The sequence below is a fragment of the Thalassophryne amazonica genome, chromosome 6 (genome assembly GCF_902500255.1).
Source record: "Thalassophryne amazonica chromosome 6, fThaAma1.1, whole genome shotgun sequence".
Classification (NCBI taxonomy): Eukaryota; Metazoa; Chordata; class Actinopteri; order Batrachoidiformes; family Batrachoididae; genus Thalassophryne; species Thalassophryne amazonica.
In genome coordinates, this window is record NC_047108.1 from 91532406 (window position 1) to 91588209 (window position 55804).

Genomic DNA, 55804 nt, shown 5'->3' on the forward strand with positions numbered 1-55804 from the left:
ATTGCCACAGAGATGGTTATAAATGACTGCATTTATATAGTGCTTTTCCATCTATATCAGAAGCTCAAAGCTCTTTACATTAATGCCTTGCATTCACCCATTTACACACACACTCACACACTGATGTCAGGGTGCTGCCATGCAAGGCTCTCACTATACACTGGGAGCAATATGGGGATTTAGGACCTTGCCCAGGGGCCCTTAGAGATTATTGACAGGGGTTTGATCAGAGTATCGTCTGGTCTCAAGCCCACTGCTTAACCCAGGGGTGGGCAATCATGTGCCATGAAGGGCCGAGACACAGCAGGTTTTCCTTGCTACCAATCATCTCAGCAGGTGATTTCACTGACAATCAGGTGTTTATGTTCAGGGGAGAAGCTCATCATCAGCAACCCAGCTGCTCAGGTGATTGGTTGAAAGGAAAACCTGCACTAGACCATCACCTCCCTGACTAAATTGCCCTTCTGGAAGGTTCTCCTCTCTCCACAAGACGAATGCTGGAGTTCTGACAGAGTGACCATTGGGATTTTGGTCACCTCCCTGACTAAGGCCTTCTCTCTCGATTCTCTCAGTTTACACGGGTGGCCAGCTCTAAGAAGAGTCCTGGTGGATCCAAACTTCTTCCATTTATGGATGATGAGGCCACTGTGCTCATTGGGACCTTCAAAGCAGCAGAAATGTTTCTATACCCTTCCCCAGATTGTGTCTCAAGACAATCCTGTCTTGGAGGTCTACAGACAATTCCTTTGACTTCATATTTGGTTTGTGCTCTGATATGCACTGTAAACTGTGAGGACCTTATAGTAGACCAGTTGTGTGCCTTTCCAAATCAGTCCAATCAACTGAATTTACCCCAGGTGGACTCCAATAGCTGTAGAAACATCTCAAGGGTGATCAGTGGAAGCCAGATGCACCTGAGCTCAATTTTGACGTTCATGTAAAAAGCTGTGAATATATATGTACATGTGAGTTCTTAGTTGTTTTATAACTTTGCAAAAAAAAAAAAACTTTTTTCACATTGTCATTATGGGGTATTGTGTGTTGAGGGGGGGAAAAATTAATTTCATCCATTTTGGAATGAGACTTTAACAGAACAAACTGTAGAAAAAGTGAAGTGCGGTTCATACTTGTCATATGCACTGTATTAGTGTTAACAAACAATTCAACATGTGTACCTAATAAAGTGGCCAGTGAGTATAGTGTGCTGCACGCTGTTCACCGTGTCATATATAAATGTAGTTTAAAAGTACTCACAAGATTAATTATTCAGTAATTTCTTCAGAGCAATTATTGCAAACTGCAGTAAAATAGGCAAATATACAGTTTGAAATAGATTTCAACCTACAACATTTATGTTGTTAATTTACACAATGGTGCTGGGCTGAAATTCTTGGCATGGTTACATCACATACAAGCACAAAATAAGAGCTGTGTATGTTGCTATTCAACAAAACTTTTAAAAAGTGGTAATTCTGTTTTAAATGTGGAGACATTTGATAAAATATTTTAAAATACCCATCGTTATTCATATATGGTTTTAATAATCATCAAACGTGTGGGGAAGGTGCTGTAAGAAAAACTGTAAGTCTCTTCTCTCTTATTCTGTATTCTAAAACCAAGTGCTGTTTGTTGTGGACGTTACAAAAAAAAGCTCCCGATTCAACATGAACAACATCAGAGAAAAGTAAGACAATCTGTCCTGTAATGCAACACAGCCATCCAGCCCAATATACCTCCCCTTTTTTAGCATTTTGATTTATATCCAATCCCCACCATCGTCTCACGTGACCTAACTGATCGAGCTTCTGTTTGCTCTGCAACCAAACAGGATCAAAGTTCAATTAAAGAAGTAGCCAGGTCTTCAAAACCAACTTAAGTTTAATTGGATTTTCGGCCTATTTAAAGTCTGTGTGCTGAGAGCAACTTTTAACACAGTCCATTTGTTCAACACCAAGAATTAAACAATGACCAAAGATTTGAACCGTTGCTCAAGCTGAGCAGTTTGCGCGTTTTAGAGAGGTGCTTGAGTCAAGCTGAGTTTGTAATGTTAAATTATATAATGATTGTGCAAGAGTATTTCTGCCTCATGCACAAGAGTCAACTAAATGCTGTAATTCATCTCATGCCAATTAAAAGATTAGTCAGGAAAAGCCTTTAGCTTGGGGCTCTAGTTTTAACTGACGTGCAGACTGTAAAAGCAGGTCTAAGTCTAACCTTGCCCTTGTGACTCATTGACCTTGGTGCCATATTAACTGATTGAATCCAACCTGACAGTGCATATAATGCACACCAAAGGTCTCTGAGGTGAAGCAGCAGCAAGGTGTTTTCTTTCACCATCATTAAATATTACAAACTTGCAGGACAACTGTTTGATATGTGCAGGCAGAGTGTACGTGTGTTGTGGAACATCTGGCTGTTGCGCTCTATGCAAGGCTCCACAGCACAGAACTTTAGGCCTGGTTTTTGGCCATGACAAATGCACATAATCTGTTCAGAGCTCTGTGTTGATTTTTTTCTGTACTGTATTTTGTTTTATACAATCTGTTACTGTAAAAAATGGCCTAAACTGTGCACCACCTGTCTAAATCTGGTCTGCTTGAGGTTTCTTCCTCAAAAAAAAAAAACAGAAGAGGGAGTTTTTCTTTACCACTGTCACCTATGTGCTTGCTCAGCTGGTTTGTAAGGTTAGACCTTACCCATGTGCAGGCTTGGGGAGTAACGGAATACATGCATTACGTAATTAGGATACAAAAAAAGGTAACTGTATTCCGCTACAGTTACAGAAAAAAAGACGTATTCAGATTTTATGATATTATCTGTATATAATTTTTTTTTTTTTTCTTTGAAACAAAACGTCCCTTCATGGAGAGCGACATGACGTCTCCTAACCGGGCAAAATATTGATGAACTACACGGATGTTAATGCATTTTCAATGGAGAGTCGCAACTGAACACACAAAATGCTCGCAAAATATGTGTTAAAATGCCATTTTGACCTCGATATCGAGCCAGTAAAATTAAATTATGTCAGGAAAGTATTCAACTTACTCTGACACACACATTCCCAAATATTAGTGTTGACAGTTACACGTTACTGCACTGTTCAAGTTGCCGAGCTGAGACATCCTGCTGCAGCTGCTGCTGTTCAACACAGCGCAGCTCCTAAAACCATTACAATACATTTATATATATTATATTTTTACACAATTATCCTTTATTGACCGAGTTTCATTCATGAAGTCAGTGGTGTGGTACACATCTCTCTGTGTGGGTCTGACTGTGAGTGGTACAGTGCAGGTCATTATAATCTCATTATTTTAAGGTGCAAATAAAAATAAACCCCCGTCTTGTCAAACAATTTTAATCCCTAATGACAAGTATTTTAACTAGACATTGGTCTAGCAGTGGAAAATCAACTAGACATAAGTGAAGAGTTAATGGTCCATGTCATCGGGTGACACAGGTACGGCAGGAAACATACGGCTGTACATCATTCAAATATCACGGACAAAGTGACAAGAAGAACCAAAACCACTTACTTATGGAAGGAAATATTGTCTCCCTTGTTCCTCCGTTTGTGGCTTTGCCAACATGCGCAGCTTTCCAGCATATTCCACCTGTTTCTTGAACTTCTATGCACGCAAATCACTAACTTGCCCAGAATTAAAATGGCGATCACACCTCCTTACTGACAGTATTTACTTAATGGTTTTCATTATGCTGTTGTTCTTATTTTGAAAGTTCAATAAGTGGACTGATATGTTAAACATGGTGCGAATTCTATGTGAAAGACTAAGGTAAGATAATTTTATGTTTATTGAACAAGTAGCAGACTTTTTTTGTTTTGTATTTGTTCTGCAAGCCACTTTTAATTATAAATTCATCCGCACACGCCTGAGTTTTCATTATCCTTCATTTGTTTGGCATTTTTTGTTGAAAATTTAGCAGGTGAACACTGGGTGTGTTTAAAACAATATTGTGGGTGCTCTTAATTCATATGTGAAGTAAAACAGAGCATGTTATGTAAAAGAAACAGTTTTATTTTTGCTTAATAAACTGTACTATGTGGTCAAGACTATTTCTATTTAGTTTCTTTTGTCTGTATTAGCATATTTGATATTGGAGTAATCCAGAAGTAATTGAAAGTAATCAAATTACATTACTTTAATATTATGGTACTTGGATTACGTTACTGACTACATTTTTCAACAGGTAACTAGTAACTGTATCGGAATACATTTTTAAAGTAACCTCCCAACCCTGCCCATGTGAAGCGCCTTTAGCTGATTTTGCTGTGATTTATCATGATGTAAATAAACTGAATTGGAATGGATCCTACGCTGAGAAACAACATGGGCAAGCCTTAACCCATGATAACCAGGCGAAGGATAGGGAAAACTGCTGCAAAGAAAAAGATGCGCTAGAGGAGGACAGCAAAAGTAATGTGGGCATATGCCCACAAGAAATGACCATAACGGACAGCCAGCCAGAATCACAGGAAATATACAGCTGTGAATACAGAGGGGTGTGAGGGAGATAATAAAAGTGATTAGAGCCCATAAACCTGTTCAATGCCTTCCCTGTGCCAGGGGGAGGTACATGCAAAGCAAACAGAAAACACCTGGCTGTTCTGTGTGTCAAAGGTGTGCAAACAAACGGGGTTACAGGAAAGGGAATGTGGGGAAGTACAAAGAAAAGGGTATTACCAGCAAAACCCAGTAACACATCGTGCCAGAGTGAGAACCTACAGGCTCATGACAACCATTAAGTAAAGCTTTCTGAATTTTTTGTTTGATTGCCACATTTGATTAATTCAAATTGATTAATTTGATTGTCTGCCCAACGTGCAATACATCTGCTAGAATCACAGATTGTACTGGTAGAGACAGTAATTGCTGTTTCTTCTGTAATCTTACTTGAGGAGTCTTTTACTGGAATGCTTCCCAGGAGAAACTCTAATTGTAGGCTCTACAAGTTTGAAATTCTACCAAATTATAGTCTGTACTCCAACATATCTTGTGTTCAGTGCTGATTCATCTAAGGCTGTAAATACATGAACGTGTCCTTTAAACATTACAGTTCATTCTCAGTGGCCATTTTGCTGTGTGTTTGCAGTACTTCTCTTACTTATTGTGTGCCAGGTGGAGGAAAGACATTCAAGAGCCTCCCTCCAGCGCAGGATGAGGGCAGCCAGACCTCATCAAATACAACCAAGAAGGAGGAGGATCTGCATGCAAGGTGTGTATGCAAATATATCTGCCGGACATGTTCACAGGACATCAAGCAGCTTTGCTGTTCAGGCTTTCAATCAAAGGAATCTGCATACTGACTGCGATTGGTTATTATTTTGGGAAAGAATTCATCTCTGCTCCTCAGAATTGTCGAGGGCTGTTCAGGGTGGTGCCTCTGAGAGGACGATGTGTAAAGTATCTGTTATATGTTTCACCTTATTCCAAAATGGAGTAAATTCATTCTTCTCTCAGAATTGTACTCACAACACCCCATAATGACAACATGGAAAATGTTTTTTTTTGTTTTTTTTTCAAATTACTGTGATTACATCACAGGACAACATCCTGTGAGGTAATCAGCCACACCCTATTTAAGATGGCTTTTCATTCATGGAAATTATTTGCTGATGATGGCCTTTGACCGAAACGTTGCTTGCTTGTTTGCTTGATTAAATTCACCCTTTGTGTTGTGTTGCAAGTGAGGCCAGTGTGCGAGAGTTTTTTTGTTTGTTTAGCAGCCTTTGTGCCTTCTCTTACACACCTGTCGTCAAGGGATGTGCGAAGTGATTTCTTTTTTTGTTTTTTTTTATTTTAGTAAATTAAAAAAAAAGTAAAAAAACAAATCTCATTTATATAAGCATTCACACTCAATATCCCAACCCAATGGTTGGAAGATGCTGGACTGATGATGAATTAGGAGCAGGTGTGGTTTTCAGTAAGACAGACTATTTTCGCAAGCGAAATCTACTGAGTCAGTGAAGTGAATCATTATTTTCTGATTGCTGAACAGCAGTTAGGTGATATTCCTATAGATGTTCATCACATTCGTTTGGGTCCAAGTGTAACTAGATTTCTGTTCTGTCAAAACCAAACCACTCCATAGCCTATGTCACTCTAATTTGAGACAGAACTTTTTGGAGACTGGAACTCAATTAAGAGTCAGTTCTTCATCTAAAACCATTTAATGCAGGAGGAAGTAGATCTCTATAAACAGAGGGCATAATGCTCAATGCCTGGGGGTTTTATGTCATTCAATTAGATATAATATAAATACAAATTTCTAAATCAAAGTTAACATCTAGGTCACAGGTCATTTTGAACTATGGACCCATGTTACCATATACAAGTATACTACGTTTGGGTCCACATTGATATTTCCTACAGTTGTGACATAGAAACAATTACAAAGCAAACAATTACAAAGCAATGATGTTCGGTTGGCTTAAACCTGAGATTTAAAGGTACTGACCCTGACCATCACATGCATTTTGACAACACTGATTTGCTTTCATCCGTCTGTTCTGGACATAACAAAAAGACACATGTACATACTCACTACAAGAAAGGAAAAATGGAGAAAAAAGAAACATAGACAATGGTAAACAATGTTGTCATGCTAATGCCTGGAACTGTATTTTATCCACAACAACACAAATTTTATGGTGGCTACTTGTTTTCCTCACAGGCTGACCCCGCTCTCCTCTTGTCGTCTATCACCAACAAGATGACAGTGATAGACAGTGCCAAACCACAGCCAGCCACGGTAAGTCTCGTTTCCTTTAATGTTCATTCCTCAACTTGTGTTTTTCACTTTTTCAGGACACGTCCTTAGGAGTGTCAGTGTGTGCATAGTGCAAGTTAGATGTCTGTGCCAAAAGAAGAATGTAACAATGCATCTTTGATTGCTGCACAAAAACATATAATCCATGCAGTCAGGTACCATACATCAGAGGTTATAAATTATGTGACTGGGTACAAATTTACATTATGAACATGTACAGAGGTTAGAGGGTTTGTATGGGATGATAATAGCACTTGTAGGCATAAACACAGTAAGGGTTTTGGCAATATGACATTTGACCTTCAACCAAATGGTTGACCGCGGGCTGATCTTGCCAGGGCTGTTCTGGAACATTTGATCCAACGACAACAATTTCAGGGCCAACCTTCAGTGACTTACTAAATTTGGTAGAAATCATCAAAAGTACCTAGGAGTTGTAGGCAAACAAACAGTGAGATACATATGACCTTGACCCAGTGATTGACTTTTGGCAAATCTGGTCCTGCTAGGCAATTACAGAACCCACCTCCATGTGCGTGCCACACCTGGTGCAAATTGGAGTGAAAATCTGAAATTGTGTCCTTTGAACCTAATGATTGACCTTTGGCAAACCTCACCTCACCTGGGCAATTTCACCCGGGTCAAATATATCTGTCAGCCAAGGTTGAAAATCACACTTTTGACCTTTAACCCAAATGGCAACCTTTACCAAAACAAACTTGAAGTTGACTGTTATACAATGAAAAAAATGGGGGAACAAACAGATAAATTAACCTATGACCCTTTTTATGTATTTATTTATTTATTTATTTATTTATTTGTCTTTTGCCAAAATAAACCCCTCAAAGGCAATTCTGGAGTCAAATTACAGAACCCAGAAAGTTTGGTGGAAATTGGCATGGCACCATGGAGGAGTAGTGGAACACACACACACACACACACACACACACACACACACACACACACACACACACACACACACACACACACACACACACACACACAAACAAACATTTCTCTAACTGTAGTATGTTTGTATGAGGAGTGTTATCATGTTAAAATACAAATTTACTTTGAATTTGTCACACAAATGTCAAAGACCAGGTCTTAATTATTTAAATGAATGACCTATTTTTCAAATCCTGACTCCAAATTATTGTGTTTAATCACAAGTCATTTTAGTGTTCTCTGAAGATGCTGAAAACACTGTGCTGAATGTTTACGATTATTAAATCCCTCCTCTGTTAGATGACTGAGGTCTCTCCCATCACGAGCACAAACATTGAAATCTACAACAGGTCACGTCACAGTATGGTAACAGGTCCTTGTAGGAACAGTTTGTCTTTTATTCACAACCTTTGTAAAGGTCATGGAAGTTCCCATGTAAAATGTCAAAAACAATAAAGAGAAACAGAAATGTACGAAATCAGAGACATAAGCCATGACTTTTTGTGATTATTTCACAAAATGGTCATATTGAAAAATTCTAACTCCTTGGTCACAAAACAAACTTCAAGGTCAACATGTCAAAAATCTGTTTAAAATGAAGGACTCCAGTTATAATTTGAGAGGAACATTATTATTTGATAAATTAAAGACTCAAACTACTGTAAAAAAAAAAAAATCACTGTGTTGCTGTAAAAGGTGTAAACATTTGCAACATCTGTCCTGAATATATTAAATTATGCAGTACTGTAGTTGGCTTTAATAGAGTTTATAAATAATAATATAATCTCTTGTTACAGTATGGACAATCAAGTTTATTGATTTGGTATTATTTCTTTTGGATTGTGCATTGTGCACTATTATTTATTTTGTTGTGATGAGAAAATTCTGTTCATTAATCTCAAATGTCTGTGCCTTGTTCCTGCTGGAGATGATGGTGTAAAGTCCAGTTTGTTTTTAGCTTCTTTTTTTGTTTGTTTGTTTTTTTACACTTTTTCAATTCAATTTTAATTTATTTTATTTATATAGCGCCCAAATCACAACAAAGCTGCCACAAGTAAGGTCTAACCTTACCAACCCCGAAAGGCAACAGTGGTGAGGAAAAACTGCCTCTGATGATTTGAAGAAGAAACCTCAAGCAGACCAGACTCAAAGTGGTGACCTTCTGCTACTGACACAGTTGACAATACAAATATAGAGGAAATTTTTCTCTTTTATTTCTATCTGCACCTGCATGAATAACTTATCAGTCCAATGCGTGAGTGACAATCTCTGCATTTGTTGCACGTGTACTGTGATGCCTGCTGAGGCTGCAGCTGTCGCTCCTTCCTCCTAGCTCGTTGCTCAGCAAGACTTTGGTTCCTCTCCTGCTCAGCCCTCTGTGCACCTGTTCTGGTAGTAAGGCGCCAGGCTGCACTGTCTTCTGCACACTGCTCCCACGTGTTGACACTGATGCTGCACATTTTCATGTCCTTCTTGCAGACATCCTTGATGCGCAACCAGCCAAACGAGTGCCCTCTGCCAGCTCACCGTACAGTAAATCTTTACCAGTTGCTTTGACCCGAAGCAACTGGTTTTGAGACTAGTTCTGAGGTGCCAGAAACCCGCCTTCGTCCCTTCGCCTGTCAGTAGATGCAATTCTGCCAGGCTTAGAAGCTAAGCCACACGAGCAGGCCAGGAGCTGGACTATTTGACATGCACGCCATATGGGAGCACTTTTTAGGTAGTGGGAGCTTGTCCCCATGACCACTCCTGGCTGTGTATATATATATATATATATATATATATATATATATATATATATATATATATATATATATATATATATATATATAGATATATATATATATATATATATACGAGGTCTGTTCGAAAAGTATCCAACTTTTTTTTTTCAAAAACCTGATGGATTTGAATCACGTGTGCTTGCGTGAGCCAACCTTGAACCTTCGTGCGCATGCATGAATTTTTTCACGCCTGTCGATTGCGTCAGTTGCTGGCAAGCAGCCTTTGTGTGAGGACGTGTGTAGTCTCTCATCGGATTTTCATTTCAAGTAAAAAGACGGAACGACTGGAGCAGCACCGCATCAATTTTGCCAGAAACTGAGAGACAGCCAGGTGGAAACCATTCGGAAGATTCAGACGGCTTTCGGTGGCTTTTCAGTCGTGTCAGAGGTGGGCATCATTTTTCTGAGTCCAGTATGTCCTGTGAGGCTTCAACACGAAGGCGCTTTTGCTCCGTCAGCAGCGGCACGAGTTTTGCTACAACTCTTTTCATGGCCAAATCTTCACAGTGGAATGTGCTGAAAAAGTGCTGATGTCCACCTCTTCCACAATTTCTCGGATAGTCACACGACGGTCCCACATCACCACAGTGTTCACTTTGGAAATGATCTGGTCATTTCAGCATACTGATGGCCGCCTGTAGCGTCGGGCATCTTTAAACTGGTTGTACCGCTCAATCTGTGTGACACCCAGAGCACTGTCACCGAAAGCCGTCTGAATCTTCCGAATGGTTTCCACCTGGCTGTCGCTCAGTTTCTGGCAAAATTTGATGCGGTGCTGCTCCAGTCGTTCCGTCATTTTCCTTGCAATGAAATCAGATGAGAGCACCTCACACGTCCTCACACGAATGCTGCTTACCAGCAAATGACGCAATCGACAGGCGTGAAAAAATCTACGCATGCGCACGAAGGTTCAAGGTTGGCTCACGCAAGCAGGCTTGATTCAAATACATCAGGTTTTGAAAAAAAAATAAGGTCCGATACTTTTCTAACAGACCTCGTGTGTATGTATATATATATATATATATATATATATATATATATATATACACACACACAAACACACACTGTCAACATATGTGTAGTTTTGATGTTACATGTATCTTTGAATACGTTTGTCAGGTTTTTTATTTTCCAGAACCTAGATCTGGTGGCTACCAAAGACATAGGTTCATGTCTTACTTGTAACACAGAGAAATGCTTCAAAGCAGCAGGACAATACCCAAACAATACATGAAGTTGGCAGTGTTTATTCGAGGATGCAGACATGACCTTCAAACCTAACTCTACACTGCCATTGCTGTGTTTCATTCTGCCCATTGACCCTGGTTTCATTGAACTCATGTACATCCCTACAGATGAGCAACAACATGGCCTGGGGCAGACAACAACTAACTGCGAGGGGCCAGGGAGGGCTGGGCAAGGTGAGTGATTAACACTTTTCAAGTCAAAATACAATTTAAACATTGAGTCCAACCAGATGTGGGTCTTGTGTCACATACTGTGCTGACTAGTATCTGTGAGCCACTGTGTTTTGTCAACATTATGCATAATGGTTACTCAAAACACAAGGCCTGGTTTCATAAAGCAGTCTAATTTTTTTAGTCTATTAAACTTAGTTGACTAAGGTCAGTTGCCCAACATTAGACGTCTAATCTGTGTTTCACATAGATGGCTGAACTTGTAGATTAGCCTTCTAATGTTAGTCAACGATATACACTGGCATAAGTGGCCTCGCGAGTGTCGTTGCCAAGAAACACCTCCAATGTGAGAGAGTTTTGTTTATTTCCCGGTTGGTCGTCTACTAGAAAAGATATGGACAGTCACAGCCAATGGGGTCCCAGGGGTAGGAAGAGCTGTGGGGTGTGACCCATAAATGGGAGAATGACTCTAGCAGATTCCAGGTAGCGTTGATAATGATCTCATCCCTCCTTTTATCCTATAATTAGAGTCAAAGTGATAAGGATCAAGGATGAAAAGCAGAATTGCCTCTTCATCTGGATCCACACAAATTGCCCTTGAAGTTGATGTGTTGGAAGCAGGAAAAAGATTTGAGTCACTATGACCAGGATCAACTTGTGTTGGCTAAGATGACTGGGCCAGACCATCTCCAAATCTGCAACTCTTGTGAGATGGTCCTGGTCTGTCGTGGTCCCTACCTACCAAAAGTGCTTCAAGGAAGGAAAAACGGTGAACTACACTCAACAAAAATATAAACGCAACACTTTTGGTTTTGCTCCCATTTTGTATGAGATGAACTCAAATATTAACTTTTTCCACATACACAATATCACCATTTCCCTCAAATATTGTTCACAAACCAGTCTAAATCTGTGATAGTGAGCACTTGTCCTTTGCTGAGATAATCCATCCCACCTCACAGGTGTGCCATATCAAGATGCTGATTAGACACCATGATTAGTGCACAGGTGTGCCTTAGACTGCCCACAATAAAAGGCCACTCTGAAGGTGCAGTTTTGTTTTATTGGGGGGGGATACCAGTCAGTATCTGGTGTGACCACCATTTGCCTCATGCAGTGCAACACATCTCCTTTGCATAGAGTTGATCAGGTTGTCAATTGTGGCCTGTGGAATGTTGGTCCACTCCTCTTCAATGGCTGTGCGAAGTTGCTGGATATTAGCAGGAACTGGTACACGCTGTCGTATACGCCGGTCCAGAGCATCCCAAACATGCTCAACGGGTGACATGTCCGGTGAGTATGCCGGCCATGCAAGAACTGGGACATTTTCAGCTTCCAAGAATTGTGTACAGATCCTTGCAACATGGGGCCGTGCATTATCCTGCTGCAACATGAAGTGATGTTCTTGGATGTATGGCACAACAATGGGCCTCAGGATCTCGTCACGGTATCTCTGTGCATTCAAAATGCCATCAATGAAATGCACCTGTGTTCTTCGTCCATAACAGACGCCTGCCCATACCATAACCCCACCGCCACCATGGGCCACTCGATCCACAACACTGACATCAGAAAACCGCTCACCCACACAACGCCACACACGCTGTCTGCCATCTGCCCTGAACAGTGTGAACCGGGATTCATCCGTGAAGAGAACACCTCTCCAACGTGCCAAACGCCAGCGAATGTGAGCATTTGCCCACTCAAGTCGGTTACGACGACGAACTGGAGTCAGGTCGAGACCCCGATGAGGACGACGAGCATGCAGATGAGCTTCCCTGAGACGGTTTCTGACAGTTTGTGCAGAAATTCTTTGGTTATGCAAACCGATTGTTCCAGCAGCTGTCCGAGTGGCTGGTCTCAGACAATCTTGGAGGTGAACATGCTGGATGTGGAGGTCCTGGGCTGGTGTGGTTACACGTGGTCTGCGGTTGTGAGGCTGGTTGGATGTACTGCCAAATTCTCTGAAACGCCTTTGGAGACGGCTTATGGTAGAGAAATGAACATTCAATACACGAGCAACAGCTCTGGTTGACATTCCTGCTGTCAGCATGCCAACTGCACGCTCCCTCAAATCTTGTGACATCTGTGGCATTGTGCTGTGTGATAAAACTGCACCTTTCAGAGTGGCCTTTTATTGTGGGCAGTCTAAGGCACACCTGTGCACTAATCATGGTGTCTAATCAGCATCTTGATATGGCACACCTGTGAGGTGGGATGGATTATCTCAGCAAAGGAGAAGTGCTGACTATCACAGATTTAGACTGGTTTGTGAACAATATTTGAGGGAAATGGTGATATTGTGTATGTGGAAAAAGTTTTAGATCTTTGAGTTCATCTCATACAAAACGGGAGCAAAACCAAAAGTGTTGCGTTTATATTTTTGTTGAGTATAGAAACACAGTCATGGGCGCCTAAAGCTTGGTGATACCCCTTAGGGCGCAGTGGCTGGCTAATGTGGTCCAATTCAAGGTCTTGTTGCCAGACACCACAACACACCTTCAGATGTCTTATACATCGTCTTTGCCTCAATGGGCCTCAATTGGTGGTGCAAGGGGAACCAATACCATATTAGGCAGGAGGTCACAATGTTATGGCTGATCATGTATATAAAATGAAATAACGCTTGTTGCTGACTGCATTTTCTTTATTTCCTCACTTTTAGTATTCTACATGGAGTAAAGCAAGATCGAACTCCTACTGGGTGTGTGGTGCTGTTCAATGATTTCATTTATTTGTTTATGGAAGTAGCTGATATGTAATTCTACTAGACCGCACTATATAGACTTTTAGTTTATTTGCACTATATCTTGGTCTTTCCGAACAGGCCAACACATCCAGGACTACACGTTCCCTCAGTGTGCGGGGAATTCATGACATTGGAGATTACATTGACAGGGTAAGAATCTGTAATTGGTTTAGCACTGGGTGCTCAAAAGCTCCCAAACAAAAACACACAAAAAAAACCCCAACAATGACCTATTTTTCTTTCCTTACTTCCAAAGAGACTGTATATGATTGATGGAAATGACGTCGAGCACCCCGTGTACCAACCCCATAAGTATGCTTATGAAGGAGAGAGCAGCAAATGCCCATCACTCGACAAACTGTCGCTGAGCAACTTGGGAGAAGACCTGCAATTCCTGAATGACTTGGGGCCAAAGTTCAAGACTTTGGGATCCATCTGTAACCAGACAATACAAATAAGAACATACAGACTTAAAGTGTCTCATTTTACTGGGATGTTTAATTCACATACGTCATCCCCATTTGATTTGTGATTCTGGCTCTGTAATTGCTGGATTTTTTTTAAAGTTTTCATTTTTTGGATTTAAGCATCTGACCCACGTAGAGCCAGTTACATTCACTGGGTCTAATACAAACAGCAAGGATGACAGTATGTTTCTTTTGTTGATGATGAAAAATGGAACTTATGCACTATACAAACTGTTATGCTCTGAGTGTTAGTAACTGGGTGTGTTTGCTTGTTTCTTGCTTTGTGGTTTCTCACACTTCACTTTGAGCCAAGCAGGTATTGTCCGAACAGTATATATATATATATATATATATATATATATATATATATATATATATATATATATATAGGTGTTTTTTGTGTTGTGTTTTTTTTTAAAGATGTATGACCCTGGAAATTTTCTGGGACTAAAATTTCAGGGGTGGTGTCCAAGTGGTTAGGGCACTTTATTTTGAGTGCACAAGGTTTCTGGTTCAAACCCCACCCCTGCCACATTCTGGTGGCAAGGTGAATTAGTGGTTAGCACTGGTGCCTCACAGCAAGAAGGTCATGGGATCGATTCCCGGCCTTTCTGTGTAGAGTTTGCATGTTTTACCCGTGTCTCTCTGGGTTTCCTCCGGGCACTCTGGTTTCCTCCCACAATCAAGAACATGTTTATTTAGGGTCTGCTTCTTTCTCTGCCCCTGAGCAAGGCAGCATCTACATCTGGAGTTGGTCCCCAGGCACCGGACTGTGGCTGCCCACTGCCCCTAGTGGCTGGATTGTGTCCAACTGTAATTAGTATGGGTTAAATACAGAGGACACATTTTGTTATACGAGGTCTATTAGAAAAGTATCCGACCTTATTATTTTTTTCAAAAACCATATGGATTTGAATCACGTGTGATTGCGTCAGACAAGCTTGAACCCTCGTGCGCATGCGTGAGTTTTTCCACGCCTGTCGGTTGCATCATTCGCCTGTGAGCAGGCTTTGAGTGAGGAGTGGTCCACCCCCTCGGCGGATTTTCATTGTCAGGAAATGGCAGAATGATTTGGGCTTTTTTTCCATCAGATTTTTTCAGAAACTGTTAGAGACTGGCAGCTGGAAACCATTAGAAAAATTTATCTGGCTTTCGGTGAAAGCCTCCGCTCCTCTTTCCATGACAAAAACTCCTGTAACAGTGGAATGTGCCGTTCATTTCCAAACTGGACGCTGTGTTTTATCCGGGACGTCGTCTGACTAGCACAGGAATTGTGAAAAGATGTGGACATCAGCACTTTTTCGGCACATTGAGACAGACGTGCGGAGGAATTCCGCGCGTCGCGGCGGTGCCGCATGGCGCAAAGCAACGCCGTGATGAAGCCTCATGGGACATGTTCTGGCATGTACAGGCACATCCACAATTTCTCAGATAATCACTCGATGGAAAAACCACCGACAGCTGTCTGAACTCCATCTCAAAGCCCTCCTGTGAGACCAAAACAGAGGTGTTCCTTTGTCTCGCTCCATCAGCAAATCAGTCGTGACGCGCGAAGCCTCCCGCTCGGCTTTCCATGACAAAATCTCTTGTTAAAAGTGAAATCTGCCGGAAAATGGCTGATGTCCAGCTCTTGTGATAACCAGAGAAAGTGCACACGATGGTCTCGGCTCCACAGAGCCATCCGTTTAGAAATGATCCGGTGGTTTGTGGCTCTCGATGGCGGCACGGAGCGCGGCGCGCCGAGCATCTTAAAGCCATCCTTAAAGCTGTAGTAACAGTCCTTATTCTCTGTGAAGCCCGTAAAATTTTCACCGAAAGCCAGATAAATGTTTCAAATGGTTTCCAGCTGCCAGTCTCTAACAGTTTCTGAAAAAGTTCTGATGGAAAAAAAAGCCCAAATCATTCCGCCATTTCCTGATAATGAAAATCCGCAGAGGGGGTGGACCATTCCTCATTCAAAGCCTGCTCACAGGCGAATGACGCAACCGACAGGCGTGGAAAAAAATCACGCATGCGCACAAGGGTTCAAGCTTGTCTGACGCAATCACACGTGATTCAAATCCATATGGTTTTTGAAAAAAATAATAAGGTCGGATACTTTTCTAATAGACCTTGTATGTATATATGTGCAATGACAATAAAGGCTCTATTCTATTTTTTTCTCCAGTTGACGCCTTTACGGTGTCAAATCTTACGCGTAATCACGTTCTCACTGGGGAGCCCGAGATTTCGTTGTCAGTGTAAACAAGCATTTGCAGCAACTTGTTTGCAACATTGTGTCATTATGGAGGTGACTTCAACCAAAATATGTATTTAGGCATTTCACTAAGATAATCGTGATTCTTTAATGTGAGTTTGATTAAAAAAAAAGCGTGTTACGGTTTGCGTGTCAGGAACTGGTTCTTTTCGGGTATCCTTAAGAAATGATTTGATCCATAAGCCTTTTTGCTTAACAATTCCCTTATCGGTCCTTCAGAGTGACCATTGTTTTTGGGGGTGTTTGTCAGGAAAATTATCATTTCTCAACATTGATTACATACCCTGCAGCGGGTTTGTAATCAAGCGTTTCTGCAGCACAACTTTGCTTTGAACCTTGAACCAATGAAGCAGTGCTTCAACCTTCGATCTGCTGCTTCGTTGGTTCTTTATTTCACTTTATCTTAATTTTTCCCTGCTAAAACCCTAAAGAGCATATGTCTGCAAGTAATATTTACCTTTTTTTATGTTAAACCAACCTGTTATGGTCTTCTGAAACACTTAATAGATGTATTTTATAACTTAAAAATAGGACCAATGCTAATGCATTAGCATTAAGCTGAGCCATTATCAAGCCTCCTTCCCCAGCGTGCAAAGGATTCTGGGATACTCTAAAACTGTCAATAGCAAAATGTATGAAGTTGTTAGCCAAGTACAACCCCAATTCCAATGAAGTTGGGACGTTGTGTAAAATGTAAATAAAAAAAGAATACAATGATTTGCAAATCCTCTTCAACCTATATACAGTTGAATACACCACAAAGACAAGATATTTAATGTTCAAACTGATAAAAGTTATTGTTTTTGTGCAAATATTTGCTCATTTTGAAATGGATGCCTGCAACACGTTTCAAAAAAAGCTGGGACAGTGATATGTTTACCACTGTGTTACATCACCTTTCCTTCTAACAACACTCAATAAGCGTTTGAGAACTGAGGACACTCATGATTGGGTATAAAAGGAGCATCCCCAAAAGTCTCAGCCATTCACAAGCAAAGATGGGGCAAGGATCACCACTTTGTGAACAACTGCATGAAAAAATAGTCCAACATAAGAACAATGTTTCTCAATGTTCACTTGCAAGGAATTCAGGGATTCCAACATCTACAGTCCATAATATGGTCAGAAAATTCAGAGAATCTGGATAACTTTCTACACATAAGCGGCAAGGCCAAAAAACAACATTGAATGCCCGTGACCTTCGATCCCTCAGGTGGCACTGCATTAAAAAACGATATTGTCTAAAGGATCTTACTGCGTGGGCTCAGGAACACTTCAGAAAACCATTGTCAGTTAACACAGTTCGTCACTACATCTACAGTGCAAGTTAAAACTCTACCATGCAAAGCAAAAGCCATACATCAACAACATCCAGAAACGCTGCTGCCTTCATTGTTTTTGGAAATCATGGACATCGTGTCCTCTGGACAAAAGAGGTAAAAGACCATCCAGATTGTTTCCAGTGCAAAGTTCAAAAGCCAGCATCTGTGGGTGTTAGTGCCTATGACATTGGTAACTTACACATCTGTGATGGCACCTTCAATGCTGAAAGGTACATCCAGGTTTTGGAGCAACACATGCTATCATCCAAGCACCTTCTTTTTCAGGGACGTCTCTGCTTATTTCAGCAAGACAATGCCAAGCCACATTCTGCACGTGTTACAACAGCGTGGCTTTGTAGTAAAAGAGTACAGGTACTAGACTGGCCTGCCTGCAGTCCAGACCTGTCGCCCATTGAAAATGTGTGGAACATTATGAAGCGCAAAATATGACAACGGAGACCACGAACTGTTGAATAACTGAAGTCGTACATCAAGCAAGAATGGAAAGAATTGCACCTACAAAGTTTCAACAATTAGTGTTGAAACACTTACTGAGTGTTGTTAGAAGGAAAGGTAATGTAACACAGTGGTAAACATGCCGCTGTCCCAGCTTTTTTGAAACGTGTTGCAGGCATCCATTTCAAAATGAGCAAATATTTGCACAAAAACAATAAAGTTTATCAGTTTGAACATTAAATATCTTGTCTTTGTGGTGTATTCAATTGAATATAGGTTGAAGAGAATTTGCAAATCGTATTCTGTTTTTACTTACATTTTACACAACTTCCAAACTTCATTGGAATTGGGGTTGTACTTTACAATGTAAATCTCTGCAACTTGTTGCTGATTACTTGTTGTCATGGTGATGAGGAATTAACATTGGATGTGTTTTTACACTTGCCTGTGGAATAACCCTGTTAGACAATAAAATTGTCTTTTACTGGATTTGCCGTGCCAGGAAGATGACGCAATGGAGAGTGTGCTGTTCTTTGTTCTTACAGTGAATAGGCCTGCGTTTACAACAGTAATTCAAATGAATTTGCTTAATCTATTTACTGGATGTTCTGACAGATGACATCTCAGGAACAAGACAAACGTAGCATGACACATTGTCATGTTGCCAGCAGTCAGGTTGCAAAATCAACAACTTAGCTTCAGCCTGCAGGTGAAAAGAACCATTCATTCTCCGACAAACAGACGATGCATTCACAGCTGTGCGGGTCAAACTAGTTTACAGTTTGATGTTTACATCTTATTTTGTACCTCACATCCTGTCACCCCAGTCTGAGGCCAAGAGCACTCTGGAGCAGGTTTTCATCCAGGATGTCTCTGTATATTGCTGCAGTCATCTTTCCCTCAATCTTGATTACTCTCCCAGTTCCTGCCACTGAAAAACATCCCCACAGCATGATGCTGCCACCACCATGCTTCACTGTAGAGATGGTGCCTGGTTTCCTCCAAACATGACAAACATGACTCTTTCATGCAAAAGAGTTCAATCTTTGTCTCATCAGACCAGAGAATTTTGTTTCTTATGGTCTGAGAGTCCTTCATGTGCCTTTTGGCAAACTCCAGGTGGGTTGCCATGTGCCTTTTACTAAGGAGTGACTTCCAGCTGGCCACTCTCCCATACAGGCTTGACTGGTGGATTGCCACAGAGATGGTTATAAATGACTGCATTTATATAGTGCTTTTCCATCTATATCAGAAGCTCAAAGCTCTTTACATTAATGCCTTGCATTCACCCATTTACACACACACTCACACACTGATGTCAGGGTGCTGCCATGCAAGGCTCTCACTATACACTGGGAGCAATATGGGGATTTAGGACCTTGCCCAGGGGCCCTTAGAGATTATTGACAGGGGTTTGATCAGAGTATCGTCTGGTCTCAAGCCCACTGCTTAACCCAGGGGTGGGCAATCATGTGCCATGAAGGGCCGAGACACAGCAGGTTTTCCTTGCTACCAATCATCTCAGCAGGTGATTTCACTGACAATCAGGTGTTTATGTTCAGGGGAGAAGCTCATCAGCAACCCAGCTGCTCAGGTGATTGGTTGAAAGGAAAACCTGCACTAGACCATCACCTCCCTGACTAAATTGCCCTTCTGGAAGGTTCTCCTCTCTCCACAGACGAATGCTGGAGTTCTGACAGAGTGACCATTGGGATTTTGGTCACCTCCCTGACTAAGGCCCTTCTCTCTCGATCTCTCAGTTTACACGGGTGGCCAGCTCTAAGAAGAGTCCTGGTGGATCCAAACTTCTTCCATTTATGGATGATGGAGGCCACTGTGCTCATTGGGACCTTCAAAGCAGCAGAAATGTTTCTATACCCTTCCCCAGATTTGTGTCTCAAGACAATCCTGTCTTGGAGGTCTACAGACAATTCCTTTGACTTCATATTTGGTTTGTGCTCTGATATGCACTGTCAACTGTGGGACCTTATATGTAGACCAGTGTGTGCCTTTCCAAATCATGTCCAATCAACTGAATTTACCCCAGGTGGACTCCAATTAGCTGTAGAAACATCTCAAGGGTGATCAGTGGAAGCCAGATGCACCTGAGCTCAATTTTGAGCTTCATGTAAAAAGCTGTGAATATATATGTACATGTGATTTCTTAGTTGTTTTCATAACTTTGCAAAAAAAAAAAAAACTTTTTTCACATTGTCATTATGGGGTATTGTGTGTTGAGGGGGGAAAAATTAATTTCATCCATTTTGGAATGAGACTTTAACAGAACAAACTGTAGAAAAAGTGAAGTGCGGTTCATACTTGTCATATGCACTGTATTAGTGTTAACAAACAATTCAACATGTGTACCTAATAAAGTGGCCAGTGAGTATAGTGTGCTGCACGCTGTTCACCGTGTCATATATAAATGTAGTTTAAAAGTACTCACAAGATTAATTATTCAGTAATTTCTTCAGAGCAATTATTATTGCAAACTGCAGTAAAATAGGCAAATATACAGTTTGAAATAGATTTCAAGTACCTACAACATTTATGTTGTTAATTTACACAATGGTGCTGGGCTGAAATTCTTGGCATGGTTACATCACATACAAGCACAAAATAAGAGCTGTGTATGTTGCTATTCAACAAAACTTTTAAAAAGTGGTAATTCTGTTTTAAATGTGGAGACATTTGATAAAATATTTTAAAATACCCATCGTTATTCATATATGGTTTTAATAATCATCAAACGTGTGGGGAAGGTGCTGTAAGAAAAACTGTAAGTCTCTTCTCTCTTATTCTGTATTCTAAAACCAAGTGCTGTTTGTTGTGGACGTTACAAAAAAAAAGCTCCCGATTCAACATGAACAACATCAGAGAAAAGTAAGACAATCTGTCCTGTAATGCAACACAGCCATCCAGCCCAATATACCTCCCCTTTTTTAGCATTTTGATTTATATCCAATCCCCACCATCGTCTCACGTGACCTAACTGATCGAGCTTCTGTTTGCTCTGCAACCAAACAGGATCAAAGTTCAATTAAAGAAGTAGCCAGGTCTTCAAAACCAACTTAAGTTTAATTGGATTTTCGGCCTATTTAAAGTCTGTGTGCTGAGAGCAACTTTTAACACAGTCCATTTGTTCAACACCAAGAATTAAACAATGACCAAAGATTTGAACCGTTGCTCAAGCTGAGCAGTTTGCGCGTTTTAGAGAGGTGCTTGAGTCAAGCTGAGTTTGTAATGTTAAATTATTATAATGATTGTGCAAAGAGTATTTCTGCCTCATGCACAAGAGTCAACTAAATGCTGTAATTCATCTCATGCCAATTAAAAGATTAGTCAGGAAAAGCCTTTAGCTTGGGGCTCTAGTTTTAACTGACGTGCAGACTGTAAAAGCAGGTCTAAGTCTAACCTTGCCCTTGTGACTCATTGACCTTGGTGCCATATTAACTGATTGAATCCAACCTGACAGTGCATATAATGCACACCAAAGGTCTCTGAGGTGAAGCAGCACAGCAGCAAGGTGTTTCTTTCTTTACACCATCATTAAATATTACAAACTTGCAGGACAACTGTTTGATATGTGCAGGCAGAGTGTACGTGTGTTGTGGAACATCTGGCTGTTGCGCTCTATGCAAGGCTCCACAGCACAGAACTTTAGGCCTGGTTTTTGGCCATGACAAATGCACATAGCCAAAGAAATGTTTGTATGTGCTGTGGTGATCACTATAATTACTATATTGAAATTTAATTGCATGACCTCAAAAACAACTCTATCAAAATTGGTCATAGAGCACATTACACACATTATATCAGTTATAGAAAATGTGACCTGGGAACAAAAAATTTGACTTTGACCTCTAACCTTTAATGTTGACTGATCCAAACCAAAATCCAATTATTTCTTCCCCTCCATATGTCCAATATAGATGCCAAGTTTGATCAAAATCAGATAAGGCATTCTTCAGATACCTTACTCAGATACATTCAAACCTGTAGAATAGTAGATAAATAGAGACCAAGATTATTACAAAAGTGTATGGTTATGGTAGCACTTCTACATACCGTATTATTTGTGATGGAAACAGAGTAACAAGCAGACTAAAGCCCATAGTCTTGCCAGATTTTCAGCAGGCACTGAAATATTAAATTATGGTTTTCTGTCTGTGGAGGGTGTGTGTAGGTTGCAATTGCATGCAACATTACAATACAACCCCTGGCAAAAATTATGGAATCACCGGCCTCGGAGGATGTTCATTCAGTTGTTTAATTTTGTAGAAAAAAAGCAGATCACAGACATGACACAAAACTAAAATCATTTCAAATGGCAACTTTCTGGCTTTAAGAAACACTATAAGAAATCAAGAAAAAAAGATTGTGGCAGTCAGTAACGGTTACTTTTTTAGACCAAGCAGAGGAAAAAAATATGGACTCACTCAATTCTGAGGAATAAATTACGGAATCACCCTGTAAATTTTCATCCCCAAAACTAACACCTGCATCAAATCACATCTGCTTGTTAGTCTGCATCTAAAAAGAAGTGATCACACCTTGGAGAGCTGTTGCACCAAGTGGACTGACATGAATCATCACGCAATGTTGCAAAAGATGTTGGTTGTTCACAGTCAGCTGTGTCTAAACTCTGGACCCAATACAAACAACATGGGAAGGTTGTTAAAGGCAAACATACTGGTAGACCAAGGAAGACATCAAAGCGTCAAGACAGAAAACTTAAAGCAATATGTCTCAAAAATCAAAAATGCACAACAAAACAAATGAGGAATGAATGGGAGGAAACTGGAGTCAACGTCTGTGACCGAACTGTAAGAAACCATCTAAAGGAAATGGGATTTACATACAGAAAAGCTAAACGAAAGCCATCATTAACACCTAAACAGAAAAAAACAAGGTTACAATGGGCTAAAGAAAAGCAATCGTGGACTGTGGATGACTGGATGAAAGTCATATTCAGTGATGAATCTCGAATCTGCATTGGGCAAGGTGATGATGCTGGAACCTTTGTTTGGTGCCGTTCCAATGAGATTTATAAATGTACAAAGTATGAAGATACAGTACATTAGCAGTACAAAATGGTACTTGAATTTATTGTGTTTTTTTTTTTCTCTCAAAAATTCTTGAAAGGGTAGTTGTAAAACAGCTAACTGATCATCTGCAGAGGAATGGTCTATTTGAAGAGTTTCAGTCAGGTTTTAGAATTCATCATAGTAATTGATTGAATTGATTGATTTTTCTTTTTACTTTTTATATTTCATCAGTTTGGATATCAATCACATTTTTGTGAAAATAACAACATTTATTATATGGCTGAGATTCTACGGGCCCTCTGATTGGCTGATACCAGTTGGATATTTTCCCATATCCAGACCAGTTACCATGACAATTGGTCCGTAATGCGTATTTTCTTTACTAACCAGGAAGCAAAAAACATGATTAGAAAATCCAACTCGGACATAAACATACTCCATAAATATCTAAACAGCATCTGAAAAAACACACAGATTGAAAGTTCAAGGATTCAAGGATTCAAAAGACGTTTATTGTCATATCAATCAATCAATCAATCAATCAATCAATCAATCAATTTTATTTATATAGCGCCAAATCACAACAAACAGTTGCCCCAAGGCGCTTTATATTGTAAGGCAAGGCCATACAATAATTACGTAAAAACCCCAACGGTCAAAATAACCCCCTGTGAGCAAGCACTTGGCGACAGTGGGAAGGAAAAACTCCCTTTTAACAGGAAGAAACCCCCAGCAGAACCAGGCTCAGGGAGGGGCAGTCTTCTGCTGGGACTGGTTGGGGCTGAGGGAGAGAACCAGGAAAAAGACATGCTGTGGAGGGGAGCAGAGATCAATCACTAATGATTAAATGCAGAGTGGTGCATACAGAGCAAAAAGAGAAAGAAACACTCAGTGCATCATGGGAACCCCCCAGCAGTCTAAGTCTATAACATAACTAAGGGATGGTTCAGGGTCACCTGATCCAGCCCTAACTATAAGCTTTAGCAAAAAGGAAAGTTTTAAGCCTAATCTTAAAAGTAGAGAGGGTGTCTGTCTCCCTGATCTGAATTGGGAGCTGGTTCCACAGGAGAGGAGCCTGAAAGCTGAAGGCTCTGCCTCCCATTCTACTCTTACAAACCCTAGGAACTACAAGTAAGCCTGCAGTCTGAGAGCGAAGCGCTCTGTTGGGGTGGTATGGTACTACGAGGTCTGTCCGTAAAGTATAAGTCCTTTTTATTTTTTTCAAAAACTATATGGATTTCATTCATATGTTTTTACGTCAGACATGCTTGAACCCTCGTGCGCAAGCGTGAGTTTTTCCACGCCTGTCGGTGATGTCATTCGCCTGTGAGCACTCCTTGTGGGAGGAGTCGTCCAGCCCCTCGTCGGAATTCCTTTGTGTGAGAAGTTGCTGAGAGACTGGCGCTTTGTTTGATCAAAATTTTTTCTAAACCTGTGAGACACATCGAAGTGGACATGGTTCGAAAAATTAAGCTGGTCTTCAGTGAAAATTTTAACAGCTGATGAGAGATTTTGAGGTGATTCTGTCGCTTTAAGGACTTTTCACGGTGCGAGACGTCGCGCAGCGCTCTCAGGCAGCGTCATCAGCCTGTTTCAAGCTTGGAACATCTCCAGCTGATAAACAATTTCTCATATACTCACTCCACTGAAAGCCATCAAAAGCCAACTGGATTTTAACAAATGGTTATCAACACGGAGGTGTTTTTCCTGTGCCGCCGCGCCGCGTCGGCTGCGTCCCGACGCGCGGACCCGTCCGCACGTCTTTCATTAAAAAAATCTCCTTTAACAGTGGAATATCCGGATAAAATGCTGAAACCGACTTCTTCTGAAACGTCTCTGTTCTCTCACGACGTCCTGGATCAATAGAGCCTGAAATGTGGAGGTTTTAAGCTTGAAACAGGCTGATGACGCTGCCTGAGAGCACTGAGCGACGTCTCGCACCGTGAAAAGTCCTTAAAGCGACAGAATCACCTCAAAATCTCTCATCAGCTGTTAAAATTTTCACTGAAAACCAGCTTAATTTTTCGAAACATGTCCACTTCGATGTGTCTCACAGGTTTAGAAAAAATTTTGATCAAACAAAGCACCAGTCTCTCAGCAACTTCTCAGACAAAGGAATTCCGACGAGGGGCTGGACGACTCCTCCCACAAGGAGTGCTCACAGGCGAATGACGTCACCGACAGGCGTGGAAAAACTCACGCATGCGCACGAGGGTTCAAGCATGTCTGACGTAAAAAACATATGAATGAAATCCATATAGTTTTTGAAAAAAATAAAAAGGACCTATACTTTACGGACAGCCCTCGTATGAGGTCCCTAAGATAAGATGGGACCTGATTATTCAAAACCTTATAAGTAAGAAGAAGAATTTTAAATTCTATTCTAGAATTAACAGGAAGCCAATGAAGAGAGGCCAATATGGGTGAGATATGCTCTCTCCTTCTAGTCCCCGCCAGTACTCTAGCTGCAGCATTTTGAATTAACTGAAGGCTTTTCAGGGAACTTTTAGGACAACCTGATAATAATGAATTACAATAGTCCAGCCTAGAGGAAATAAATGCGTGAATTAGTTTTTCAGCATCACTCTGAGACAAGACCTTTCTAATTTTAGAGATATTGCGTAAATGCAAAAAAGCAGTCCTACATATTTGTTTAATATGTGCATTGAATGACATATCCTGATCAAAAATGACTCCAAGATTTCTCCCAGTATTACTAGAGGTCAGGGTAATGCCATCCAGAGTAAGGATCTGGTTAGACACCATGTTTCTAAGATTTGTGGGGCCAAGTACAATAACTTCAGTTTTATCTGCGTTTAAAAGCAGGAAATTAGAGGTCATCCATGTCTTTATGTCTGTAAGACAATCCTGCAGTTTAGCTAATTGGTGTGTGTCCTCTGGCTTCATGGATAGATAAAGCTGGGTATCATCTGCATAACAATGAAAATTTAAGCAATGCCGTCTAATAATACTGCCTAAGGGAAGCATGTATAAAGTGAATAAAATTGGTCCTAGCACAGAACCTTGTGGAACTCCATAATTAACCTTAGTCTGTGAAGAAGATTCCCCATTTACATGAACAAATTGTAATCTATTAGATAAATATGATTCAAACCACCGCAGCGCAGTGCCTTTAATACCTATGGCATGCTCTAATCTCTGTAATAAAATTTTATGGTCAACAGTATCAAAAGCAGCACTGAGGTCTAACAGAACAAGCACAGAGATGAGTCCACTGTCTGAGGCCATAAGAAGATCATTTGTAACCTTCACTAATGCTGTTTCTGTACTATGATGAATTCTAAAACCTGACTGTAACTCTTCAAATAGACCATTCCTCTGCAGATGATCAGTTAGCTGTTTTACAACTACCCTTTCAAGAATTTTTGAGAGAAAAGGAAGGTTGGAGATTGGCCTATAATTAGCTAAGATAGCTGGGTCAAGTGATGGCTTTTTAAGTAATGGTTTAATTACTGCCACCTTAAAAGCCTGTGGTACATAGCCAACTAATAAAGATAGATTGATCATATTTAAGATCGAAGCATTAAATAATGGTAGGGCTTCCTTGAGCAGCCTGGTAGGAATGGGGTCTAATAGACATGTTGATGGTTTGGATGAAGTAACTAATGAAAATAACTCAGACAGAACAATCTGAGAGAAAGAGTCTAACCAAATACCGGCATCACTGAAAGCAGCCAAAGATAACGATACGTCTTTGGGATGGCTATGAGTATTTTTTTCTCTAATAGTTAAAATTGTATTAGCAAAGAAAGTCATGAAGTCATTACTAGTTAAAGTTAAAGGAATACTCGGCTCAATAGAGCTCTGACTCTTTGTCAGCCTGGCTACAGTGCTGAAAAGACACCTGGGGTTGTTCTTATTTTCTTCAATTAGTCAATCAATCAATCAATCAATTTTTTTTATATAGCGCCAAATCACAACAAACAGTTGCCCCAAGGCGCTTTATATTGTAAGGCAAGGCCATACAATAATTATGTAAAACCCCAACGGTCAAAACGACCCCCTGTGAGCAAGCACTTGGCTACAGTGGGAAGGAAAAACTCCCTTTTAACAGGAAGAAACCTCCAGCAGAACCAGGCTCAGGGAGGGGCAGTCTTCTGCTGGGACTGGTTGGGGCTGAGGGAGAGAACCAGGAAAAAGACATGCTGTGGAGGGGAGCAGAGATCGATCACTAATGATTAAATGCAGAGTGGTGCATACAGAGCAAAAAGAAAAAGAAACAGTGCATCATGGGAACCCCCCAGCAGTCTACGTCTATAGCAGCATAACTAAGGGATGGTTCAGGGTCACCTGATCCAGCCCTAACTATAAGCTTTAGCAAAAAGGAAAGTTTTAAGCCTAATCTTAAAAGTAGAGAGGGTGTCTGTCTCCCTGATCTGAATTGGGAGCTGGTTCCACAGGAGAGGAGCCTGAAAGCTGAAGGCTCTGCCTCCCATTCTACTCTTACAAACCCTAGGAACTACAAGTAAGCCTGCAGTCTGAGAGCGAAGCGCTCTATTGGGGTAATATGGTACTACGAGGTCCCTAAGATAAGATGGGACCTGATTATTCAAAACCTTATAAGTAAGAAGAAGAATTTTAAATTCTATTCTAGAATTAACAGGAAGCCAATGAAGAGAGGCCAATATGGGTGAGATATGCTCTCTCCTTCTAGTCCCCGTCAGTACTCTAGCTGCAGCATTTTGAATTAACTGAAGGCTTTTTAGGGAACTTTTAGGACAACCTGATAATAATGAATTACAATAGTCCAGCCTAGAGGAAATAAATGCATGAATTAGTTTTTCAGCATCACTCTGAGACAAGACCTTTCTGATTTTAGAGATATTGCGTAAATGCAAAAAGCAGTCCTACATATTTGTTTAATATGCACTTTGAATGACATATCCTGATCAAAAATGACTCCAAGATTTCTCACAGTATTACTAGAGGTCAGGGTAATGCCATCCAGAGTAAGGATCTGGTTAGACACCATGTTTCTAAGATTTGTGGGGCCAAGTACAATAACTTCAGTTTTATCTGAGTTTAAAAGCAGGAAATTAGAGGTCATCCATGTCTTTATGTCTGTAAGACAATCCTGCAGTTTAGCTAATTGGTGTGTGTCCTCTGGCTTCATGGATAGATAAAGCTGGGTATCATCTGCGTAACAATGAAAATTTAAGCAATACCGTCTAATAATACTGCCTAAGGGAAGCATGTATAAAGTGAATAAAATTGGTCCTAGCACAGAACCTTGTGGAACTCCATAATTAACTTTAGTCTGTGAAGAAGATTCCCCATTTACATGAACAAATTGTAATCTATTAGACAAATATGATTCAAACCACCGCAGCGCAGTGCCTTTAATACCTATGGCATGCTCTAATCTCTGTAATAAAATTTTATGGTCAACAGTATCAAAAGCAGCACTGAGATCTAACAGAACAAGCACAGAGATGAGTCCACTGTCCGAGGCCATAAGAAGATCATTTGTAACCTTCACTAATGCTGTTTCTGTACTATGATGAATTCTAAAACCTGACTGAAACTCTTCAAATAGACCATTCCTCTGCAGATGATCAGTTAGCTGTTTTACAACTACCCTTTCAAGAATTTTTGAGAGAAAAGGAAGGTTGGAGATTGGCCTATAATTAGCTAAGATAGCTGGGTCAAGTGATGGCTTTTTAAGTAATGGTTTAATTACTGCCACCTTAAAAGCCTGTGGTACATAGCCAACTAACAAAGATAGATTGATCATATTTAAGATCGAAGCATTAAATAATGGTAGGGCTTCCTTGAGCAGCCTGGTAGGAATGGGGTCTAATAAACATGTTGATGGTTTGGATGAAGTAACTAATGAGAATAACTCAGACAGAACAATCGGAGAGAAAGAGTCTAACCAAATACCGGCATCACTGAAAGCAGCCAAAGATAACGATACGTCTTTGGGATGGTTATGAGTAATTTTTTCTCTAATAGTTAAAATTTTGTTAGCAAAGAAAGTCATGAAGTCATTACTAGTTAAAGTTAATGGAATACTCAGCTCAATAGAGCTCTGACTCTTTGTCAGCCTGGCTACAGTGCTGAAAAGAAACCTGGGGTTGTTCTTATTTTCTTCAATTAGTGATGAGTAGAAAGATGTCCTAGCTTTACGAAGGGCTTTTTTATAGAGCAACAGACTCTTTTTCCAGGCTAAGTGAAGATCTTCTAAATTAGTGAGACGCCATTTCCTCTCCAACTTACGGGTTATCTGCTTTAAGCTACGAGTTTGTGAGTTATACCACGGAGTCAGACACTTCTGATTTAAAGCTCTCTTTTTCAGAGGAGCTACAGCATCCAAAGTTGTCTTCAATGAGGATGTAAAACTATTGACGAGATACTCTATCTCCCTTACAGAGTTTAGGTAGCTACTCTGCACTGTGTTGGTATATGGCATTAGAGAACATAAAGAAGGAATCATATCCTTAAACCTAGTTACAGCGCTTTCTGAAAGACTTCTAGTGTAATGAAACTTATTCCCCACTGCTGGGTAGTCCATCAGAGTAAATGTAAATGTTATTAAGAAATGATCAGACAGAAGGGAGTTATCAGGGAATACTGTTAAGTCTTCTATTTCCATACCATAAGTCAGAACAAGATCTAAGATATGATTAAAGTGGTGGGTGGACTCATTTACTTTTTGAGCAAAGCCAATAGAGTCTAATAATAGATTAAATGCAGTGTTGAGGCTGTCATTCTCAGCATCTGTGTGGATGTTAAAATCGCCCACTATAATTATCTTATCTGAGCTAAGCACTAAGTCAGACAAAAGGTCTGAAAATTCACAGAGAAACTCACAGTAACGACCAGGTGGACGATAGATAATAACAAATAAAACTGGTTTTTGGGACTTCCAATTTGGATGGACAAGACTAAGAGACAAGCTTTCAAATGAATTAAAGCTCTGTCTGGGTTTTGGATTAATTAATAAGCTGGAATGGAAGATTGCTGCTAATACTCCGCCTCGGCCCGTGCTACGAGCATTCTGGCAGTTAGTGTGACTCGGGGGTGTTGACTCATTTAAACTAACATATTCATCCTGCTGTAACCAGGTTTCTGTAAGGCAGAATAAATCAATATGTTGATCAATTATTATATCATTTACTAACAGGGACTTAGAAGAGAGAGACCTAATGTTTAATAGACCACATTTAACTGTTTTAGTCTGTGGTGCAGTTGAAGGTGCTATATTATTTTTTCTTTTTGAATTTTTATGCTTAAATAGATTTTTGCTGGTTATTGGTGGTCTGGGAGCAGGCACCGTCTCTACGGGGATGAGGTAATGAGGGGATGGCAGGGGGAGAGAAGCTGCAGAGAGGTGTGTAAGACTACAACTCTGCTTCCTGGTCCCAACCCTGGATAGTCACAGTTTGGAGGATTTAAGAAAATTGGCCAGATTTCTAGAAATGAGAGCTGCTCCATCCAAAGTGGGATGGATGCCGTCTCTCCTAACAAGACCAGGTTTTCCCCAGAAGCTTTGCCAATTATCTATGAAGCCCACCTCATTTTTTGGACACCACTCAGACAGCCAGCAATTCAAGGAGAACATGCGGCTAAACATGTCACTCCCGGTCCGATTGGGGAGGGGCCCAGAGAAAACTACAGAGTCCGACATTATTTTTGCAAAATTACACACCGATTCAATGTTAATTTTAGTGACCTCCGATTGGAGTAACCGGGTGTCATTACTGCCGACGAGAATTACAATCTTACCAAATTTACGCTTAGCCTTAGCCAGCAGTTTCAAATTTCCTTCAATGTCACCTGCTCTGGCCCCCGGAAGACAATTGACTATGGTTGCTGGTGTCGCTAACTTCACATTTCTCAAAACAGAGTCGCCAATAACCAGAGTTTGATCCTCGGCGGGTGTGTTGTCGAGTGGAGAAAAACGGTTAGAAATGTGAACGGGTTGGCGGTGTACACGGGGCTTCTGTTTAGAACTACGCTTCCTCCTCACAGTCACCCAGTCGGCCTGCTTTCCCGGCTGCTCGGGATCTGCCAGAGGGAAACTAACGGCGGCTAAGCTACCTTGGTCCACACCGACTACAGGGGCCTGTCTAGCTGTAGAATTTTCCACGGTGCGGAGCCGAGTCTCCAATTCACCCAGCCTGGCCTCCAAAGCTATGAATAAGCTACACTTATTACAAGTACCATTACTGCTAAAGGAGGCCGAGGAATAACTAAACATTTTACACCCAGAGCAGAAAAGTGCAGGAGAGAAAGGAGAAGCCGCCATGCTAAACCGGCTAAGAGCTAGTAGCTGCGCTAAGCTAGCGGATTCCTAAAAGCACACAAAGTGAATAATGTGTAAATAATTTAGACGTGATTCAGCAGAGGGAGTGCTTTAGTTAAGGCACGTGAAGATTACACTGTGAAACAAATCGGTGTCTAGGTAACTAGATCAATCTAACTGCACAGATTAAACAGCTAACAGATACAGCAAAACACCGCTGTGCTCCGGAACAGGAAGTGATACAATACCGCAGTGAGAGCCAACCACCAGTAGAGGCAAGCCATAGGATGGCTTATGCACATAGGAACATGTTCCCTGTACAATGAAATGTGTTTACTGCATTTTTACCCATCCTAATTGCCAGTTAGGAGCAGAGGTCCCCTTTTTTGGCACCCGGGGACCCAGCTCCAGATGTATATCCCTGTCCTAGGTCACGAGCAGGGCTGAGCAAACCTTGACCAGCCTCATGACACACTTAACAAACAACAACACACATAAGCCGGTCCGGTACATGAACACATATAAAAGCACACACAAGGAAAGAACTGGGAAAAGAAAAACCTCCATTGCTGCTGCGTTGAACTCCCGCAGCACCACTGGAGAGCACAAAAAACCCATAGCACAGAAAAACATTCATAACAAAAACAATCACAACAGACGACAGACAACAGCCAAGACTTGGATGTGTCCAGTGTCCAGACAGACAGCCCGGAAAGGCCGCCTTTGAGGCGCCATCGACAGGCCTTATCTGTCCATCCTGGGGGGGGGATCCCAGTCCTGAATTAGTCCACCAGAGTCTCAAGGTCCCACAGTCAACATCTCAGGACTGGGAAGGGAGGGAGGGAGGGGAAGACAAAGAGGCGGGGGAGACGAGGAGCAAGGCTATCAGGAGTGTTCTTCGGGGGGAGGATTTTATCCCAGCGGCCTTGAAGGACAGCTGTGTTCGGAAACCAAATAGATATCCAAATTAACAGATGCCTGGCAGATTCCACAGTCTGAAACTTCAGAGTGGCTCCCAAATACATCTGAATAGAGGAGATGTGGTCTTACTGATGATCAAAGTGGTTTTCCAGTGCAGCCATTCTCCCCGAGATGGATTCCAACGTGCAGTTGACACCCACCGACTAAGCTGACACTGCCCTTCCAATCAAATCAATCATGTGGGGCAGCCTGGACGGGCCAATTAATGCCGCCTCCACCTTCTTAATTTTCCGGTAGACCAGTGCTGTGGCCGCTCCACACAGGAGAAACCTGGTCACCACAGCTCCAAATAAGTAAACATCTTCAACATCCTCCACAGACAACGTGTACAGCCACATGACTTGCCACCTCCGCCAGCTGTCCATCACGTAACCTGCCACATGTGTCCCGGCAGGACAGGTCGGGTCCTCCGCTCCCGAGTGTCTTGTGGAAAAAATAGTATCAATTGCGTTCAGAGACCACTTGATCAGATCCATTTTGCCATTTTCCAGAGGAGCAGGGCTGGCAGCCTCACAGACAAAACACGCTACAGCAGCAGAAAAGTTGGGGAGGGAGGAGGAGAGAAAAATGCGACCGTCCCGACCGAGAGTAAGAAGGCTTGTGTTTACCAGCTAACGACCGGACCATCTGTTAGCAAGTGCTTCATGGAACTGAAGCGAACGGGTCTGACTATGAGCCATCAGCAGCTTTCATATTTGGGCGATACTGTTCGTTTGCGTGTTTACACGAGGGCTGTCAATAAAGTATAGGTCCTTTTTATTTTTTCAAAAACTATATGGATTTCATTCATATGTTTTTACGTCAGACATGCTTGAACCCTCGCGCGCATGCGTGAGTTTTTCCACGCCTGTCGGTGACGTCATTCGCCTGTGAGCACTCCTTGTGGGAGGAGTCGTCCAGCCCCTTGTCAGAATTCCTTTGTCTGAGAAGTTGCTGAGAGACTGGCGCTTTGTTTGATCAAAATTTTTTGTAAACCTGTGAGGCACATCGAAGTAGACACGGTTCGAAAAATGAAGCTGGTTTTCGGTGAAAATTTTAACGGTTGATGAGAGATTTTGAGGTGATACTGTCGCTTTAAGGACTTCCCACGGTGCGAGACGTCGCGCAGCGGTCCCAGGCGCCGTCGTCAGCCTGTTTCAAGCTGAAAACCTCCACATTTCAGGCTCTATTGATCCAGGACGTCGTGAGAGAACAGAGAAGTTTCAGAAGAAGTCAGTTTCAGCATTTTATCCGGATATTCCACTGTTAAAGGAGATTTTTTTAATGAAAGACGTGCGGACGGAACAGGAAAAACACCTCCGTGTTGATAACCATTTGTAAAATCCAGGCGGCTTTTGATGGCTTTCAGTGGAGTGAGTATATGAGAAATTGTTTAACAACTGGACATGTTCCAACTTGTCCTTAAGGCTTCCAACAGAGGTGTTTTTCCAGTGGCGGAGCGTCGCAGCAGCTGCGAGCCGACGCTGCAATCCGTCCGCACGTCTTTCATTAAAAAAAATCTCCTTTAACAGTGGAATATCCGGAGAAAATGCTGAAACCGACTTCTTCTGAAACTTCTCTGTTCTCTCACGACGTCCTGGATCAATAGAACCTGAAATGTGGAGGTTTTCAGCTTGAAACAGGCTGACGACCACGCCTGAGAGCACTGCACGATGTCTCGCACCGTGGGAAGTCCTTAAAGCGACAGAATCACCTCAAAATCTCTCATCAGCCGTTAAAATTTTCACTGAAAAACCAGCTTAATTTTTCGAACCGTGTCCACTTCGATGTGTCTCACAGGTTTAGAAAAAATTTTGATCAAACAAAGCGCCAGTCTCTCAGCAACTTCTCAGACAAAGGAATTCCGACGAGGGGCTGGACGACTCCTCCCACAAGGAGTGCTCACAGACGAATGACGTCACCGACAGGCGTGGAAAAACTCACGCATGCGCAGGAGGGTTCAAGCATGTCTGACGTAAAAACATATGAATGAAATCCATATAGTTTTTGAAAAAAATAAAAAGGACCTATACTTTATTGACAGACCTCGTATATATAATAGCCATATAATAAACAAATTTTTAATCTCGCTTGCTCGGTCTGTATGGGGATATCAGACCGACGTGTAGTCAGTATGGACCGAGCAATCGATTAATAATCCTTTAATATAACAAGAACAAAACGAGAGTTCTGAAGTCCACCAACCCGGATCCAGATCACCTCCAAAAATTCAGTGGAGTCTTCCACGCCCTAATATCTATCTGTGGTACAAATATGGTAAGAATCCGTGAAGCAGTTTTGATGCAATCCTTCAAAGCCTATATCAAGTGAAATCTTGATCCAGAATGCAGATCCGGATCACCTCCAAAATTTAATGGAGGCTTCCATGATCTAGGAGGAAAGACTTGCGGCGGGGGTCTGTGTGTCTACATTTGGAATGAGTGGTGCCAGGACGCTGTGGTGGTGTGCAAACACTGCACATCACTAGCGGAGTTTATGATCATTAAGTGCCGTCCCTTCTATCTGTCCAGGGAGTTTCCTGTGATTTTGCTGGTCGCAGTCTACATCCCACCCACCAACAGCAGCAGTGACAGGAATGCAGCACTCAGTGAACTGTACCAGGCTACCATTGAACAACAAACTGCACACCCAGACGGTTTTATCATCCTCACTGGAGAGTTTAATCATGCTGATCTCAAAACTGTCCTTCCAAAATTTCACCAGCATGTTGACTTCCCAGCAAGGGGAAAAAATACCTTGGACTTGGCTTACACCACACACAAAGGAGCATACAAAGCCACCCCCTCCCCTACGTCGGACTATCTGACCACATCACTGCTATGCTAATGCCAGCATACAGACAAACTGTGAAAGTCATCAAATCTGTTAAGAAGCAGGTAAGAGTGTGGCCAGAGGGGGTCACCTCTGCTCTCCAGGACTGCTTTGACACAACGGATTGGGAAATGTTCAAACATGCAGCAACCTACAACAACACCACTGACATTGAGGAGTACACAGACACTGTGACCTCCTACATCGCAAAGTGCATTGATATGTAACCCACACAAAAACCATCATCACCCGGGCCAACTGGAAACCATGGCTGACAGGTGATGTATACAAGCTGGAGAGCCAGAGACAAAGACCTCAGAGCTGGGGATTGAATCTGACTTAAGAACAGCGAGAGCCAACCTGTCCTGTGGCATCAGGAAGGCAAAAAAGGACTACACACAAAAGATAACGTCCCACTTCAGAGACAGCAAGAATGCACAGAGCCTATGGCGAGGCATTCAGGCTGTCACTGACTACAAGCCAGTACCACAGAGCTGTGAGAGCAACACCTCTCTGCTCCATAACTTGAACCGCTTCTTTGCACGCTATGAAACACTGAACACCACACAGCCACAGAAGACCCCACCCCCTCCCCACAACCAGACCCTGTGCGTCTCTGTCGCCAGCGTGAAGAAGACACTGGTGGCCATCAACACCCGCAAAGCAACAGGTCCGGACAACATCCCAGGTCATGTGCTGAAGGACTGCGCAGAGGAGATTAAGGATGTCTTCACAGACGTCTTTAACACTTCCCTGAAGCAAGTTCCATCATGCTTCAAAGCTGCCACCATCATACCTGTGCCAAAACAATCAGCTCCATCCTGCTTCAATGACTACCGTCCGGTGGCACTGACACCCATCATCATGAAGTGCTTCGAATGGCTAGTCATGTCACACCTCAAATCCACCCCCCACCCCACCCCCACCCTAGACCCCTCCCAGTTCACATACAGAGCCAAGCAATCTACAGAGTACGCAATCTGCTCAGCCCTGCACCCAGCCCTCACCCATCTGGACAAGAAGGACTCATATGTGAGAATGTTGTTCATAGACTTCAGCTCAGCATTCAACACCATAATACCTCAACAGCTCATCTGCAAACTGGACAAACTGGGGCTCAGCACCTCGACTTTGCAACTGGATGTTGGACTTCCTCACCCACAGGCCAAAAGCAGTCCATGTTGGCAACAACACCTCGAGCAGCATTGTATTGAACACAGGGGCTCCCCAAGGATGCGTGCTCAGTCCACTGCTCTTCACATTACTGACACATGACTGCACAACCCACAGCACAAACCACATAGTGAAGTTTGTGGATGACACAACTCTGGTGGGGCTGATCACCAAGGGCGATGAGACTCACTACAGGGAAGAGGTCAACCTTCTGACCACGTGGTGCAGAAACAACAACCTCCTGCTGAATGTCAGAAAGACCAAGGAAAGTGTTGTTGACTTCCAGAAAGGTCACACCCAACAAGGTCACACCCAACACCTGCCACTGACCATCAAGGGTGCTGCTGTGGAGAGAGTGAGCAGCACCAAATTCCTAGGGGTGCACATCAGTGAGGACCTGTCCTGGACCACCAACACTGCATCACTGGCAAAGAAGGCCCAGCAGCGTCTCTACTTCCTGCAAAAACTCAAGCGGGCAAGTGCTCCACCAACCATCATGAGCACTTTCTACCATGGCACCATTGAGAGCATCCTTTCCAGCTGCATCACTGTGTGGGGTGGAAGCTGCACTGACTACAACAGGAAAGCCCTGTAGCACATAGTGAATGCAGCTGGAAGGATCATTGGAGCCTCACTCCCCTCTCTGCAAGACATATACACCACCCACCTCACCCGCAAAGCATCCACAATTGTGGGCGATGCAAGCCATCCCGCACACAACCTGTTTAGCACTCTGCCCTCCGGGAAGAGGTACAGGAGCCTCCGGTCCCGCACCACCAGACTCACAAAGAGCTTCATCCACGAGGCTGTGAGATTATTGAACTCTCTCCCCCTGGCTCCACCCAGGCTTTCAACAAACTAAAAAAAAAAAAAATAATAATATATATATATATATATATATATATATATATATATATATATATATATATATATATATATATATATATATATATATATATATATATATATATATATATATATATATATGTATGTATGTATGTGTGTGTGTGTGTGTGTGTGTGTGTGTGTGTGTGTGTATGTATGTCTGTGTGTGTTCCTATAACCAATGTCCTGCAGTGTTTCACTTTATCACTATCACACCACTTGCACAGTGTCTTCACAAAAATCTGCTGCTGCTACAAATACTGAATGGTTTACACTACTGCACTTTCCACTTTTACTATTACCTCAGACACTACACTGTAAATACTTGTGCACTTTTCTGTTCTTATTGTCGAAATGTCTTGTCCTGTCATCACAGAGGGAAGGTGAGAAACGAAATTTCGATTCCTTGTATGTCTAGTACATGTGAAGAATTGACAATAAAGCAGGCTTTGACTTTGACATGACCTAATATCTATCTGTGGTGAAAATTTGGTGAGAATCTGTGAAGCAGTTCTGACGTAATCCTTCAAAGACTATATCAAGTGAAAATTTGATCCAGAATTCGGATCTGGATCACCTCCAAAATTTAATGGAGTCTTCCATGGTCTACTATCTATCTGTGGTGAAAATTTCGTCAAAATCCGTGCTGTACGTTTGACGTAATTCTGCTAACAGACAGACAAATAAATAAACGCAGATGATTTTATTACTTCCTTGGCAGACAAAATGACCAGGTGGGATGGTAGGTATGTATGGTATGGCTGTTGCATGTAGCATTGTGGCACTGCAAGGGGGGTATGGTAGGAGCAACTGTGATGCATTTTTTGTATATTTTTCTAACATCAGTACAAAACTTAAAAATGTATTTAAAAAAATAATGGAATTACAATATTACATAATAAAAATAGCTCTTGCAACAAAAGCTGCATTTCTTCCCGACTCTTCTGAAAGGCACCGTCCTTTGAGTCATCAACTTTACATACATTGTTTTAAAGTTATAGGTGGACAGTGTAAGAGTCCATTCTTTTAGTTTCTCCTTTTGTTCTACTTAAGGCCACCACACCAGATCTGATATGGAGCTGCATTTTAATTTGGCACAGGTTTTACAGGGGATGCTCACAGTGCACACCTCCACAACCACATTAACCGCTTGGGGCCCACACTGGCTCAGGTGTACAACAATATCAAACAGTCTCTCATTAACTCTGAGTACGTCACAATCTATGAATCGTCTAAATATTTTTTTGACAGGGAAAAGATAAATGATCTTTGATGTGTTTGAAGATGAAAAATACGTGGGTGTTCTTTAGTTCCATGGAAGTGTGACGTTTTACTGACACACCCTTCAGTAGTTCTACGGAAGTTGCCGTCATCCAAAAGGTCCTTGTCAAACCGGTTCAGATTTGTTTAGTAGTGTGTTTATGAATGTGAGTGGCTGAACATGGGTGCTGGTGCTTGACAATAAAACATCTGATAACATATCTTTCCTGCGAACTGTGAATCAGTGTTGCTTATTGCAACATACCTAACAGTTAGATTGCATATAAAATACAGACTTATAAAGAACACATAGATGTTAAAAACATGCAGATGCTGGATAGTTTATCAACTAACGCTAAGATTTTACTTGAGAGTTCTGTTAAGGCTTGGAGTGATGTACTAAAAAGATTTAAACTTCATGAATATGCAGGACTCTTCAAGTGGTTTGCATATGACCCGGAATTTAATCCGGCCAGACATGACTCAAGCTTTAAGATGTGGTGTAAAAGTGGCTTAACAAGTAGAGTAGAGTAGAGTAGAGTAGAGTACTTTTATTAATCCCGAAGGAAATTAAGGTGTCTGTCAGCTTACATAAATACATAAATACACAAACATACACAAAGACCTAATACACTATAACCTATATACCTATATCACTATAACAACATGTCGTTCTCTTTTTAAGGATGGGGTTTTTAGGAGCTTTCAGAACCTTAAGGACAAAAATAACAGATGAATTTATCAGTATAATGTACAGTATGAGTTTATATCCAAAAATCACCAGGCCAAGCAGAATTACATCCCATAGTGCCACCTTAATTGATAATATATTCAGCAATGATATTGAGAATAACACTGTGAGTGGATTATTAATCAATGACATTAGTGATCATCTACCAGTTTTCATCGTTTATAATAGAAACCATCGGCGGAATCAGCCAGAGGAGAAAATAAAATACAGGCGAGTGCGGACAGAGGAAAACATGAACACACTAAAGAAGGATTTACAGGAGCAAAACTGGGAAAAGGTATACAGTGAAAGTGATGTTGACAGTGCATATGAAACTTTTTTACAAATATTTACATCATTATATGATAAAAATTGTCCAATTAAACAAGACTACAGAAAACAAAAAATCCAAGCTCGACCATGGATGACGAAAGGGTTACGAAATGCATGTAATAAGAAAAATACACTGTATAGAGAATTCATAAAACTAAAGACTAAAGAGGCAGAAAATAGATATAAGAAATACAAAAATAGATTAACTAATATTATACGGGTATGTAGGAAGGAATATTATAGTAACATATTATATAATAACAAAAACAATATTAAAGGAATATGGGATATATTAAATAGCATTATCAAAAATGGTAATAAAAAACAGAGTTACCCTCAGTATTTCATTGATAATAATGTCAAGAAGGAAAATAAGGATGAGGTAGTCAACGGTTTTAATAATTTTTTTGTAAATATTGGACCAAGCTTGGCAGAAAAAATTCCCGATTCCCAACCTGAGGATTGGGATAATAATCTCATAGAAAGAAATCCCTGTTCAATGTTCCTCACAGCAGTGGATGGAAATGAAATTATAGACATTGTGAATAATTGTAAATATAAAACATCTACCGATTTAAATGAAATTGATATGGTGGTGGTAAAACAGGTCATTGAATGGATTGTAGAACCATTAACATACATCTGTAACTTATCATTTCAAACCGGTAAATTTCCCAATCAAATGAAAATAGCTAAGGTTGTGCCGCTGTATAAGACTGGGGATAGACACCACTTCACAAATTATAGACCTGTTTCTTTGCTTCCACAATTTTCCAAATTATTAGAAAAGTTATTCAATAATAGATTAGACAAATTCATAAATAAACATAAATTACTTACTGATAGTCAATATGGATTCAGAGCACATAGTTCAACATCACTTGCATTAATAGAATCAGTTGAGGAGATTACAAACGCCATAGACCACAAATTACATTCAGTTGGAATATTTATAGATCTTAAAAAGGCTTTTGATACAATTAATCATGACATATTAATCAATAAACTTGAACAGTATGGGATTAGGGGGTTGGTGTTGCACTGGGTGAGAAGCTACTTAAGTAACAGAAAACAGTTTGTGAAGTTGGGGGAATATACATCATCATGCTTGGACAATGCTTGTGGCGTCCCACAGGGGTCAGTATTGGGTCCAAAACTGTTTCTAATTTATATAAATGATATTGTCAATGTTTCCAAAATATTAAAATTAGTATTATTTGCAGATGACACAAGCATTTTTGTTCAGGGGGGGATTTGCAGGAGTTACTGAGGAGGATCAGTATGGAAATGGGAAAATTGAAAATATGGTTTGACAGAAATAAATTATCATTAAACTTAAGTAAACAAAATACATGTTATTTGGCTATTGTAATACAGATATACAGGTTCAGTTACAAGTCGAGGGGGTAGATATTGAAAGGGTACATGAAAATAAGTTTCTGGGGGTGATAATAGATGATAAGATAAACTGGAAGACTCATATAAAACATATACAAAGTAAACTGTCAAGAAGCATTTCAGTTCTAAACAAAGCGAAACATATTCTGGACCACAACTCACTCCGCATTCTTTACTGCTCACTGGTTTTACCATATTTACAGTACTGTGCAGAGGTATGGGGTAATACTTATAAAGGTACAACACAATCACTGTCAGTAATGCAGAAAAGAGCTATAAGAATTATTCATAATACTGGCTATAGAGATCATACAAATCCACTATTTTTACAATCCAAATTCTTAAAATTCACAGACTTGGTTCATTTTCAAACAGTACAAATTGTGTATAAAGCAATAAACAATTTACTTCCAGCAAATATTAAAAATATGTTTTTTAACAGATCAGGGGATTACAGTCTGAGGGGGAAATTTAATTTAAAGCATCAGTGGGCACGAACAACATTAAAAGGTTTCTGTATTTCTGTCTGTGGGGTGAGGATGTGGAACAGATTGGGAGTGGGGCTCAAGCAATGTCCAAGCATGAACCAGTTCAAACAGCGGTACAAAAATATGGTTTTTTCTGGGTATAGGGAGGAGGAAGGGTAATGAGGGTTAGGGTGTTTTTGTTGTTTGCTTCGGCTTGTAAATATATAGTATTTTGTATGTAAGTAGGTATGTGTAGGTGTATATTTATGTTTGTGTATATATGTGTATATATGTATATGTGTATATATGTGTATGTTGATGTGTATATGTATGTGTGTGTATATATATGTATATATATATATTGATATCGGTTTAGGTGTGTAGGAATTTATGTGTATATGTGGCAAAGGGTATTACTGGTTGTGGGGAAGAAGGGGTAGGGATAAATAAGCTGATGCTTCACCCTACCCCTTTTCGGACATGTTGGGTACACAGTAGGAACTTTTTTGTTGTTGTCTTTACTGAGCTATCTTGTAATTGTTGTTGTATCAAATGTTCGAAATAAACAGTTTTCATTCATTCATTCATTCATTCATTCATTCATTCATTCATTCATTCATTCAAATTTGGACTGAGAAATCATGATCATTTTAGATTTTTACAAATTTGAGATTTTGCTATTAAAAAATTCAATCAAAATATACATTTTATCAAAGGTAATATTTTGGAAGTTTTTCTAAATGCATATGAAGATGTACCTTATCAAAAAACTCTTTCAAAATTATATTTGTGTCTTCAAAGTTTAAGAAATCTTGATACTTATTATATTAAGACAAGATGGGAAGCAGAGGGCAACATATCATTCACAATTGAAGAATGAGACAGAATCTGTAAACAACAGTGGTTGGTAACAAGTGCCCCATGTTGGAGGGAATTCAGCTGGAAAAATTTGATTAGATTTTTCTGTACTCCAGCTCAAACATCTAAATATTCAGGTCACAACAGCTGCTGGAGGGCATGTGGTCAAGCAGAAGCTAACCATTTTCATATCTTTTGGAGTTCTCTGTGGCTCTATTTTGGAAGAAGGTTCATGGGGTCTTGGAAAAGGTTTTTGGAAAAAGGGTACAGTATAATTGTTGCATAATGTACTTAGAAGATTTGTCTATACTGCACCTCTCAAAAGCAGATTTTTTTTTAATGAGAGCATTACTATCCATCCATCCATCCATCCATCCATTTTCTTCCGCTTTATCCGGAGATGGGTCGCGGGGGCAGCAGCTCAAGCAAAGCCGCCCAGACCTCCCAATCCACACACACCTCCCCCAGCTTCTCCGGGGGAACCCCAAGGCGTTCCCAAGCCAGCCGAGAGATGTAGTCCCTCCAGCGTGTCCTGGGTCTTCCCCCGGGCCTCCTCCCAGTGGGATGTGCCCGGAACACCTCTCCAGCGAGGCATCCAGGGGGCATCCGGAAAAGATGCCCGGGCCACCTCAACTGACTCCTTTCGACGTGGAGAAGCAGCGGCTCGACTCTGAGCTCCTCCCGAGTGACCGAGCTCCTCACCCTATCTCTAAGGGAGCGCCCAGCCACCCTGCGGAGGAAACTCATCTCGGCTGCTAGTGGCTGCCAAAAAAGCTATACCCCGAAAATGGCTGAGATCAGAAACACCCACAATGAATGAGTGGATTGACCAGATATATAATATTTACAAAATGGAAAGGATTACGTTTAAACTCAGGTTGGAGATGGATATATTTGAAGATTACTGGTCAAAATGGTTGACATATGTATCGACAAAGAGGCCCGACTTTGTATGATGTCATATTTGGATATTTCCCCCACTGTTCTTTATCTTGTGTGTCTTTTTATTCGACAAAAATTTAATAAAGAGTGAATGACAAAAAAAAACAAAAAAACATGCAGATGCAACCATGTGTATGTGACGAGATGTGTACATGCATGATTTTAATCACTTTTTGCCAGAAAGCACATGTAAGTCACCAGTTTTATTTTCTTTCAACGAGTCAGGGGATGGATACATGAACATTTCCAAGTAACTGACTATGTCTTGGACTTTATTTACAACAATTATGAAGAAATACAAACAGTACGGCACTCTTTGCTAAATGTGTGTGGAGTAGACAGTAGACAGCAAGGATTCTCATGAGGAAAGACACCCAGACAACTCTGAAGAAGTTACAGGCTTCTGTGGCTGCGATTGCAGAAATTATGCATTGTGCAAGTTTTGCATTTTGCATCACCACTCATAGCATCATAGCGGAATGGAGCAAAATTTTATTTCAACAAAACAGATCAAATCCATGCTCGCATCTCTGATGTCCCTTCTGGCAAATTGTATCTGAACTTTTAAGTCTTCTTTTTAAGATAATCCTTCACTATACCACTTTGGGCAGGGGTGGTGCCCAAGCAGTTAAGTGTATTATTTCAGGGGTGTGTTGGTGGCTTTACCCACTCATTTCCCTCTTGCATGGCCACTTTGTTTTTGAGAACTGCTTACCCCAGACAGACTTACTATACAGTACTATAATGTTTGTACTTCTTAAAGACTGATGTAAGTTAATTCCAAGGCATATTGAGTGACTTGGGAATGATCATGTGTTCATCCTCTGACTTGTTTGAAGAAACATGATGAGCACCGTGCTCATAGAGTGCAAACCTCTGTCAACACTAGTTTCCAATTCCAATCCAGATCCGGATCCCCTCCAAAATTCAGTGGAGTCTTCCATGCTCTAATATCTATCTGTGGTGCAAATTTGGCGAGACTCTGTGAAGCAGTTTTGATATAATGTTTCAAAGCATATATAAAGTGAAATTTTGATCCAGAATCTGAATCCGGATCCAGATCACCTCCAAAATTCAGTCGAGTCTTCCATGACCTAATATCTATCTGTGGTACAAATTTGGTGAGAATCTGTGAAGTAGTTTTGACGTAATCCTTCAAAGACTATATCAAGTGAAAATTTGATCCAGAATTCGGATCCGGATCACCTCCAAAATTTAATGGAGTCTTCCATGGCCTACTATCTATCTGTGGTGAAAATTTCGTCAAAATCTGTGCTGTACTTTTGACGTAATTCTGCTAACAGACAGACAAATAAATAAACGCAGATGATTTTATTACTTCCTTGGCAGGTGGGATGGTACATATGTATGGTATGGCTGTTGCATGTAGCATTGTGGCACTGCAAGGGGGGTATGGTAGGAGCAACTGTGATGCATTTTTTGTATATTTTTCTAACATCAGTACAAAACTTAAAAATGTATTTTAAAAATAATGGAATTACAATATTACATAATAAAAATAGCTCTTGTAACAAAAGCTGCATTTCTTCCTGACTCTTCTGAAGGCACCGTCCTTTGAGTCATCATCTTTACATACATTGTTTTAAAGTTATAGGTGGACAGTGTAAGAGTCCATTCTTTTAGTTTCTCCTTTTGTTCTACTTGAGGCCACTACACCAGATCTGATATGGAGCTGCATCAGTGTTGCCAGATAGGAAATATGCAACTATCGTACCAAAACCTCAAAATTATCGTATTTTGGGAGAAATTATCGTACACAAACAAAACGCATAGAACGTAGCTATTTTAGCGTTTTAGTGTCATTTAGGAACTTTTCTTTTTACGTCGTGTTGACAGTTTCTCTCTTCTCGCTTAGCTGCTAGGCTCAAAAGTTTTGTGTGTGTAGTGATGGTGACGGGGGTGGGCTAAGCTACGTATGTGCGCATGTGCAGCCAAAACAGTCTACATTACAGGTCAGTCATCTCGGGCCCAGGGAGGGAGGGGCAGGGTCGAGAATTGGGAACTCATTACTTTGTATGGAGGGGGGGTGGGTTTTCAAATGACTTTGTTCCGGGCCGGCCAAAGCTAGCAGCAGCCCTGTGTGTGGTGTGTCTTTGATGCCGCCTGAGTGCAACGCCTGCGAAATGATTCTTGGGTGTCAGAGGGAGATGCGTGTTTGGGCAACCAACTGAAATTATCGTACATTTTGGATTTTTTCCCATTATTGATCGTACATCGTACAGAGGGCACAACTATCGTACAAATAAGATAATTATCGTACATCTGGCAACACTGAGCTGCATTTTAATTTGGCACAAGTTTTACAGGGGATGCTAATGGTGCACACCTCCACAACCACATTAACCGCTTGGCACCCACGCTGGCTCAGGTGTACAACAGTATCAAACAATCTTTCATTAACTCTGAGTACGTCACAATCTATGAATCATCTAAATATTTTTTTGACAGGGAAAAGATAAATGATCTTTGATGTGTGTGAAGATGAAAAATACGTGGGTGTTCTTTGTTTCCATGGAAGTGTGGCGTTTTACTGACACACCCCACAGTAGTTCTACGGAAGTTGCCGTCATCCAAAAGGTCCTTGTCAAACCGATTCAAATTTGTCTAGTCGTGTGTTTATAAAACATCTGATAACATATCTTTCCTGCGAACTGTGAATCATTGTTGCTTATTGCAACATACCTAACAGTTAGACTGCATATAAAATACAGACTTATAAAGAACACACAAATGTTAAAAACATGCAGATACAATTTTCAATTTAATTTAAATTTAATTTCATTTATATAGTGCCAAATCACAACAGAGTTGCCTTAAGGCGCTTCACACAAGTAAGGTCTAACCTTACTAACCCCCAGAGCAGCAGTTGTAAGGAAAAACTCCCTCTGAGGAAGAAACCTCAAGCAGACTCAAAGGGGTGACCCTCTGCTTGGGCCATGCTACAGACACAAATTACAGAACAATTCAAAAAATGAATATACAGGAAATGCTGTCGGTGCACAGGACAGGAGGGTCTCCAGCACAAACCATGTGTATGCAACCATGTGTATGTGACGAGATGTACACGTGTACATGCTTGATTTTAACCACTTTTTGCCAGAAAGCACATGTAAGTCACCAGTTTTATTTTCTTTGACAAGTCAGGGGATGGATACATGAACATTTCCAAGTAACTGACTATGTCTTGGACTTTGTTTACAACAATTATGAAGAAATACAAACAGTATGGCACTCTATGCTAAATGTGCGTGGAGTATACAGCAGACAGCAAGGACTGTCATGAGAAAAGACACCCAAACAACTCCAAAGAAGTTAAAGGCTTCTGTGGCTGCAACTGCAGAAATGATGCATAGTACAAGTTTTGCATTTTGCATCACCACTCATAGCATCATAGTGGAATGGAGCAAAATTTTATGGTAACACTTTATATTAATTGCGCGCTATAAAGCATTAGTAAAGCATTTATAAAGTGTAAGTAAATGCTTAAATAACTACCTGTAAAACATTTACAAAGCAATCTTTTTTATTAGCTACTTATTGGTAAGAAATAGATGGCTTAATAATTATTAATAACAAAATATGTAATATCTTTATAAAACATTTATAAATTATTTTTTAATTCTCTATAAACCATTCAAGAAAAGTTGATCATTAATAGTTCATCATTTACAAATGTAAACTCAGAAACTGTTCATTAGTGGTAAAAATACTTTACAAATCATACTGTCTTTACATTTTCTCCTCACAAATTATTAAGCATTCTTTTTATTAGCTACTCACTTTTAAGAACATAAATAGATGCTTAATAATTATTAATAAAATATGTAATGTCTTTATAAAACATTGATGAATGATTTTTAATTCTCTATGAACCATTTAAGAATCCCACAATAACGGCTTCTCTTTGCACCTATTATTTGTTCATCACATTCCTCTTCTGTTCTTTTAGCTGCTTCCTCCTCTCTGCTCTCTAATTCTTTCCTCTTTTCCTTTTTAGCTCTCTCAAATACTGTACCTCCGGTTAAGGAGGTCCTCATATTGAGCTTTTTCCCAGTGCCATCTTTTTTATTTTTATTATTAATATTATTATTTTATGTACGAGGTCTGTTAGAAAAATATCCGACCTTTTTATTTTTTACAAAAACTATATGGATTTGAATCATGTGCGCTTGCATCAGCCAAGCTTGAACCTTCGTGCGCATGCGTGAGTTTTTTCACACCTGTCGGTTGCATCATTCGCCTGTGAGCAGGCTTTGAGTGAGCAGTGGTCCACCCCCCCTCGTCGGATTTTTATTGCGAGCAAAATGTCTGAACGATTTGGAGCTTTGCTGCATCAAATTTTTCCAGAAACTGTGAGAGACAGCCAGGTGGAAACCATTCGGAAGATTCAGACGGCTTTCAGGGACGATTCTATGGGGATCACACAGATTAAGGAGTGTTACAACCGGTTTAAAGATGGCGCACAATGGCAGAGGGCGCGCCGCGGTCCGAGTGGCGATCGACAGGCTGAAACGACCAGATCATTTCCAAACTGAACGCTATGTTGATCCAGGACGTCGTCTGACTACCAGAGAAATGGCAGAAGAGGTGCACATAGCACTTTTTCGCCACTGTTACAGGAGTTTTTGTCATGAAAAGACGTGCGGAGGAATTCGCGCGTCGGGACAGAGCCGCTAATGGTGCAGGACAAAAAGCAACGTCGTGATGAAGCCTCACAGGACATGTTGTGGCATGTCCAGCTCGTCCACAATTTCTCGGATAGTCACACGACTGAAAAGCCACCGAAAGCCGTCTGAATCTTCCGAATGGTGCAAGAGCTAGGCATGTTACAACATGTCCTGTGAGACCAACACGGAGGTGCTTTTGTCCCGCGCCATTAGCGGCTCCGTGGCGAATTCCTCCGCTCCTCTTTCCATGACAAAAACTCCTGTAACAGTGGAATGTGGCGAAAATGTGCTATGTGCACCTCTTCTGCCATTTCTCTGGTAGTCAGACGACATCCCGGATCAGCACAGCATTCAGTTTGGAAATGATCTGGTCGTTTCAGCCTGTCAATCGCCGCTCGAAGCGCGGCACGCCATCAGCCATTGTGCGCCGTCTTTAAACCGGTTGTAACACTCCTTAATCTATGTGATCCCCATAGAATCGTCCCTGAAAGCTGTCTGAATCCTCCGAATGGTGTCCACCTGGCTGTCTCTCACAGTTTCTGGAAAAATTTGATTTAGCAAAGCTCTAAATTGTTCAGACATTTTCCTCGCAATGAAAATCCGACGAGGGGGGGTGGACCACCGCTCACTCAAAGCGTGCTCACAGGCGAATGACGCAACTGACAGGCGTGAAAAAACTCACGCATGCGCACGAAGGTTCAAGCTTGGCTGATGCAATCACACGTGATTCAAATCCATATGGTTTTTGAAAAAATAAAAAGGTCTGATACTTTTCTAACAGACCTCGTATTTAGCATATACAAATGAGTTAGAAAACAAATTTAATGCTCACTTTAGTTAAGCTCACACCAAATACTTTACTAATAGCTTGTAAAGGTTTTATAATAGTATTTTTAAGGTTACTAACATGTTGCTAAGCATTTATAAATGGACATATAAAAGTGAATGGGTCAACTGTTTGAGATTGTGATTAAAATATACGAGTATATTAAGCATATACGAGGTCTATTAGATAAGAAACCGACACTTTTATTTTTTTTTTTTTAACTATATGGATTTGAATGACGTGCGATTACACCAATCATGCTTGAACCCTCGTGCGCATGCGTGAGTTTTTTCACGCGTGTCGGTGACGTCATTTCCCTGTGGGCAGGCCTTGAGTGAGATGTGGTCCCGCCCTTTGTTTCACACGCTGCTCGAGACGGCGCGCGTTGCTTTATCAAAATTTTTTCTGGACCTGTGAGGAATATCCAGTGGACACTATTCGAGAAATTTAGCTGGTTTTCGGTGAAAAGTTTAACGGCTGATGAGAGATTATGGGGTGTTTCTGTCTCTGTAAGGACTTCCCACGGAGCAGGACGTCACGCAGCGCTTCCAGGCGCCGTCGTCGGCCTGTTTCGACCTGAAAACATCCTAATTTAAGGCTTAATTCACCCAGGACGTTGTGAGAGAACAGAGAAGATTCAGAAGAGGCCGGCATGAGGACTTTATGTGGACATTCAACTGTTTAAGGACATTTTTTAATGAAAGATGTGCGCGCAAATTCGCCGAGTCGTTTCCATGACGACTCGGCGAATCTGTGTGCGCCGCGACAGGAAAAACACCTCCATGTTGAAAACCATTTGTAAAATTCAGGCGGCTTTTGATGGCTTTCAACAAGTGAGTAACTGAGAAATTGTTTAACAACTTGGGCATGTTCCAGCTTGTCCGTTAAGGTTTCCAACGGAGGTGTTTCTCCTGTTGCGAGCCCCCGCGGTCGGGTCCGGCCCGATATATACGACTCTGCCCGCACGTTCTTTCATTACAAAATGTCCGTTAACAATGGAATGTCCGAATAAACTCCTCATGCCGACTTCTTCTGAAAGTTCTCTGTTCTCTGACGACTTACTGGGTCAACAGAGCCTGAAATGTGGACGTTTTCAACTTGAAACGGCGAGACGCTGCCACCTCGAAGCGCAGATCGCCATCAGGCACCGTGGGCCGTCCTTAAAGCGACACTACCAGACCAAAATCTCTCATCAGCTGTTAAAATTTTTACCGAAAACCAGCTGAATTTATCGAATGGTGTCCACTCAGTTGTGCCTTACAGTTTTGAAAAAATTTGGATCAAACAAAGCAGCAGTCTCTGAGCCATTCCTAAACAATGAAAAAACGACGAGAGGGTGGGCGACTCCTCACTCAAAGACTGCCCACAGGCGAATGACGTAACCGACAGGCGTGAAAAAACTCTCGCATGCCCACGAGGGTTCAAGCATGTCTGATGTAATCACACGTGATTCAAATCCATATGGTTTTTGAAAAAATAATAAGGTCGGATACTTTTCTAATAGACCTCGTACAAGTGAGTTATAAAACAAATTGAATCAGCACAAGGATATTACAAATGCTTAACTAATGCTCAGTTAAGGCTTATTTGTAAAATCTTTAAAGCCGCATACTTATAGTGATGGGGAAAGGGAGCGCAAACCTCCGCCAAGGCCATGGGGTCACTGACGCCATAACATCTACACGCCATGGAATCATTGAACCTAAAAAAGTCTAACAATGATGATGTTTGCTCAGTCGTAAAAAAAAAAAGTTTCATCTGCTGTGACTGGATAGCATGTATCCTTAGCGCTTGGCATCACAGTTTATTGCAACTTGCACCTTTCCCAGAAGCTACTGTCATCTGAGCACTGATATTGATATTGCATGTGCTTATAGACAAAAACAAATGAGACAAAATTCAATTTATTATTCAGCTAAACTGCAAATATATGAATTTTTTACCATTTATGAAACACTTCTCTAAACAAGGCCATAGGGTCACTGACCTTAAAGAGATTCCCTCCTTGGCACAGTGATCTATTCAACAATTCAGTGTTACAACCAAAAATATGATACATACACTTTTCTTTCCTTTATATTTGACATCCTTGACCATGCAAACATACCACTAGAACTTGGAATCACTTTTATGTCTTTATTAGTTCAAAGGTTATTGTATAAAAACGATTTTTCGGTAATGGCGGTTTTCTTCTGGATCTAGCTCCATAACATTTGAAGCTACATCAAATCTGATGACACCTTACTGAATCAGTACAGATTCAGCTACAATTTGGTGTTAGCTGTGCATCTCTAGCTTCATTTGTCACCTCACACTCACGCATTTTCTATTTTCCCCATATTTTTGCATATTCTGGATCCCCAGATCCGGAATCCGGATCCGATCATCACCAAACTTTGTTGTTTGATAGAACATTTGACTATGTTACACCCTAATTTTTTTACAAGACTTTCTGCCTTGTTTTTGTGGAGTTAGAAACTAGAATGTCAAAATTCCCCCTATCCTGCAATGGTGAAGAATCCTTTAAAAATTTCCTGGATCCGGAAATTTAATCACTTGTTCCTCTTGTCATTTCCAACCACTCCACAAAAGGTCATCAAAATCGGTTCACAACTTTTTGAGTTATCCTGCTGACAAACAGACATACAGACAAACAAACAAACGCGACCAAAAACATAACCTCCTTGGTGGAGGTAATAAGGATAAGTAGTTAATGCAGTCTTTCCAAATGTTATAACTGATACATTGAGCATCAACTAATGGCTCATTAATGCTTAGTAAAGGCTTAATAATTTGTGAGGAAAAAATGTAAAACAACAAAAATATGATTTGTAAAGTATTTTTTATCACTAATGAATAGTGTCTGATTTTACGTTTGTAAATGATGAACGTTTCTTAAATGGTTCAGAGAGAATTTTAAAAAATCATTTATATAAAGAATTACATATTTTATTAATAATTATTAAGCCATCTATTTATGTTCTTACCAATGAGTAGCGAATAAAAAAGAATGGTCTGTAAATGTTTTACAAGTAGTTACTTTTACTTACACGTTATGAATGCTTTACTAATGTTTTAAAGCGTGCAGTTAATATAAAGTGTTACCAATTTTATTTCAACAAAACAGATCAAATCTAGGTTTGCATCTCTGATGTCCCTTCTGGCAAATTGTAGCTGAACTTTTAAGTCTTCTTTTTAAGAAAATCCTTCGCTATACCACTTTGGGCAGGAGTGGTGCCCAAGCAATTAAGTGTATTATTTCAGCGGCGTGTTGGTGGCTTTCCCCACTCGTTTCCCTCTTGCATGGCCACTTTGTTTTTGAGAACTGCCTCCCCCAGACAGACTTACTATACAGTACTATAATGTTTGTACTTCTTAAAGACTGATGTAAGTTCAGTCCAAGACATAGTCAGTGACTTGGGAATGATCATGTGTTCATCGTCTGACTTCTCTGAAGAAACATGATGAGCACCACACTCACAGAGTGCAAACCTCTGTGAACACTAGTTTCCAATTCCAATCCAGATCCGGATCACCTCCAAAATTCAGTGGAGTCTTCCACCAGAGCCCTCACAAAGCAACTGGCATCAGCTGGAGGCACCAGATAGAAATGTAACAAAATCTACCTTTAAAAGAACATTCCATTAGTATCACCTTAAAGGACCAAGGAAGCCACTGAAAACATTTGCAGAGGTTGCTCTAATTTAACCTTTAATTGTGAAACCTGTCCGCCCTCTGCTGGTCACTGGAGAAATTTCACTTAGAGGGCTCCCATGCAAAATTGGGGACTGTTTGATGGCCTAGGATGCTGGACCCATGATGGTTCCATAGTGTGGTACAGTACATGCTCCCAGAGCTGACCTGACATTTTTTAAGTAATTTGAATCATAAGAATGTGATGTCTCCCAAACAGAATTGAAGTAGTTTCAGTACAGTGGTGTTACATATCTTATTAACATCGGTCATAATTGTCTTTAAACCGTAACAAGTATGTTTGCTCAACAGTGATTCGTGCTCACTCGCCATTTCTTGTGATGTAATCATCAATTTCACAAAAAAAAAAAAAAAAGTTCTGAAACTTGTTAGCCTTCAAAAGCAACCAATAGACAAAGCACATATAAAGGAGCAACCACTGCTTCCTCTTGTTTTTCTTCAAGTCTTTCAGCCATGCTGCAAAATGTTAAAGACTGGAGTACGTATGTCTGTTTCGGGCTTCTGTATCAACATAGTGCTGCAACACAGCAGCCACTTTGCTCACATATAGGCAATGAGTGAGAATGTCACCTCACGGTTCAATCATGAGTCACAGGGCTGCAATTTGTAAAATAATTTCTGAAGCATCTCAGTGCAAATTTTTTAAGTACAGGATTTGTTTCTCATTGTGTGACTACTTGGGCATTTTCAAAGTGTTTGTAATGATCCATAATGAATTTATGTTATTCTTTAACAGCAATAAAAGGTCTGAAAAAGACCTTGAACTGAAGATACATCAGTGGTGAACCTCTAGGTTTTTGAACATGCAACACATGCTGATGTCTGATAGGCGCTGGGGTGCATTTGGGAGCAAAATTCTGTCAAGTTCAGTTGACAGTGAGTGAAAAAATAAGATTGTGGCCAAATGTTTGATAAAATGTTAGTATTCATACCTCCCACAGATGCACTTGGAACAATAGACTGATCGCGTATGTAGGTATTGTCATTTTGCAGCTAATTATATATCTCACAAGGAAATATGGTCAAAATTTTTAAAGACTTGTTTCTATTAACGTCACTCTTTCGCCTTTTACAACAGGATGCTTTTTGTGTGTGACATGAATACAAAGATCTGGTACAATATTTGAGCATACTCTTTGAGGAATGCATATAAAAATAAACAGCAGAATGAGAATATCTGTCAGTCACTTTTACAATTTATAAGATGTCAACTTATAATCGGTAATGCACAAAAATTAAGCACTTAACCTTACACATTATTAAACATGACAGAAAATGACCTTTTTTTCCCTCTTTGAAACATGTCACCTATTTCAAAAAATAGACAAATATGACACACGTTCATTTCTACATGTTCAACTTTATGTCAGGTAACGTCAGTACAGCACATCATATAACATACTGACTGCTCATGGTGTGATACAATTTTAGTTGAAAAACCAACTGCGGCAGCAGAGGGAGGTTGCTCTATTGGAGGGGTGTCAATGAAGTTTGAAGAGGACTATCTGAGACAGTAGAATACCACTTGAGGTACTGGTACACTTGTTCTCATCTTGTGTACGCCCATTTCCTTTTAATAGCACTTAAGAGTTTTGCAGAGCGAACAGTGTGCACAGTGCTTTCCCACATTAAAATGAAAATCGTGGTGAAGATTTCAGGCATTGAACCATAAATGACGGCCGTCATACTCAGCAGATAAGACATTTGGATTCTTAGCCCTTTATGAAAGAGAATATCAGTTTGCTTTCACTGGAGCCTTCAACGTGCTTAAGGAGCGTAATACCAGATTAGAGACACAGCCAGCACTCTGTCACCGTTTTGGTTTTATGTTTTGAAGTAAAAACTTTATTCAGATATAACCAGAACTTGACAGTAGTTAGATGCTTCTTAAATTCCACAGTGCTTAAATAAAACATTTAAATTGCCAATACTACAATAATAGTTGTGATAGGAAACAAATGCATTGCATATTTTCAAAACGCATACTAAAAGAAATGTCAGTATGCTAAGACGAAAGGCCCCCCCTCCCCCATTTAAACTACCACCTGATGGGTTTGCCTCCTGCTCTTATTTCTTCCTGCAGGTAGCCATCGTACAGCGCTCTGAGGTGAAGGATAAGCTCCTCTGTGTTGTGCCCTGTGAGAGCCGACACAGGGACAACCCTTTCACTGACGTGGCTCTTTAGAGTCTCTAGATTCTCCCGAGCCTCGGGTAGGTCTATTTTATTGGCTATGATGGCCTGAGGCCGCTGGGACAGCCCAGGCTCATACTGGTCTAACTCAAAGCGTAGCTGTTGAAGCTGAGTCCAGGGTTCTGGAGTTGCCAAGTCCAAAACAAACAGGAGGAAGCGACAGCGCTCTATGTGCCGTAGGAAAGCGATCCCCAGGCCTCGATTCAAATGGGCTCCTTGGATGATCCCTGGGATGTCGGCAACTACACAAAGCAAGGACATATAAGAAAACAAATGACACAAACACTAAATTTTGTCTTGTGCAAATAGTTAACGAATGTTCTTACAAAATTCTTGTGCATCATAGCAGAACCGCTAAAAACTACCTGCAATTTGCTCGTGATCCCTGTAATTGATGACTCCAACATGAGGGTTGAGGGTTGTAAAAGGATAAGCAGCTACAGCAGGCCTTGCATTGGAGATAGCTCTCAATAAGGATGATTTCCCAGCATTTGGAAACCCAACCTTAAGTGAATAAGCAAAAAATGAAAAATAAAATATACCGGCAGAGTTAAACTACAAAATATAACAGTAATTTTATTTACAGAGCCATTTTTGCACCTCACCAGTCCAGCATGAGCCATAGTACGCAGCTCCAGCTGCAGAACTCTCTCCTGGCCTGGGATTCCTGGGGTGGCCGTCACTGGTGCACGGTTCTCATTAGACAGAAAGAATCTATTCCCCTTACCCCCAGCCCCCCCAAACACAGCCAGATACTCCTGGCCATGCTCGGATAGATCTACTACTGTTCTTCCCTGCTCCTTCACCACGGTGCCTAAAGGTACCTTTACCAAAGAAAAAACAACAGCAACACAGTTAAGTGGGAGATACACAACAGTGTCTAGGTTACCTGCCATCTATCACCAAATGTACAAACTTACAGAGATAAAAGTTGTGCTGCCATTTTTTCCATAACAGTTCTTGCTACCTCCAGATTCCCCATCCTGTCCTCTATAAAGTGCAGCCACTTTTGCCAGTGATTTAACAAACCGGTCAGC

General features: G+C 40.9%; 1 protein-coding gene and 2 long non-coding RNA genes across 3 annotated transcripts in view; 2 read left to right on the forward strand and 1 right to left on the reverse strand.

The window, feature by feature from the left end:
* The first annotated feature begins 5192 nt into the window (after positions 1-5192).
* On the forward strand, positions 5193-8188 carry LOC117511680. Its single transcript, XR_004561038.1, has 3 exons — positions 5193-5238; positions 6697-6774; positions 8041-8188. It is a non-coding gene; the product is annotated as an uncharacterized LOC117511680 (long non-coding RNA).
* Positions 8189-13579: 5391 nt separating this feature from the next.
* LOC117511681 lies at positions 13580-14130 on the forward strand. The gene is made up of 3 exons (XR_004561039.1): positions 13580-13646; positions 13770-13841; positions 13948-14130. It is a non-coding gene; the product is annotated as an uncharacterized LOC117511681 (long non-coding RNA).
* A 39786-nt stretch (positions 14131-53916) lies between these two features.
* mtg2 (mitochondrial ribosome-associated GTPase 2) overlaps positions 53917-55804 on the reverse strand; it is a 4432-nt gene continuing 2544 nt past the window's right edge. The window contains exons 3-6 of the mRNA XM_034172798.1: positions 55688-55803; positions 55373-55591; positions 55133-55271; positions 53917-55009 (exon numbers count right to left, since the gene is read on the reverse strand). Coding sequence (XP_034028689.1) covers positions 54615-55009; positions 55133-55271; positions 55373-55591; positions 55688-55803 — 869 coding nt within the window. The 3' untranslated portion in view covers positions 53917-54614. The remainder of the gene's footprint in view (positions 55010-55132; positions 55272-55372; positions 55592-55687; position 55804) is intronic.